Here is a 72,089-nt window from a genome sequence, read left to right as displayed (position 1 = left end):
TAATAGGTCTATTTCTAAAAAAATAAGCAACCATTTAAAATCTAAGGGATTAGTAATGTTTAGATTTAGCTGAATTATTATGGCATCATTCCAAATATTTTAAAGTTCTGGAATTTCCAATCCTACGACATTGAATTCGTACTTTAATTTGATGCTATATATATTTCTACTAGCCGACCCGGCCAGGCCCTGCCTCTGGCTTCTGTGAAAAACCTTTGTGTTAAAGACCGTCACCTGTGTGTTTAGTAATCATCATAAACCCTGCATTGCCCACCCAAACCACAACCAACCAAAACCAAAACAACAAAACGCAAACATAACGCTAACACAATTACAAATACAAACGAAAACAAAAACCTAACAACAAACCCAACCACAACCACAAACACCAATACAAACACAAAGAAAAAACAAACAAAAAGCAAACGAAAACAAAAACCTAACAACAAACCCAACCACAACTACAAACACCAATACCAACCAATAACAACACACAAAAAACGAAAAAGCAAACGAAAACAAACCAAATCCAAACGCAAAACCAACCAAAAACACAAATACAAACCCAAAGAAAAAAAAACACAAACAAAAACGAAAAAAGAAAGAACAAAAACGAACCAAATCAAACCGCAACCACTAACGCAAACCCAACGGAATCGCCTGTTTTAGCTTAATAAACGACTATAGTACCCCGACTTATTAATAGTCTTTTGCACTCACTTAAACGAACGCGCCTGTTTCAATTTAATGAACAATTTTAATACTCCAAGCTTATCCGTAAAATACCTACAACATTTGCACTTGATCAATCCCCGCTAATTATGTAATTATTTTTTTCCCAACACCAAAACAAAGTAATAAAAAGTAAATTCTTTTCCACTAATGCAATGGTTTTATAAAGGGAAGTAATTGTGTTTTCCTAATTTATCAAAGGGAAGTAAGTGCTATAGGACTAAATAAAGACATAATTAGAATTTTTGTAAAAGATGATATTTTTTTAAAACTTGTATTTAATGAACATGCCAAAAATTATTACTTTCAGTTTGATAAATGAAAATTATTTCCCAAAACTTTCAATATTAATTTTTTAACTTATAAATTTAGACCATAAGGACTGTAATTATCTAATACTTTAATCCATCAAAGTATGTCAACGACAAACATATTTATATTTACATACAGAATTGAGCTTTATATATTAGATAGACATACACCTACCCGATATGTTCTTTGACGTAGTGCAAGAATAGTTTACTTAGCTATCATTTCATTAATTAGGACCATTCTAATATTTTTTTATAGACCATAATTTTCTCATATTTATTAAATCGACATATAATAAGCTGCAGCGTTAAAATTAAAGAAAGAGTTTATTTTTCTCAACATCCGTTCAGGTTTAGTTTTGAAATATATTATAAAAAACATTTTATGTTAATTTACATCTAGAAAGAATCAAAAGAATAACATAACTGGTATCATCAACTGTTTGATTGGGATAAATTATTAAGGCCCTACAGTTTAAACTTCGCATCGAATTCGACAACTTTAGTTCATTTAAAAAAATGTATTTTTGCCAAACATATCCTACAAACCCGCCCTCAAAGAAGTAAAAATAAAATAGAAAGCTTTTTTCTAGCTTTGATTAAAAATTGTATCGTAGTTCAATACATATTAATTACAGTAGGCCTATATCATGACGCAGTTTTAGTAAAAAATATATTTGAAGACTATCTACGTATTAGCTACACAGGATATACTATTAAAAACATTTTTGTAATTAGTAGTAAAGAAGTACTTTAACATTTTTTTAATGATAAAGCAAAATATAATAATTTGTGCATTGTACGTTCTCTTCGCCGTTTTTTTTTCCAAACTCTTTTCTAAAACGAATCTAGGTCCAATGTGAGTGTCGTCTGTTAACAAAACTAATAAAAAAAAGTCCAGCTAGACTGTCGTCTGTTAACAAAACTAATATAATAAGTCCAGCTAGCCTGTCGTCTGTCGTCTGTTAACCAATCTACTGTAATAAGTCCAACTGTCTACTGATCGTCTACCTTAATGCACTAATCTAACTAGCCCTATGTAGGTTGTATTTCTGCCAGTCTCAACCAGGCCTTGTCCAGAGACAAAGACTTCAATCACATCGCCTTCATCCAGATGGAAAACACCGCCTGAAAATATAACGAAACAAATCAAGTTAACAATGTAGCAAGTGTTGTTTTATTTTGTCCTTTCCTTAATTTGTTTCTGTTACTCGTATAGAGTGCATAAATAGCTCAGCACACGTTTTAGAATTAAGCAAAGTAGACCACACCAAGATTTATATTTCTACAGCTCTCTTAATCATGTTATATCTTGTTGCGTAATTTGTTATTCACATAAAGCTTTTATTTCACTGAGAATAGCAACTAAGTTGAATAAAGTTTATACAGTTTGTGTACACGAAAGTAGTGCTTGTTTGTAACGAAGTGCTGCAAGGTATTCGGGTAATTTTTAAAACTATTTTTCAATATTCCAATTCAACAAACGGATTTTCCTGCACATTTTTTTAAAATAGTATTTCAAAACAAATGGTATTAGTTTATTACTTTAGATACGTTATACAGCTTAAATGTAGCCTATATATATATATATATATATATATATATATATATATATATATATATATATGTGTGTGTGTGTTTAGATGATGTACAGGTAGCGCTGACGAATAAAGATATGAAATTACATTGTGGCATAAAATTGCTTACTTAAAATTAAAAGACTATATATATATATATATATATATATATATATATATATATATATATATATATATATATATTTATATATATATTTATATATATATATATATATATATATATATATATATATATATATATATATATATATATATATATATATATATATATATATAATGCTTTAAATAGGCTATTTGTAAGCTATTTATAGGATATATATAGGCTACGTATATATAGGCTATATTTATCTATACATTTATAGATTTTTATACATATGCATGTTTATTGTATGTATAGTATGGCGGTTGTAATTTGAAGAACTTAAGAATTTACCTGAAAAACCAGTTTCTCTATCCACTGAAAGATTCTCAGCTACAGTATGAAGATTTCTTAACAGCACATGACTGGTGTGTTGTTTATTTGTTTGACGCATGTAGAAGTACACAGTCTATTGAACAGGGAAACACACATGTGATGTGACACACACGAGATTTTGGCGTATACCTTAGCATATCACAATATACTTGACCCTAACCTTATCAGTTTTAAATGTCTAATAAAAATTGCAATGGAAATAATTAACGAATTTTTACATGTGGTTGTTATCATTAATGTTTACCTGTTTCTTTACATATTCCTTAGTTCTGAATTGTACACTGTTATACACGTAGTACATTCCTAATTTATAAGAAAACAATTAAAATTAACAATCATGTTACTAATGAAATATAAGTTCAAAGCTATAAATGAAAAAAAAAGTTTGATAGGATAATTTTATCATTTTAGATATACTATCTGAAAAGGTTTACCATTCCCAACCTGCCGGTTAATAGGCAGATGAATTGAAGTGAATCTGTTTATTTAACCACATGAAGCTATAGTGTGGTTAGCACTATGCCAAGACGCGTTTACTTTCCCTAACTTAAGTTAGGTACCCATCAGAGCTGGGTAGGCTCAGATACGTCATACGCAAACCCGAGACTTTCGGGTCAGCAGTCGAGCGCTCTATCTCCCAACCACGTCTTCCAAATCTATATCTGAACGTAGCTCTTTGTGGTATCGACCTGTTTGACAAATTATGAGCCCATTTGCGGTGACGTCAACATTTTGAGTTAGCTCCCATGTGTTATCTTGAGACTCTGCGTTTAAGCTCAGCTTTACATCTAGAGAGATAATTATAATATCAGAACACACTTTACATCTAGAGAGATAATTATAATATCAGAACACACTTATACATTATATATATATATAATATTTTATATATATATATATATATATATATATATATATATATATATATATATATATATATATATATATATATATATATATATATATATATATATATATATATATATATAATTGAAGCCACCTGTACAGATAAAAATATTCGGTTACTTTTAACATTTTATCGTATTGCGGAACTTACCACCGGAAGTTACTTCAGCAGAAAGATACAACTTTCTATGCGCCATCGCTTGCTTTGACGATACATTTTGGCAATATTCGGAGTTTTGCTCTACGTTGACGCTGTCTTCGATACAAATGAAAACATTTGCAATTAGCATTGAAAAAAAAACATAAACTCCGTCTTAACTATTCATATTTTATTCTGGAGCAAATAACATTTGTGTTTCCATTTTTGGCAAGTTGAAATGTCAAAGTTTGTTATTAAATGGAACTAGATTTATATTTTTTTTAATATAACTCATTAAACGTAATCCTTGTAGCCGGCTGCACTACGCTCAATGTCAATTGATATACATTTACTTTTGTAAAATTATCTTGAGCCACATACACGTATAACTTCTATTTGATGTTACGAAATAGGTTGTCACTAAATAGTTTTATAGTAAATCAACGAGTCAGGGATACATCACAAATTTACAAACGTTTGCTCACCAGAGTTGGTTCCATTTGTATGCTGTTTATTAGGATTTAAAAAAAATCATTGTATAACATACATAGTTAAACTAAATTTATAGTCACACACGCACACACAAGCACAGACTCGTACACACGTACGAACACTAAAACATAAACACTATCCTAACATTTTGAATAAATTTTTGAAAAATCAATGTTTCTTAAACAGCAATTAATTGCTATGAAAATAAACATTGAGGTCAAAACTCTCCTTACGTTTCCCGAGTTCTCTTCATCTAAACTGTTGTTAATCACGATCACAACCACAAGGACGACCGTGGAGAAGACCAATGCACTGACAGAAAGCCCCAACCCTAGTCTAAAATAAATTAAAAAACATCTATATTAATAATATTTTAAATGCAATAAAAAAATTAAAGCTGCTGTTCTAACGCTAAAATATTAAAGAGATCTACTCAGCGACTAAAGCTTTTACCAAAGAAAGCGAGTTTTTAAAAAAATAATTTTCACTGCATTTAAAAGCTTATTTTTATAAAAGTTTTTATATTTGATTTATTGTACACATTTTAGAAATTTGCACTGAATAAATTTGATATCACATAGGGTTCAACTAAAATTATCTGTGTTAAAACAGGCTGATCAAGTAATTGCGTGAGATTATCAGTTTTATCTCTCATTTTGTGAATAAACATAGAAACATTAAAAACTAAAATTTAATGATTTAATAACTATATAGTTAGATTAAAAATTAGATATCAGTGCATTGTTTTCAAACAGAAACGTACAAGAAAAAGGATCGTAATCGTTGCATTAGAAGTGGGTTAAAAATAAATTGCAAGATTAGCAACAATCCACAAACAGAGAAAAAAAAGACATTTTGAAGTTAAGAAAAAAACGTATAAAAATTAGAAGTGCCCGAAGTTTCGATGGCCCGTTTCGATCTATGACGACAGAAAAAACAGAGGAATCAAGTTAAATGAGACCTTGTAACACCGTAAAGTTAATAAAGTTATCGCTGCGTTATTTCGATGACAAACTTGCTATTCTCACAACATCTGGTACTTTAATTGTACTATTTTACGTTGTCGTTATAAAAGTAATACGATTCGCAGTGTAAAGAGTTACTAGTTATTTGTGTAAATGAAATAAAAATCTTGTAAACAACTATTGCGTAATTTTTAAAGATCCCATAATAGTTTAGTGGAGTTCCGATTTTCAGCCCGTCAATACGTCCAGAGGCGTAGCGAGGGGGGGGGGGCGGGGGGGGGGGGGACATATGTCCCCGGGCGCCGACCTTAGGGGGGGCGCCAAATTGAAAGTTTGAGGGGGGGGGGTGCAAATGAAAAGTTCGAGGGGGGGGGGGGGTGCAAATCGAAAGTTTGAGGGGGGGGGTGCAAATGAAAAGTTCGAGGGGTGGGTGCAAATCGAAAATTTGCTCCCGAGGGGGGCGCTAAATTGAAAGTATGTCCCCGGGCGCCGGGAAGGGTCGCTACGCCTCTGAATACGTCTACTGTAATCCTTGGTTTATCCGATAAAAGTAGCCTACTGCCGAAAAATTTGTTTGAAAGTTATATTAAATTTGACTTACCTCTCGACACCTGTAAAATATTTAAAAATAAATATTACGTCGTGTTAATAATCAAAAACGTATTTTAGCATAATATATCGACTTGCTCTTCTGTGCTGAAGGTCAATTAGAAGGTCCCAGAGGCGTCGCGAGAGGTGGGGGACGGGGGTGCGGACCGCATTTGGTGACACCATTTAGGGGATGACACCAAGGCAAAAAAATAGATAAAAACAATGATCGTTCCAGTTAAATGAATGATTAATTAGTTTTAAATTGTCTTCTAAGAGCCAAGTTGACAAATCCCGAGAAGAGTGGGTGAGGGGGGGGGGGGCTGTGACACCATATATATATATATATATATATATATATATATATATATATATATATATATATATATATATATATATATATATATATAAACGCTTATATTTATATATATATATATATATATATATATATATATATATATATATATATATATATATATATATATATATATATATATATATGTAAAATGATAATAAAGAGATAAACAGCTACTAGTGGATACAAACGTTGTAAAAAATATTTGGTCGTTATGTTACTTATTTTCCTATACATAAAAATAAGAAATTCTGCCCTAAAATGTGTAGCTCCAAAAAACATTTAAATGCATGTACACGTGCGTATACACGTACTTAGAAGTAAATAGGTCTATATATATATATATATATATATATATATATATATATATATATATATATATATATATATATATATATATATATATATATATATAGTTTTCGAAATAAACCTATTTGAAGATGAAGTCCTCATTTTGTGGCGTCCCCGCACAGGGCATCATTATTCTCTAATGCATTAGGTTTAATTTACAAATGTTTTATTTTATTTTTAAACAAACTATTATTAGACGAAATTAACCCATATTGATGTAGACTTGATTCGAAATGTTTTTAAAATTTTAAATCTGATATAATATTGACACATACATTTTCCCATTCCTCTTTGGTCTTTTGGTCGGCTTGTCCTGACGAATTTATTTTTCACTTATTTGTTTATTATTTTTTCCTTTTGAACTTGTTTTATAAATATGTTTACATAATTTACACACAATATTAAACTTCTAATATAAAGATTATTAAACTTTAAAACGTCTTTTTTTCAGGTGTTTTCACAGTAGGCATGATGATTCCATTAAGGAAATATCAGATTTCATAATGATTTGACATCGAAGAACAGTTCGTCCAGCATACAGGTATATTTGACCATTGGGGTGTAAAGTTGTTTTAACTCGTTTTGTGAACATTGTCCCACTCAATTGAGTGCTAAAGTCTTTTCACACAATTAATTCTTAAATGTCATTTGTTAGAATCGGTTGATTGTTTCATCATATTCATCTGCAATAGAAAATAAACCGGGAGTGATCTCCCCTAAATTTTCTCGAATATTCTTATATAAAACAACAGGGAATGGGAACTCGGGATATAGTTATGATTTTTAATCCATTTTAAATACATAAACTTTTTAAAATAAAATAGATTCTCATTGAAAAAAGTATTGCACACCAAGTGAACGCCGAATAAAGATGTCCATAATGGTGCGCAATATTATTAGTACTTTATAAATTTAGATGCGTTTTAGAGAAATCGGAAATAGCGTAAATTAGTACTTCCCGTCAACGGAAATTACTCAAAATTTGAAGAAGGTAGAGAATTAGATCTTTTACTTACATGTGAAATTTCATTTATCTATCTGAAATAGTACTCAAGTTATAGGCTTTTGAAGAATTCAAAGTAGAAAAAGTACCACTTCCGGTTATCGGAAATCGCTCAAAAGTTGATACGGATCTACGATTTTGATAAAATACGTATATATGAAATTTCATCAACCTAGCTGTAACGGTGCTCAAGTAATCGTTTTTACACACACACACACACACACACACACACGGACAAGATTGCAAAATTATGTTTTTCCGTATCAGTGAGGTGTAAAACGTCGAGATTTGTAAAAATCTCGATTTTTTTTTTTTGCACGATTACAATACTTTCTCTATACTACGTATATACGAGAAAGTAAAAAAAAAGGTATTGCGATATGTTCTTGTGTGAAAGTTCAAGTCATTTTTTGTCGGCACTGAGTAAATGTCTATCAGCAAATCAATATTAACTTTCCACTGATTATGAGTATTTTGTTCTGGCCATAACCTCGAATTGCTAACAAGACAAATGGAGACTCCAGCACAATGTTTCTATTCTACAACACACAAGACAAAGATTTTCCATGATCACACGTTTAACTAATTAAACTAAAACAACTGATAGCACTGTCCCATATACAGTGTCAGGTTGGTTATCTCTTTTTGTATTCTTTTTATTATCTGTAAATTGATACTTACAAAGGTTTTTGGTTACCTTTAATGAAATGTATGGCCTTATTTGAATTCGTATATGACAACACTGTTAACCAATTTTTGAACTTTAAAACTCCACTGTATTACCACATCGCGTGATAGCTACACGCCTACCCACCCCTAACCTGTCGGTACTAAACATTCAAATAAACATAAACACTACTCAGCCCACTATCCTGAACATACCAACCTTACACCCTTCACGCTTATTGCGTATTATTGTTATGTATGATCTATTGAAGTTTTCGTGGCATTGTTCTAGCAGAAACATTTCTCTAATGGTAGCTAAATGAAGGGGGGGGGGGGGTTAGGACGGCTGAAAAGGCTTTATAAAATTCACTAGTCAGGCCGTCCACTCCTGGTGATTTGTTTGCGTTTAATTTGAGTATGGTTTTGGTTATGTCCGACTGACTGAAGGGGGGTACCGTGGTGCAATGTTAATTTATTTTATCGCTGTAATGTAAGTGTTTAATAAACTTAATTTATTGTCTTGCATGTCTGTGTTTGTCTCTTCGAACCTGTATAGTTGAGTTTAATAGTCTCTAAATATTGATTGAATTTTTTTGCTACAAGCATATTGAATAGATATCCGCTTGTTGGCATGTGTTCAAGAGACTGATACCCCCAATTTAATTTTAGCGTTGGAAGGTATTCCTACCAATACAATTACGTATAACGTGTCAACTTCTTATGCGCCAAAGAGACCGTTGACTCCGATTCAGGCCAGCTATTCCTTTTGGATTTGCTCCAATAGCCTTTGTCCAACGGTTAGGTTGGTTGATTCATTATGTTGCAAAATATGCGTTAACTGCATCACATTTGCAACACACATTGATAAATTAAGTCGTTTAACTGGTTTTAAACTCCGGGCGTCCCCCCCCCCCCCCCCCCCCCCCCCCCCCCCACCCCCTTAGTGTAGTTAAGCTGTAATCTCGATCAAGACTTTACATACTACGTTATAGAATAAACGTTTTATAGTAAAATCGATCAAGATGTTATTAATTCGTATAATACGATATATATATATATATATATATATATATATATATATATGTATAGTGTTTACTTACTTTATACACTGGTTATTGTTTCGTAATTCAGTCTGACAGGGCGAAGACTACCGCTGTCTTATGCTAGAACTGGCAATAAGCAGCTTACTTTAAAACAGTTTGTTTTACACTTCAATGAGCACGTAGCGATACAAGAGAAAGATAGGTTGTATTCGTCTAAATATAGAGCTGATTTTTTCTTAGTAAAACATAAACCCATTAAATGTATCATATGGCTTCCGTGTAACAATTCATAGTGTATATACATAGAAATAATTCGTAAGTCTCAAGTTCGAATCCGGGTTCAAGTCAGTAGACCGTCCCTGATTCCACCCAACTCTGATGGGTACCTAACTCATGTTAGGGAAAGTGAATACGGCTGGGCATAGTGCTGACCACACTATCTCTTCATATGCCGAGGTCACAGAAACAAGTGAACTCTATTTCACTTGCTCTATAGACCGCTTTAAAATGCACTATCGCTAACATAAAATACTTTTTTTGCGTTAAATAAAAGATAGCTTACTACCAACGCACAATAAGAATGTTGGAATGTTTGTTTTATTACATAACACATACATGTTTTTATTTTTCTAAATCACAAGTGTGGATAAGCAGTGTTCTACGCCAAAGTCAACAGTGTCAAAATTCGAAGTTTCAATGCCGTTGTAGCTTGTGATCCCCAGTTTAGATCCAAAAGTTGTAGTGATACTAATGCCTAACTACACTGATGTTTCATTGCATTTTTTAGTCAACAATATCTTTTATTTCAAACATTTATTTACAGTTATTGTCTTTTAATTACAGCCCACGTATTGAAGAGATTGAGAAAAACTTGAAACAAATCAGAAACCTTTAGAACGGGGCAGATAAAGTAGATAAACTAGACATATGAATGGATAGTGTGGTGAACTATACCCATGTCGTCTTTACTTTACTTGAATCAAGTACCCATCACAGCTGTGATCAGTGTTTCGTACAGGCATCTCCTCGGGGGCCTCGCCACCCCCCCCCCCCCCACGAACGAAATGGAATTTATTTAGTAATTATATACTTTTAATAGTGTCCGCCCCCCTCCCGCACGGAAATTTTAGTCCGCCCCCCGGAAATACTTTTTCTACTATGAATTTTTCAAAAGCCTATAACTTGAGTACTATTTCAGATAGATAAATGAAATTTCCTTTGTAAGTAAAAGATCTAATCTTCTATCTTCTTTCAAATATTGAGTAATTTCAGTTGACCGGAAGTAGTAATTTACGCTATTTCCGATTTCTCAAAAAACGCATGTAAATTTATAAAGTACTTATAATATTCCGCACTATTATGCACATTTTGTTTTGGCGTTTGCTTGGTGCGTAATTCTTTTTTTCTACGAGATTCTATTCTATTTTTTAAAAGTTTAAGTAATTAAAAATCATGTCTGTATTTCGAGCTGCCATTCCACGTAGTGTTATATAAGAATATAATATATATATAAAACTCCCGGTTTATTTAACATAGTCTAGGTATGACGGGCAGGGGCGGAACTACAGTGCCGCCAGACCCCGCAATGATGGGGGCCCACGCCATTTAGGGGCCCAGAGCCGACCATAATAAAAATTTTTACAGTTAAAAAAAAAAATTTCTTTCATTTTTGACTTGATGGTTGTTTTGTAAAAAATTACTTAGCTGCGGTTGGATTATGTTTATTCTATAGACACCACCCCACGCTCTTGTATCTTCTTTTTCCCTTTGTTTTTAAACAACTTTGAAAGCCGAGTCTTTCATCTTCAATTAAACGTATCAAATGTTTAAACCATGACTTATTTCCCTTTTTTAAAAAATAGGCAAATAGGGGTGATCATAAGCTCCTTGTAATAGATTTGTACTAAACAAATTAAAAAGCAATTACTTCTCTTAATTATTATTTTTTTATAAGTAATAACTAAAGAATGATATTGTATAAAAAGTAAATGTATTGAAATGTATTAAATCAATAATATTTAGAAAATAAATAATATAACTACAAAAAAATCATTAAAAAAACATAACACGAGACACCATTACTTATACAAAGCTTTCATGTTTTATATTATTTTTGACTGACAAGTTTCTACGAGGGCTTCTATTAAAAATTAATTAACACTGGTTTTTCACCAAACACGCTAATGCACTTACACACATGACATGATGTTGCAATTTTTTAAAATTGATGTTTTTTCAAATTTCGAACAGGACAGCAACGAGTATCCTATGTTCGTATTATGTTATTGTATATATATATATATATATATATATATATATATATATATATATATATATATATATATATATATATATATATATATATATATATATGGGGGGCCTAAAACTTTTTTTTGCGGGGTGGCCCTTTTTTTCTAGTTCCGCCACTGTATGACGGAGTTTATCTTTAAAACTTAACGCGCACTTATTTAAATCCAAAATATTTGTAATGGATAAATTTAGCCTCATCATTCCATCTATTTTTTAAAAACTGGAATTCCCGATATGACGTCAAGGTATGTTTTTTTTTTAAAGTCATGATAAACCATGCCTTTGAAAATATTTTTGACTTTGATGCAATATCTGTTCTTATGTAGATCAACCCTTACATATTTCACTAGCGTGTCACATTCGTAACACCAACATTAATTGTTTATTCTCTCACCTCGTCTTTAACGTCTATTTTTTTAAAGACTTTCATCAACCTTTTTAATATACCATTCCAAGGAGATAAAGCATATTGTGTAGTGACAGTAATATTATGTTAATTTTTTTTTGAAAAGTTTGGTAGATAATGATAATTTATATAATTAAAATATTTTTAAAAACAAAGACCTTTGTTATTTTTTTCAATGTTTTTATTTAGTTTTCCGTTGTACTCTTTTTATTTTATTAAGAAAACAATAACCATCTTAATTTTGTAAACTTAAGTCTAAAGCATTGATATTTTCTTTTGTAAGCAAGAGCGTTATTGTTAAAAGTACCTCATAAATCATGCCGGTTGTATCCCGTTTGATTTAAATAATAAAAACAAATAATATTGATATTAAATTTAACGTGCATATTTCCACACAAAGCCAACGTATTTCATGTTCACGATCATTTAACCCCCCCCCCCCCCTCTCCTACCTTCTTAAAGACAAAATTATAAAAAACAATTCAGTTTGTTCAAAAGGAAGTAAGAACTAAACAACTTTTCAGCCTCTTACTAAAATTAACAGTTCAATAAATATTAATTATAAATTGTGATACACTATCTCTATAAACTATCACGCAGTTATTAGTCAAATAGATAAATCTAGGTTACAATTATTAGTAAAAAGTTTTGTTAAGCCTGATTAGATAAAAAAAAAATATATAGGCTATTAATTCAACGCTGTGCATGCCTCTCTCGTTTGCCAACTTCTTTATGAAACTCATCATACAAATCCTTCGTTTGCTGATGAGACAAAAAATCACCCCTGGGCTGCATTCTGAGGTGAGGCAACAAGACCTACGTAAGTTTTTCCTTCGCCAAACTCGATCATACCCTGGCCAGAGACGAGCATAGCGATCACATCCCCAGCCTCGAGATAGAAGCCACGCACTGAAATGCAACACAGCGCATCAACAACTTCAGCAAGGTTTATATTTTTTTTTCTGTTTGAAAATAAAATAAAATATATTATAAAGCCGCATTATTTAGTAAATGGCTTAAATCCATTAGAGTTTTAAATTTACTTGCAAACTTATTATCCGTAAGTAAAATTTCGCTTTGCCCGTTTGGTTTAGTTCTTCGCACGCTGTAGGTTGAAAGCTAAAAGAAGATATAAAAGCATTAAAATAATTAATAGATACTGAAAGTATATTCGCATACCACCAATTTTTATTGGACTGAAGGGGCACTTACGAAACTGTTCGCAGCAGGCTGTTTATTAGGCTTGAAGTTAACGCTACCGTAGATGAGATAATTTCCTGTAATTTGGAAACAAATCATTAGATTAGTAAAAGCATGTTTAGGACTTAAAGTTAAGCAATGAAAAAACAATGCGATAAAAACTATTTCGCTTCAGTACCGTAAAAGGGGTTGTGAGGTTCATATGAGACTAAATTTTTGGTTAACATCAAATATATCATTTTTTTTTTTAAATTTCGTTTTAACTTAGTGGCAACAAAATGAAAATCTACAGTATGCAACAGACACCCTAGCTACACCAATCATTTGCTTTTTATAAAAAAAAAGTTTTCTAATGACCCGTTCGACACACGACGATCCCATTCTCGGTGAAGTCAACATTTTTCCACGGCTTCGTTGTTGAAACTTGCGACTGTAAATTCAAACTCAGCCTTACACCTAGAAGGCAAAAACAGTAATCAAACTTGGGTCTACCACAAATCCCCGTCGGTCGCTATAATATAATATCGAATACCTTCCCTAGAATTTACGAAGCGACCTACGCTTTTATTTTTAGTTATTTAAATAGTAGTTCTTTATTGTATTAAAGAAAGTCATGTATGTTCTCCTTTTCAGTGCATTATAATATAACAGCTTGATATTAAAACGTTTTTATGCATTTTGTTTTCAGCACTTTAAATTTTTTGATACGAAAGAGCTTCATGACTAAAACTATTTACGAACTTTACTTTTTTCTGAAATTTTAATTTAACATTGAAAAACGATTCCTTTTTCTAGCAGAACCGAGAAGCAGATTTAACAATTTTTTACTTGTAGAATACTGAAAGTTATTATCTTTATTTTTAATAACCGAAAAAAAAATTAAGCATTACGTAGACAAGCTATATATTATTAAATATTTTACCAATAAAATTTATTTGAACATACCATCAGATTCCTGATGCACAGAAGGCAACAACATTATATGTGCTATGGCACTCTCTGATGTTACATTATGCCAGTAATCAGAATTTAATCTGGTAGCCGATGTCTTATTTAGGAAAAAAATGAAATAAGTTCAGATAACAGAAATATCTGGCACAACATTGATTGTTTTTTTTTTCTTCTATGTTCTTAAATTCTCGTATTAGAAGGGATTCCCTCCAACAAAATTAATTAGTATGTGCCAAATTGTTATGCGCCATTTAGGCTGTTGACTCCCATTTCTTTTCAGTCTGTTTTTATTTTGAGATTCGCTTCTATAAACTACAAGGCAGCAGTTGTTTGATTTGGGAGTTGTCTTTCCTAGAGGAATTACTGCCCCCAGCCTCGAATCTCATCTGCCCAGGGTTCGAACTCAACACATTTCGGTTCAGCAACTATGAACTTTTTACCGACTAAGCCCCATCTTTGTTATTGATTATATTGTTGGCAAGCATGCTAATAGCACGGCGTGTTTGTGAGTTAGCGCACTAGAATTATATTCTGTGTCGAGTTTGGATACGATAATGGATACGATATTGAGCGTGTTGTTACGGGTAGTAAAAGGAGCTAAGTTTAAAACAGACCGCACCAGAGTTTCTTCCCCCTTTCCCCCTCCCCACGAAAAAGATCTACCACCCCCCCCCCCGAAGAAAGTCAACCCCCTCCCCTATCGAAATTTTCAAGTGCACCCCCCCCCCCCCCGCCCCCGAGAAAAAAGTCTGGAAAAAACACTGGACAGCACTATCACCTCATAATACACGGGCACAAAAATAGGCGAAGACTACTTCACCTGTGTTATTAACCTGTAGATTCGATACCCAAATTTTTTTTTTAAATTTATACTAATGCTGATTTGAAGATGATTCTTTAATAAATTTAATCGAACTGTTGCATTGACCTTCATCTTTTTAAAATGTATGTTGTATCCTAGTGAATATCTTTCTATATCCCATTAGTATCTCTTAATGAGTTTCAGTACTAATCTGAGTTTATGCTAAACATTTTTGGTGTGTCTAATTTTTTTTTTTCTTTTTATATTTGTGATGATGTGAAAGTGAACAAAACAATATACACAATTAAAGTAAACAGCATAGTACAAAGAGAACATGTTTTTTTTTTAAAGAAATGGTTTCTGTTTTTAGATCCAACACTAACTGTTTTTCTAATTTCAATAGTTTTTACTAAAAACTTTTTTTTCTTCAAATTCGAGTAGGATATTTCTTCAGTTGCTACATGGAATTATTTTGCGGGTTGGTATTTTATTTAAAGCAAATATCCAGTAAGGTTTTAATGAAGATGTAAAATCTCCTACCCAAATTATCATCAGCAACCGATGAATACTGGAGATGCAAAAAAAGTCGTTTTTTTTAAAGGTAAACAGAAAATAAACAAAAATCTTAAATTTTAATTAAATGCTAATCATTCTGAACTTTACATAATTCCTTAAGTCCAATATTAATATAAGAAACACTTCATTAATGATTTGGTGTTTTATTAACAACAGATGGTTTTTTAGTCATAAAAATGTAAGATAATATCATTTTGGTTGGTTTCCATAGTTAAAAAAATGTGTTTGTTTTAGATACTTTGAGTTAATAAGCCTAATCTTATCGTAATCAAAATTATGTTTTATTTTAAAAGATTACAAACTACAAAAATCAAATTAACTCACAAATACACAATAAAGTAGCGTCGCAGCTGCAAATGCTAATGCTGCTACTGCCAAGTCAAAACTTAATCTGTAAAAATAAAATAAAATTGTAAACCAATATAATTCAAGTGTTTTGTTATAAAATAATTGGATAGACAAGCATTAGTGGAATTAATCACCAAAAATATTATTGAACATACCATCACACATACTACACATACAACAACTTCACCCCTTTCCGTCATCGACACAACCAAAACAATTGTCATCTTTTTAACACTGTTTTAGAAGTATAACAAATAGGCCTACATGATAGATCTACATTATACTGAAAAAAGATTACAAAATGTTTTCCTGACATTTTCTTCAAATAATAATTTATATCGCATAATCACTACTGTAAAATAAATGATGAACGTGTTTCTCAGTTTTCTTCGAAAACAGCAATAACAAGTATCACTAAACCCTTTACTATTAACAGTAAATATTAGTAAAATTATATACATTCGTATATATATATATATATATATATATATATATATATATATATATATATATATATATATATATATATATATTATGTCTGTGTTAATAATTAGTAAAACTGAAAATGAACAAATTTTAAAAAGTTCTCTATTTTATATAAATTACAAAGTGGTGTGAGAAAATAAAATTTGCAGCTGAATATTTACAACATTAAATCAACATTTAAAATGTATCAGTTTCGTTACATTTATAACGTTACCACGCAAAGCAAGTTAAAGTATCATTTAAAAGTAAACAATTACTTAAACATTAAATTGGAAGACTTAGTATGTAAACAATTATAAAATTAGCACAGCTACTGGTGAATTTAATAGGAAACACGTTTTATGCACGTTTAGTACGTTTTGAAAACAATTACTATGTTTAAATACGTTATGTTTCCGATAAAGAAAGTTAGCCTTCCATCATTTTGAAAAGTATAAAAAAAACTAAAGTTTCCTATCTGAACCTGCCTGCAAAGCCCCCCCCCCCCTCCCCCCGCCTCCCCCACTCCGGAAAAGGAAAATGTAGGCCCCCACTCCCCCCGAAAATAGCAAGTGCCTTCCCAGTAGAAAATGTCTGGAAGAAACGCTGGGGGCAAGTGAAGTAGATTTCACCTATTTGTGTGAAATCGGCATACGAAGGGAATGTTTAGTCAGCTTTTGCATTTTCCTAACGTAAGTTAAGTACTTATCAGAACTGGGTGGATTCAGGAACGTTCTACAGGCCTGAACCCGGATTCGAACTCGAGACTTTCGGGTTAGCATTCTAGCCATCTATCGTTAGGCCACGCTGTCCAATTAAAACGTATGATGCACAATAAAAATGCTTCAGTTTGTCTTTTATTTGTTGTAAGAAAGTAAACATGCTTTAAGTCTTGGAAACTCTACTAAAGTAAAAATTAAATATTACATTTTAATGATTTTTAAAATCAAAACAAACTGTAATTTGTTAAACTTGTTATTGTTAATATAATTATTTCAATATGTTATTATTTATATATTTTTTAAAGAAAAATAAACAAAGTTCAATTCTCTTTTGTTCAAACGACTTAAAAAAAATACCTTTCACAATCTGTAGAAATAAAACAATAAAATTAGAAGCAAGTTAAATAAATAAAAACATTCCACGTACACACAAACATACACACAATAGAACTGACATGTATTTACACAATTAAATACAAAATTTTTGATTGAAATGATAAACTTAAAATTACCTTACTTATGTTTTGACATAAAAACTTACAATGTCCCATTCCAAATGTTTCCCGCAGTGTTTAAAATCAATTTTTGTATTATTTCGTTTTCTTTTGAACTTTTTGGGTTGCTTTTTAATTGCAGTAAAATTATGCTAAATTGTGATTCACGGTTTTAAAAAAGTAAAATGTTTTTTTTTCCACTTGCGATTTACAATTTGATTAAGCAAACTTTAAAACAGATTTCCAGTACAGCTCTGCAGCGTTTGTTTGATCTTGGTTTAGTTTTACTTGAGGGATGGAAAGTTCATTGGGAAATGCTAGTGGTTGAAAGTCGTGAAACATTTTACTTCTTTATATTTTTCTTTTCGTAACTGCAACATAACAAGGTATATAGACATTATGTATTTTTTTCAATATTTTGTGTCTTATGGTATAATAAATGTGTGGGAAGCTTTGATGTAACAAATTATCCATCTGTATTGTAAGATAATTTTAAAGTTTAAATTAAAAAAAACAAAGAGGAGAAAAAAAGAATTTAAAAAGATAACTCATTTTCCTACATAAAAAACAAAACAAAAGAAAAACAGAAAGCAATAAAATATACCTAACCAGTATTTTACTACATCATCTAAACGTGAAATAACAAAAGAAATTTACAGTAAATAAATATCGATTCCAATCGAGTTTGAATCTACTTACCTAATTGTCCCCCTTTTCTCTTTGTTCTATTTAATTGATGAAATAATACGACACCCTCACAGTTTAGTTATTAGAAAAATGGCTACGTTTCCCACTTAGATTATCAGTTGTCTATAACCAGCACAGAGTCACAAGTTGTTTTTGTTTTCGTACATAGGCCTTTATTTACAACTAGCCATCGGTACCCGTTTCACGTGAATTATAGGCCTATATATATTAAAATGTTGTACTTGTTTGAGAAAAATAATTTATGAAATAGTTATTATTCAAAACGCAAAGTGCTTTACTACACACTGAACGATATTAGTATAAAATAATTAAGGCCTGAAATAGTTTTATATAGAAATGTATTTTTTGAATAGATTCTAGAGTAGATAGAGTCTAAATCTAGATCTTAGCGACTTATTGGCGTCTACGTGTAGTTTTTGCGTAGACTTAGATCTAGTCTAGATCTAGAATCTCTAGATCTAGAATCCAAATAGATAAAATAAATTTTATAAGTTTAGGCCGGAAAAATTGTATTGTATACATGTCATAGCGTACGTAGATCTAAATCAAATTTGAATCAAATAGTTCATTCTTTTTATTCTAAACTCGGCAGATGACGTCATTAGTTAATGTATAAACATTAGTGACGTCATTGTTTTATGGGTTCTTTTTCACAACTATAAACACTTTTCCTGTTTCATAATTAAAACTGTTTTTCTACATTCGAATATGCCTTTATTTTTTATTTTGCCTCTTTAAATAAAATGTTGGTTATACATTTAAAACATCTACCATATTATTTTGAACAAAAGTTAGTATCAAGTTCTCCATATATCGCTGAAGATACTGATGTGATACCCTGCAAAAATATTTTGCGGACAGAGAGAGAGAGAGAGAGAGAGAGAGACAGAGAGAGAGAGAGAGAGAGAGAACTGCGCACATGGGCTTTTAAATATTAGGATTGATGGTCATAGGCACAGCAATCCATTCCGGTGCCCGAAGTGAACTATCAACTTAACTGATGTTAAAAATAGTTAAATAAGCCCATAAAGCCAAGTAACTGCCTATTTTCTTAACTTTGAGTGTGTATAAGTAAGTAACGCAATTCGAAATGAGCTTTTAAAAAAAAAAAAATTAATTCCTACCCCGTTCGGCAATCCCCTTAGGTCGGCGCCCGGGGCGTCCGCACCAAACACCCTCCTCTAGCTACGCCTCTGTTCATTTTGAATGGCATTAATATGTAAAATAAGTTGACAGCCTGCCTAATTCAGCCTTGACTTATAATTCATACAACACTTGACTACAAAAAGTGTAGTTAAAATTAATTCTTACGTATAGCCATGTTACGATACCTGTTTTAGCCACCTTTAAAGAAGAAACATAATCCTTCTTTAACATACATAGGGTCATCCATAAATGACGTCACGCTTTTTTGACGATATTTACCTCCCCCCTACCCTCGTTACGAAAAGCCAGACCCCCCCCCCCCTAAAATGACGTCACACCTCAACCTACAACCCCCCCCCCTCAAAATTGCAGTTGAATTTTTTTTAAACATCGATATTTTTCTAAAATCTTGTCTAAACTATTACAATTCATTAAAACAATTGTCTAAAACGCGAATAACGTCTAAAATTCGTTTTCTAACATTGCTTTTTTATAATGCAAAAGTGTTACGTCGCAACATCTGAACCCCCCCCCCCCCCCCTCATCACACATCGTCACAAAATTACGGACCCCCCCTCCCCCCTACGAGTGTTACGTCATTTATGGATGACCCCATATTGTTGACGAGTCATTATTGAATTAATCGTCATTGTTATTTTTAGAAGCTTTGCAAATATTTTCCTTTTTACTGTCGGTGAAGTTTTTCGAGCTTGAAAAGTGTATGTGTGAGCAAACTGAATGGTGAAGAAAATATTGATACATCTACACAAATGAATTTACTAAAAAAAAAAATTTGAAGAATAAAAATTGTTTTACAACACCTTCAATATTTTTTTTAAATCATGAATTCAGGCGATGAGCACTTTAGACGTATAACACTATGACGATGAAGTCTATTAATTTCTTATATTCCTTTGGTGTCAAGGATCCACGGTCCGTCCACCTGCACATACAGAATTGAACTTTATATATTAGATATATTTATACACACGCCTATACACATGTGCTTTTCCCTTCCAAATTAGTTAAAATTTGGAAATAAGATTATTTCCAGAGTAATTCAATGTATTGAACTATTGGGCGATGTATTTAAACTTTTCAAAGAACCGGCTTGTAGTAGTAGTTAGCTAAATCATTGTATGCATTATTGCCCTATTGGCAAACGCCCAGCTAGCTTTTCACCGTATGTTGGTAATTCTCCCAGTTCGCTGTTTTTGATTTTGTCAATACCTGTTAGCATTTGTTCAATCGACCAATACCCCTAACGGTTTAGCTGTCTGACTCATCATGTTGTAAAACATGCGGTTACTGCATTAACATTTGCAACAAACATTATGAAATTAACTGTCGTGTAACTGGTTGTAACCCCCAAGCTCAACGTTTTAAAGATAAAATAATTTTTCTTTAAACCCATATTATCCCAAGGTCTCAAATTTGTATAATTTTTTTATATGGTTTAGCTTTTGGGCACTGAATGAAGGACTGACTATAGATTTTTTTTTTTAAATCAATACTTTTGAAAAATCGATTTTTAAAAAACGTCCCATAAATGGGACGCTAGCAACGAACGGCCCCATGTACATTTATTGAAAAACAAATCTTTTATCACGAAATATGGCTAATCTCGCGAAATTGAAGCTGTATACTGATTTTATATTGTTAGACCAATGATTTCATTGTTTAGGACATCTAAAAATACTGATAATGTTCAATTGGGTTAGCCATACCATGGTCTAAAATGCAGAAATTATGTTCGAATGTCCAGTTTACTTTCAATCTAGCATCCTTTAAAGTGAATAACACTTGGAAATAAGTAAAGCTGTGACTGGTACATCTAAATATATACACATGATCACAAAATGTAATATAATTAAGTAAATATAGGTCAAGGTCATAATTAAATATCTATAAATACTACTTAACACCCCAAAGTCAACAGTTAACAAAGTCAACAATTGTTTCACCATAAATAACCATTTGACATAAACATTTACATCTGTGTTTCTCGTTCGGGTCCAATAAATGTGACGTTTGTGTAACAATCTACATGGGGCCTTTCCTTTGCTAGCGTCCCACTAATGGGACGCTTATTGTACACTTGATATAACGAAGTAGTTAAAAGAAATTGTTACTCTTAAATTTTCATCAGATAGAAGTATGGTACTGCTACAAGTTTCAAATGTATTTTGCACTTAAAATGTTAATATTTTAGAAGGTATGCATTTTCCTGTCCGCATGTTTTCTTTTTTTCCGCAATTTTGACAAGTCCTGCAAAGCCGGCGCTATAACATTTTTCTAAATTAATTTTTTTCACAAAACACACACAAATTCAATAGTGTAACCACTTTCAAATACAATGAAACATAATTTACTTTTTTACTAGTTTTAATGAATTTTAGCAATTTTTTTTACAGGCGTCCCATAAGTGGGACGCTAGCAGAATATGGGTTAAAAAAATTAAAACAAATCGTTAAACCTACTTTATACTCTGGGGTTGTTTCACAATGCTCTCTAACAGAGCAAGGACATAAGCGGTCTAATGCTAGGGTTGGCGTCAGTGGCGATATCAGAAAACGTTTAAACGATTCTTTTTAACACCTCATGGAGCATGGAGCGATAAATATATGATCTACAGTTCTAAATATAGTGCTGATTTCTTGAATGCTTTCTGGAATGATGCCCAAACTAAAGAAAATGTAGTGTATTGATTTTCACAGTAAAAATATATAGTCGATGTAAATATAAATTATTCTTAAGCTTTACCTTAGATTATATCTTGCTTTAATAAATGTAACACAATAGTATTAATACAAAGTGTAATGTATCAAGCATAATGTTACATACCTAGCATACCTAGGTAGAAGGCTAAGAATTGGTAGGACGCCAAAGAATAGGATAGGTGTGTTGAAAGAAGTGTTGAGTGTTGAGTAGTAGCCTATTTATGTTGTATATCTCATGAACGAAAATGATGAAAATTCTGTTAATCTATGTGTTGTTTTTAAAAAAAAGGCTTATCTTTTTTTACTCATCTTTAAAAAGATCTTTAATTTGAATTATTAAAATCAATGGATTATTTATTTATTAAAAAAGTTATTTCAAAAAATGATTGCTCTTTTAAAAGTAAATAAAATACAAATAAAAAGATTCTAAAACAAGTATTATTTCTGATTTAAAATACGTTCGAAAGTAAGTTGGAATATCTAAATATAATAGGCCTCCAAAATACGTTAAGTTTAAAAACACCGAAGCTAAAATGCTGCTTAAAGTGGGCATTGTTACTATTTATTTGCAATAACTAAAATTTAATTGGCATCCCATCCTTTTATTTATGTATTTAACACAAGCTTTACTTGATACTCTGGGTAGCTTTTTTTTTAGTGTAAACATAATTTTAGGTAGAGGGCTAGACTGCTAACCCAAAAATCTCAAGTTCGAATACGGGTTTGAGTCAGTAGAACGTCCCTGAGTTCACTCAGCTCTGGTGGGTACCTAACTCACGTTAGGGAAAGTAAAGGCGGCTGGGCATAGTGTTGGCCACCTTATCCCTTCAAATGCCGAGGTCATGTATACAGATGGGCTCTACTTTACAAGCCTCGTGGACCGTATGATTGGAAAAATGAAATTTTTTTTAGAGAATTGTATTGTTGTTTTATATACATCTCAAACAGATTATTCTACGTTATAATTTTAACAGGCTACTTTAAGTCAAATCTTTAGTTTAATTTTTGTCCTGATGATTAAGAGATGTGCATCGTTTCGCAAAGATAGACCACACAAGATAATGCGTTAGTTCACTACTGTTTTAATATAAGATTGTATTTGACTTACAAAAAGACAATTGATTTTTTAATTTAAAAAAAAAACATCACTTAATATGCTGTTAAGACATAAATTTTGTTTGAATGTTAATTTTGTAACCCAATAAGTCTACACAGTTTTAAATATAATTGAGATGTTTTTGACTGACTTTATTCCAATGTAACTCATGATATTAAAAATATATGTGATATACGAAACACCTCAGTCATCTTTGCTTCGGCTAGTGGATGCAGTAAATTATCTTTCATATATTTTTCTAAACAGTGTTTCTTTCTTTCTTTTCTTGAACCGGGGTTGGGGGGGAGGGGGGCAGGTCAAATTAAAAAAAAAGTATATAAATAATTTTTTTTTACAAGGGAGAGATTCGAAGGACATGCTCCAGGGGTGCATCCCTACCCCCCCCCCCCCCCCCCCCCGACACCAAACTCCCGTAAAGAGATGACAGATAATTCTACTTCTAAGAGTACCAGACTTAGATCTTTCTAAACATATTTTATTATACCCGGGCCTTACTTCTGTTGCAGCAGCATTGTACAAGCCTTCACAAACTTAACCTGCGCTAGGGAATGTGTTTAACATTACGGTGTACGCTCCTTTATGTGTAGCGTTTTAAAGAGCGGAAACACAGCTCTAAATATAGTGTTGCTGTGGTCTTTAGTGTGTAATAATAATTCGCTGGCGTGCGTAGGCCTGATTAACTTTGCAGAGTGTTGCGTGCAGTGTAAGTTAGTAGCCTGCTATTTGAGGGTGCACACGGTAGAATACGCGACAAAATGCAATGCATGAATGCCCACAGCAGGGTTAACCGTAGGTAATACACCGCGCATTACCGTAATTGGATCAACTTCTGTGCAATGCAAACAACAAATTCGAGTATTAAGCCTGTTATTTCGATTTTACTGGGTATATAGGCCTATATATTTCGAGCCATTTTTACAAGAAATAGATTACTAACTGCTATAAATAGGGCGAATAACTTAGAGCGTTGTCGGTTTTACATTGCGAATTTCTCCATTGCTTCGTGTTACGTTATGCATTGTTAATTATCGTTACGTCCTTTGTTATGGTGTATATTGTAGTTACGTCCCTTGTATACTCATGTATTTGCCGCGTAGCCGATGTGTAGGGCTACCAGTGAGGGTGTTAACTACCGATAGAGAGACGAGACGTCACTTCAGTTCATGCCGGGTTTTTGCAACTGGTTGGTATCACTTCTCTCATCTCCTCCAGGTTTACAGTGTTCTTCCTCTCTTTCGTTTTCCAGGTGAATTCCGTCGAAGTGCCAATTTTGCGAGAGGGGGTGTTCTGTTTTTTTTGTTTTTTTTTTTTTTTGTTTTTTTTTTTGGCCAATCGAAATGATAAAGTAAACAAATATATCCATTTTACACGTTCTTAAAATGGCACACAACTTACAATTGCAAATTTCATTTACTTCATGAAAAAAACAAACCAATCCGACTTTAATACATCTGGTATTAGCCACTTCCGTTCTATATTTTTTTGTCTCTTCCATTGAAACCATGAAAGAAGCTGTAAGACTTTTTATTAGCACATTAAATAATCATTTCATACAGAAAAAAATGTGTCCTGTGTGCATTATAGCACAACCCAATGAGGTTTATCAAGATAATACATTAAACACTCGGAAAAACGTGGGAGCAAAGTATTTGTTGTTCTTTGAGCTTTGTCTTTTTAGTCTCGACTCTTAAAACTGATGCCTTCTTTTCATATTTTATCAATATATTGGTAGGTATTACTTAGCGTTTGACACTTTGCACCGCTGAACACCAGTATATATATATATATATATATATATATATATATATATATATATATATATATATATATATATATATATATATATATATATATATATATATGTGTGTGTGTGTGTGTGTGTGAGTGTGTGTGTGTGTGCGAATGAGTGAGTGAGTGAGTGAGCGTGTAAGTGTGTGGGTATGTGTGTGTGTGTGTGTTTGTGCGTGTATACATGTGTGTGTGGAAATGATTTTGAACTTCTCTTAAGACCAATTCCTGACTACGACACTGATATGCACCTTCAAGCTTGTGAGGCTTATCTCTTTGCCAAACGGCAGTTTAACCAAACAGTAAACCAATACCAGCTGCAACATACACGCCAGATAAAAGCCCTCTTTCAGAATGTCGATGTGACACACTCCTTATGGATTTTTATCTAGGCCAATGTCAGCCTAGTGAACGGCACAATTGTAGAGATATAAACTAAAAGGCAACTCAAAAATATTTTTTCCGCTTGCTAAAACTTCGGGCCGCTTTTCGTCCTTTACACTGATAGTAATCTACTTATATGCATAATATTTAGTAGCCTGCTAAACAGTTTACAACAACTCTAAGCAAATTTAACAACCAACGTTGAAATCACGTTGTGTTATTTCTTGTATGAGGCATAATCACACTGTAGGCCTACGTCTATTTTTAGAGGCGTCATGAGTTAATTTAAACTAGACTTAGTAGTTGCAACATGTTCTAAAATAACAATAAAAGAATAGCTGCAATCTTTCAGCGGTGACTGTAATTGGGTTTAAAATTAAAGTTCCCTTTTCAAACCTGACGGTCTTTGGTGAAGAGAAGTAGAGTAAACTTGTTTCTGTGATCTCGGCATTTGAAGAGATAGTGTGGTCAGCACTATGTCCAGCCGCTTTTACTTTTCATAACGTGAGTCAGGTACACGTCAGAGTTGGGTTGTCTCAGGGACGGTCTACTGACTTATAACCGGATTTGAACTCAAGATTTACGGGTTAGCAGTCCAGCTCTCTACCGCTAGACCACTCCGTCCTCTAATTGGGTTTTCAGCTGTTTCAATTTTAAATAAAATAAACACTGGTGAAAGAGATTACAAACGTGGTTGTTTATTGGTGATAAGGCTCTTTCAACATATAGTTCAATAGGACCTACTAGGTTGAAAAAAAAACATGGGTATACACATTAAACGAATTATTATAGGACATTATAAAACAATTCGGCTAATTTAAGGATTATTTTAAGTTAGATTACACTTCAAATTGTATAGCGGAATATGTATGACAAATCTTGTTTATTAACAGATGCATACAATAAATATCTACAGAAAGCTTTTAAGTTTTAAAAGCCTATTGAAAAAAAACGATGAAAGTAAACTGTGTGAATTGCTGAACCCAACATATATCTATCATCGCTTCAAGAGTGTATTGTTTAGTTGGGTTCGCTGATGGTATATATAAACCATGACGAAACTTGAATACAATGTACTACATTGTCAGCAGCTTACACTTCTAAGAAACGATTATTTATTTCCTCAGAAGAGCATTTTTTTACGAAACTGCAACTGAAAAAGAAACAACTAAATCTCACAAGACTTTGACACAACAATAAAAATAGTTAATGTAGAAACACTCCTCTATTTTGATGGCCTAAAATTTCACATAGTACACCCTCTAACATCCCATGGACAAAATGTTTAGCAAATTTAAAGCCGTAACCTTAACTACGGGTTGTTGTATCTTGGACTTGTAAACAGCAAACAACTAATATCTAAGCACGTTCTGGCGAGGTTTCTTTCAGACACTTTTCTTCGGGGCAGGGGTGTACTTAAACTATCAGGAATGGGTGAGGGTATTTCGTATATAATAATTATATATTATTTTCTATTTTGTCTTTAAGGAGGGAGGGGGAGGGTTAAACGTTATCTGGGTTAGGAGAGGGGGGGGGGGGGGTTAAGTTGTCTTAGCTGAGGGGGAGGGGGGAGTGAAACTCCAATGAGTTGCTAAAGAACCTCTTGTCATGTTAACACGTCTATTCTTACTATTGCCTTTAAATAAGATTTCCATTATAACATGGAATTCTAAGTGCGCTTTTCCTTTCCTGATATGATCTAGGATGGCTGATGATTCATCCCATCATTTTCAAATGCTGACTAATACGATGCTTATAGTTTTCTAAGAATAAATCGTATTTATGATGTCCCTCTATATATAATCTTCTTAAAATACTAACTCAAGATCCTGCTCTAAAGCATGTTCAACAATTGACATTAAAAAAAAACTACACATTAAATCACAAACAGCAAACCCCCTCGTAGGAATATTAAAGCTGTAAAGCTAAAAGCCTACTAGTAGTGTAGGCAACACTTAAAAAAATATACTGACTCATAAACCCAACAAAACATGGGCCTACATCTCAATCTTTGTAATTTAAGCTAACAACGAAGGGTTTTTATTCGGGATGCTATAATTACTTCTTCGGGTCATCCATTTTGTTTTGTAATGCCCAGGAATTTGTTTTGTTTGTTCAAATGTTGTTTTAATTAAGCAATACCAGCGGCTCTCAGCGTGGATATAGTTGGATACACATGTTAGAGTGATGGCTGGGGTGTTTTGGAATAAAAGACTATTCAAAATGAAAATGTATTTGAATATTTAGTTTTGAAATGAAATCACGGAGAAAGTATGCTCATATTTACATAGAACTATATGGGACGGAGTGGCTAATGCTAGACCTAACCCGAAAGTCTCGAGTTCGAATCCGAGATCAAGTGAGTAGATCGTCTCTGACACCACCGAGCACTGATGAGATCCTAACTCATGATAGAGAAAGTAACGCGGTTGGACATAGTGTTGACCACATTATCCCTTCATATGCCGAGGTCACAGAAACTGGTGAACTTTAATTCATCTGCCATATGTGAATTGCGCACGAACGGGGAAAAGAAGAAGAAATACAAGCAAGCATACAAGCAAGCATACAAGACAGCATTCTGCTACTCAAAGTTTGAAAGCCATAAAAGCTCCAACTCATTTGCCCTAAAGACAGTTAGGTTTGAAAGGGAACTTTACATAGAACTATTTGAAAAGCTTACTCCAGGAAAATTCAGGTACGTGTTATTTACACACGTATGCTGTATGCCTTGCCCATATATACGTTGAGAAAGTATCCCACGATCTCTATTTACATTGCTGAAATCTATAAGCGCAGAAATGGAAAATAAATATTTATTACATTTCCCAAACACACAGCAAGCTTTGAGCGTTTATGAAAGCAGAAAAAATAAAATCTAGAATTAAAATTAGTAGGGCGTCTTATTCATGGTACAAGTCTCTCTTTTTTGGTGGAAGTGTATGTATATATATATATATATATATATATATATATATATATATATATATATATATATATATATATATATATATATATATATATATATATATATATATATACATGTATATGTATATATATATATATATATATATATAAATATATATATATATATATATATATATATATATATATATATATATATATATATATATATATATATATATATATATATATATATATGTCTGTGTATGTATAGGTTAGTTCGGAAAGAGTTCACACCCTCCCAAGATCTTTTCATTGTTAACTTTACAAACTGAAAATTAATATAAAATATAAAAAAAAATTCCCTAAAATTCCCCAACTCTCTAAGTAGATCAGGGGGGAGGGGGGTCGTCAGGAAGGTCAATTTGAGATAAAATGTTGAACTCAACCGAGAGTCACAAGGCAAAGATGGCATTGGGAATTTTTGTTCATGTGTCATATTAGTGAAATTCGTTTTCCCAGTTCTTTTTTTAACAAGAGCACACTTTCTAACAAAACAAATTCAAGTGGTAGTTAAGTTTTTTTTTTAAAAAACACAGCAGACTCAATGGTTTTTACTAATTCGCGACAACGAAGAGACTTTAAAACACTTTGTTGTTTTATTATGTTGTGAAAGATTATAAAGTTCATATTTTTGAACTTGGTACACTTCCGAAACGCTTCAAAATTCTCAAGAACATGTCAGAAACAAAAATTAAAAGAAGAAAATTGGATTCGTTCAAATCTTTCATAATATTACTTCTCCATGTATTCATTTTTTTTTAAAAAATAGTATAGGGATTGTGAAAATGTACGCCCGATTACTTGTCCTTTTTCTTCTTTGATCTTAATTGTTAAGTTGGATGGAATTTCCTGCAACACAAGTATTATTTTTCAACATATTAATCGCCATATGGCTCGTTCACTGTGACTACAGCCTGTTTTTCTGTCTGAATTTGCTTCTGTTGTCTTTGTTGTGACCTACTTAGGTCGAGTCATTTTTATTTTGAACTAGATATAATTCCTTATATGGAATGATGGTGTAACACCTGGGGTTTTTCCACTGACTTATTAAGGTGTTTGAGACATAGAAATTTTCCATTAAAATCTGATTGAATGATTCTGATCAGATGATTATCCCAACCAATGGCGACATGAGTTGAGGATAGCCTCCCCTGTCACAGAAGTCTTTAATTGCACTGCACACTCGCAACACGAGGCAGTTTATCTTGACCTGGCAGTCTACGGGGCAGTTTCACCTTGTTCAGGCAGCCGTCCATATTGTCCGGCTATAGACTCTGACCATTTGAACGTGAGAGTACTTAAGACCTGTGTGTGCCTTGCTTTCCTAAGTGATTTAGTCTTCTAGTTTAACATTACTTGTCGCTAAGTAAGTCTTGAAGCTACTGCAGTGTTGTGTGGCCTGTAGCTGTTCTTTGGACAGTGTAGAAATCTGTGATAGTGTTTTTTCCTGCATTTTGTAAGTTGGGTTTTTGATATTTTATACATTAAATATTTTATCTAGTTCATCTTTGTGTTCTGTCACAACTGAGTTCGCTGATTAAAAGGTCGTATGTAGATTGGATGAGTGTTAATTACAATAGTATCACTAGCTTCCCTAGACATTAAATTCGAGCCCTAGTGGTCGTTGTGTTAAGTGTTCATCCACTTAGGCCGTAAGGCATTTGCATATGACCCCGAAAAAAGAATCCGGGGACGTTCTCCTTCTATTTGGCTGATAGATAGGTTAACGTTACAAAGTGGGGGCTCGCCGAGATTTAATCTGTCGTTCCAGTTGTTGGTTGTCAGTTAAACACTAAGTTTAGTCTGATCTAGTTGTTTTTTTATCCAGTGTAGCGCCGTGGTCTTACAACGCGCGCTCAGGCTAGAGTTATCTAGGTCAAATAAGCAGACGTGTCGTCCTACATTTAGAGGTCGAGTACACGGCCCAACACGGTGTGTTAATTTAAAGGATCTAGGCTTGTTGTGATTTTCAAGTTAGTGTTATGGAGTCTTTTTTGGCTAATCCCACTTTTGAAGATGTAGAAAAGTTGAGTAGAAAAGTTTTGGTTAGTGTTGTTAAGGAATTGAAATTGGATTATTCTGTTACGCAGAAGTCAGAGGTGTTGAGAGATAAAGTTGTTGTTCATTTTATTAATGAAGGGGTATTTGATGAAAGTTTGTTGGCTGGTGTGTTACTCCGCGAGGAGAAAGTTGCTTTAGAGAAGGCATTAAAAGAACAGGAGTTAGAGGTTAAAATTGCTTTAGATAGGAGGAGGTTGGAATCAGAATTTGGTCAAGTTAGTGATGTTACTTCTCTGGTAGATCCAAAAAAGTTGTCGGTAGGGCAAGTGATTGCCAAATTTGGGAAATTAGTTCCTAAATTTGATGAAACAGATTTGGTCGTTTTCTTTAACTCGTTTGAGAGTTTAGCGAAGACATGTGAATGGCCCGAAACTTCCATTACTGCTTTATTGAGCTCTGTCCTTACTGGGAAAGCTGCTAAAACATACCAGGCACTCTCTCACGACGTTCAAAATAACTATAGTTTGGTCAAGACTGCCATTTTAAAGGCCTACGCACTGACGCCCGAGGCCTATCGGACAAAATTCCGAACACTCCGCAAGTTACCCACACAATCATATGTGGAATTTCTCTTTGAAAAGGAGAAAATATTTTCAAGGTGGCTACACTCTGAAGAAGTTTCTGAGTTTGAGAAACTCAGGTCACTTATCCTAAGGGAAGAATTCCTATCGTCCCTGCCTGAAGAGATACGACTACACATTCTGGATAACAAGATAACTGATATCCAGAAGGCTGCTGAGTCGGCTGACACATATATGTTGGTGCATAAGAAACCACCAGTGTCAGGAAACCGCCTCAACCCCGTGCTTCCCCTTTTTGGCAGCAATCATCCTGTTGGCCAACATTTGAAGACATTACAGTCCAGAGAGAACCCAAGATCAACTCTCAATCATCGAGCAGTGTGCCAGTTCTGCAAAAGGCCTGGTCACCATGTCAAGGACTGTTACAAACGTCGTCAAAATAACAGAGAGGTGGTGCGTTCTTCTGCGCACTATGCTCTATCCCCTCAAGCAGCCAGTTCAGCTATGAACTCTAGAATTCTAAAGGACTCTAACCCTAAGTGTCCGCAAGAAGGTAGTCAAGTCTCCACACATTATGTGCAGTCACATTTTGACTGTTCTCGCCACCATCCAGTTTCTGCCGAGTCTACCGATCTCGAGGGATCGAGAAAAGTTGACTTTTCATCTTTTATCGCCGAAGCCATCATTAGCAAACCAGGTGATCCGTTGTCTCAGCGGAATATCACCGTCCTAAGAGACACAGGAGCGTCACAATCACTCCTTTTGAAAAGTTCAATGGACATTACACCTGAGACGAACACCGGAAGGATTTCCATTATCCAGGGAGTGGGGACAAAATCTACTGTCGTCCCTCTACACAAGTTTGCCCTGAAACACCATCTCGTCGAAGGTGAGGTCATTTTAGGTGTGATAGATAGTATTCCAGTCCCAGGAGTACACCTACTTCTAGGGAATGACCTTGCGGGAAGCAAAGTATACCCCTGTACGGTTTCAGACCCTTTGTCAACAGTTCCAGATAATGATTATGAACTGTATCCTGCATGTGCGGTGACAAGAAGCCAGACCAAACAATTGGCTGACACAACGTCTGAACCACATCTACCATCATCGTCAAGAAATTCGACTCCCAAACTGGAGTCTATGCTTCCAGAGAACACAAGTCTGGGCTTACCCCTGAGAATATCTCAGGAGGACATCATTAAAGCTCAACAAGTCGACGCGGAACTCAAAGCAACGGTCGAAAAATCTCTATCATCTGACGATGGAGAATATTTCGCCGAGAACGGCCTCTTCTTTCGTCGCGCTATACCAGTGAATGCCTCACCAGCCGAACCATGGTTGGGTAAAAACCAGCTGTGGGTCCCTCCACCTTATCGGCATGAAATACTTAAGCTGGCACATGACCATCCAATGTCAGCACACCCGGGAGTCACTAAAACGACGGCGAAGATCAAAGAACTGTTCTTTTGGCCCAAAATGAGAAAAGATGTGTCGCGTTACTGTAGAAGTTGCACGAACTGTCAGTTGGCCGGAAAGCCAAACCAGACAATTCCTAAGGCCCCTTTGAGTCCGATTCCTGTATTAGAAGAACCCTTTTCTAAAATCGTCATGGACTGTGTAGGTCCCTTGCCTAAAACCAAGGCGGGCAACGAGTACCTACTTACCTTTATGTGTTCAAGTACCCGTTTTCCCGAGGCGATTCCCTTACGGAACATTAAGGCAAAGACTGTAGTCAGAGCCATGACCCGGTTCTTCACTACCTTTGGATTACCTAGAATCGTGCAAACAGATCAAGGCAGCAACTTCACCAGTCACCATTTTCAGGAAGCGCTAGCCAAGCTAGGCGTTACCCACATCACCAGCTCAGCCTACCACCCTCAGTCTCAAGGCGTACTTGAGAGGTTCCACCAAACCCTCAAAACCATGCTAAGGACATTCGCTAATAGTAACACCCAATGGGATGAGTCTGTTCCTTGGATTATTTTCGCCGCGAGGGACTGTGTCCAGGACTCTTTAGGCTACTCGCCTTTTCAACTTGTGTTTGGACATTCTGTCCGTGGCCCCCTGAAGCTGATACACGAACGTTGGACAGGTACCAGCGATCATCCTGTGGAAAATTTCGACGATTTTCACGTTCGATTGAAAGCCGTGTGCGAAATGGCTCACAAGAACTTAAGAAAGGCCCAAGTGAGAATGAAAGGACTGTATGATAAAAGTTCTTGTAAACGAACATTCAATCCAGGCGACAAAGTTCTTGTGCTAGTGCCTAATCTGAACAATGCGTTATCCTTGAGATATTGTGGACCCTTTACTGTGCATTCAAAATTAAGTGATTTGAACTATGTTGTCAATACGCCCGACAGAAGAAAGAAACAGACAGTGTATCATGTCAACTCACTGAAAAAATATTATGATAATTGTAACAATTTTCAATCCACAGCTAAAATTACTTTACCTGTATGTTCAAATGTTTCTGATGATGTGATACATGATAAATTGAAACCCCCAAAATTGGTAAATTCTTCCTTTTTAGATAATTTGAATGTCCACCTTATGCACTTGTCCACAGAGAAAAACCAGAGATTGTCTCAGTTATTTGAGACATTTCCCTCTATCTTTGGGGATGTCCCCAAAGAAGCGAAAGTTCCACCTCATGATGTAGACGTTGGTGACGCAAAACCCATTAAACAACACCCCTATAGAGTTAACCCGGAAAAAGCTGCTTTGATAAAAGATGAAATTGATTATATGCTCAAGAATGATATCATTGAGCCCAGTTTCAGCAACTGGAGTTCCCCATGTCTCCTAGTCCCGAAAGACGGTGGATCTTTCAGGTTTGTGACCGACTTTAGGAAGGTGAATGCGCTCACCAAAGCTGATTCCTATCCCTTACCTCGGATAGAGGACGTTATTGATAAAGTTGGTCAAGCTAAGATAATTTCCAAAATTGATTTACTTTCAGGATACTGGCAAATCCCCTTATCTGACCGTGCAAAAGAAATATCTGCTTTTGTAACCCCTAATGGTTTTTATAGATACAAACGCATGCCCTTTGGTATGCGAAATGCTGGTCAAACTTTCCAGAGGGTCATTAACTCTGTCATTGCTGACATAGACCAATGTGAGGCCTACATAGATGATATAGTTGTATTTTCTAATACTTTTGAAGAACATATTGTTCAGTTGACTAACCTTTTTAGGAAATTGTCTGAAGTTAATTTTACTGTAAACTTACATAAAAGTGATTTCTGTAAAGCTTCAATTACCTATTTGGGTTACCAAGTGGGAACGAACCAAGTTCGGCCCATTGAAGCTAAAGTAGATGCTATTGTAAAGTTGCCACCTCCCAAAAATTGTAAAGAGATCAAAAAGTTCCTTGGGATGGCTGGTTACTATAGGCGGTTCTGTCAAAACTTTTCAGCTATTGCTGAACCTCTTACTGCATTATTGAAAAAGGGTGTTGAATTTGAATGGTCCAATAAATGTCAAGAAGCTTTTTTAACCATTAAGTCATTTTTATCAAATGCTCCTGTTATGGCTGCACCAAATTTCAGCAAGCCCTTTAAACTTGCCATTGATGCTAGCAACTTAGCCATTGGCTCAGTCCTATTTCAAGAAGACAACATGGGAATTGACCATCCCATTGCTTTTTTTTCCAGGAAGTTAAATGAGAACCAAAAGAATTATTCTACTATTGAAAAAGAAGCTTTAGCTTTGGTTTTATCATTACAACATTTTGAAGTCTATGTCTCTTCTTCAACCAATCCAGTCAGAGTGTTTTCTGACCATGATCCCCTGAAATTTACCTCTAAGTTAGGACAGACAAATCAAAGAATATTAAGATGGTGCTTATATTTCCAAAATTTTAATCTGGAAATTTCGCACATTAAGGGTAGTGATAATGTTGTGGCTGATTGTTTGTCAAGGATGTAAAATCTTGTTGTACACCTTGATCATGTGACATGCTTTGTGGTTCATGAGGACCATAAACAGGTTTTGTTTGAGTGTCACTCATATGAAAATGAGTGGTGTGAGTTTTGAATTTTTTTCAAAATTCCAATCCTGTTGAATATTTTGTTTATTTTCAGGTGAACCTTAATTAAAGGTGGTTTTTGATTATATGTAATCTTTTATAATAATATGTCTCATATGACTCCATTGATATTGTAGCTAGTCATTGAAATAAAGGTCTTACCCTGGCGGGTTTACCACTTTTAATATCCACATGGAAATATTGTAATACCCTTTTTTGAGGGATTTTGATGTATAATTATTTTTTGAAGGGTTACTCCCCTTTCACCAATTGTAAAAGTTGGAGTTACTTCCCTTTTATGTTCAGGGATATTTTCATCTGGTATTATGATTTTGATTGCCTACATTTGTAAAACATTTTTGTTATTTCATTGCCAGATTGGTTCCTTATGTATGTTTTTGTGGAACCTATCTGTCACTTCCAAAAAGGGAGGGGATGTGACCTACTTAGGTCGAGTCATTTTTATTTTGAACTAGATATAATTCCTTATATGGAATGATGGTGTAACACCTGGGGTTTTTCCACTGACTTATTAAGGTGTTTGAGACATAGAAATTTTCCATTAAAATCTGATTGAATGATTCTGATCAGATGATTATCCCAACCAATGGCGACATGAGTTGAGGATAGCCTCCCCTGTCACAGAAGTCTTTAATTGCACTGCACACTCGCAACACGAGGCAGTTTATCTTGACCTGGCAGTCTACGGGGCAGTTTCACCTTGTTCAGGCAGCCGTCCATATTGTCCGGCTATAGACTCTGACCATTTGAACGTGAGAGTACTTAAGACCTGTGTGTGCCTTGCTTTCCTAAGTGATTTAGTCTTCTAGTTTAACATTACTTGTCGCTAAGTAAGTCTTGAAGCTACTGCAGTGTTGTGTGGCCTGTAGCTGTTCTTTGGACAGTGTAGAAATCTGTGATAGTGTTTTTTCCTGCATTTTGTAAGTTGGGTTTTTGATATTTTATACATTAAATATTTTATCTAGTTCATCTTTGTGTTCTGTCACAACTGAGTTCGCTGATTAAAAGGTCGTATGTAGATTGGATGAGTGTTAATTACAATAGTATCACTAGCTTCCCTAGACATTAAATTCGAGCCCTAGTGGTCGTTGTGTTAAGTGTTCATCCACTTAGGCCGTAAGGCATTTGCATATGACCCCGAAAAAAGAATCCGGGGACGTTCTCCTTCTATTTGGCTGATAGATAGGTTAACGTTACATTGTCTATCTAGGAACACTTTACAGGACAGCAGTTTTTTATTTTTTATTTTGGTGTTTTCTCATCTAGATGAGTTGCAGTCTACGGGTTTGAACTTGGGACTTTTTAGATTTAGCATCCATTAGCTCTACCGACCCAATTATCCAGAAATTCAGGCTTTTTACAATATGTTGTTCCCTACCGAATAACCCATTCCCACACCGTTGCTAAAAATAGCGGCTCAACGTAGGTTGCGGTAATTCTACAGTGTAAGTAGGTATCGACACACAACCTACGTGCTGTAACTATTCTAACGCGGTATAAAATGTTATTTCATTTAAAGTTGACACTGGTTATGGTCGAATATAAAAATAGTAATTATTTCTGTTCAATACGAACAGCACGAGCGAGTAGATCGATCGACCGGCTAAATTGATATTTCCAGTACTAGAGAATACATAGAAGTTCAGTATCTAAAGTTGTGTCTCGTGTTTATATTGTACATTAGCAGCCTACTAGTCACGAATTTCTGAAAAAAAAACAATGCAGTGTTCATAAATCTCAGAGAAAAACAGGATAGAATCTTCGGATATTCCCGAAGTATTGGCAGATTTATGGTTTTCTCAGACAACCTGTTGCGCTTAATTCTCGGGAATTCCTATTTTAATGAATTAGCTTTCAAGACAAATCGGAAGACAGATTAAATTTTTTGAAGTATGTTTTGTTTGTCTTTCAGTTGTCTGGGTCACTACTAAGGGTATAATTACATAGAAACAACTGAAATTGACAAAACCAACAAATATCTTATCAAAATCGAGGACCCTTAATTCAAAGCTACTATTTATAAAATTTTGATCTATCCTAATAGATTATTTATGTCGCGTTCAGAGTTTCTTCCAGGCATCTACCGCCCCCCCCCCCCCGAACGAAATGAAATTTATATAATTTATATAGAAAATACATACTTTTAACAGTGTCCGCCCCCCCCCAAAGAAAGTCTACCGCCCCCCCCCCCCCCCCCCCCGAAAATTTCAAGTGCCCCCCTGAGAAAAAAGTCTGGAAGAAACACTGGTCGCGTTTCATATAGACAGACCACTGATAAGGGAACTGAGTGCCTACATTGTTAATGTCTGTTTACTTTGTGTATGACAACAACAATTTCCGTTTAACCCTTAATCTAATGGCAGTACTTATAAGTACCACTTTAATAAATGCGTTCACTCTGAAGTTCAATCTTCTTTTTCGTTCTTATTTTTAGTAAGTATTTTGTGTAAACATGTAATGTACGGCATGGCCCACTGATTCCGCTAAAGCCAACTTTCTAAATTTGTTAACATGGCCTTTGTCACCATAGGACAATCTACACAGCATCCGTTATTTGATTATGGAGATTGCTCACTTCTATTGGTTGCTGTCTAAATGTTCCATTAGTATTTGAAAAACAAATAAGTACTAAAACGACGTAGCAACATCAACTTTTGTCATAGAGCTAAATTTATTTTGCCCTTTAAATAGATATTTCAAGTTTATTCCTGTGAATTTAAAATCTATATAAAAATAACATTAATATAAGAATCCATCATATGGGATAAAATTTTAAAAGACTTTTTGAAATAGTCTGTTGAACTTTTTTATCACAGACAAAAACTAGACAACAAAAACACGGCAAGCTAAATATAGGAATGAAATAAAAAGATAAAGTCTTGTTTTTATAACGCACACAAATACTATTGTAAAACTATATAATTTTTATGGTAGTCAGGGATCGGTAGGCTCATACTGTAACCTATTTACCGAAATAGATCTTCACTGCAATAGGGCTGGTAAGTAGGTCACCAACCAGTTCTATGGCTCATGCAGGTTTTATTGAGCTATAGAACTGGTTGGTGACCTACTACCAGCCCTATTCCAAAATAGTTATGCATAATAACATTGATATTTAAAGCCACATTGTTGACAAATATAAAACCAATCACCCAAATTCAATCTCATGAGATTTATTATGCTCAGATTTTTTTATCACCAGCTCAAACTGGTCAAAACCAGATAAGAAAATTTACTTTGTAAGGCGATGTACGAGTTTGTTTTGTATCTGCGCAACAGAAAACTGCGCAAACAGAAGAAAACACAAACACAAACTAACTATACTAATACATTTTTTGTCATATTTCGAGAAAATATGTTGTTGTTTTTTTTGCTACATTGTAGATTTAGTAACTCGTTATTAATGTCCCTAAATATTCAATTTAAAAACAAAACAAAAAATGCCATTGCGTACTATTTTTTGTGCGCAATTTTTCTTTGCACAGTTTTTCGTAGCGCAACTTCCCGGTCACCGGATTCGGAACTGGTTTTTCTGTTTTATCGGTAGCCTACTAAACTCGGATTGTCTTCCTGGTCACGTATCAAGGTTGTTCAATGTTCTTGGTCGTTTTCTTTGCACAAGCTTTTCTTTAACTTATTTCCTGGTAGTGTAGCGACATATCTAAACGGGTATATCCTCCAAGTCTTGTGTACCGCAAGGTTCTAAACATGTAACTCTGCATTTTGAGAATCAATTTTGACAAGATTAGGTGGATTATTCCGTTTAAATGTTTTTTTTCTTGTCTTGCATATTCGTATCCTAATAAATAATAGCCCATGTGCGCACTTCTCTCTCTCTCTCTCTCTCTATCCGTCACATATTTTACGAGCCTATGAGATCAGTATATTCTGCAATATATGGAGAACTTAAAGATACGCACTGTTGTTGAATAGTAAAACGTTGGATGTATATATTAATGCATAAACTAAATTGTATTTAAAGATTTGAAATAAAAATAAAGGCATATTCGAATTTAGAAACACATCTGTAACTATGCAAACGGAGAAGTGCTAATGGTTGTGACACTATTGCTCTAGAGAACATATAAGTAGCCCAAAAGCTGTCATTGGCAAAATTAATGACGTCAAATGGAACGAATAGAAAAAAATATATTTATGAAACAATATTAAGACAAAATTTAATACTACGGAAAGTAGCCTACACACCACTAATCGCATCATTGATTGTAGTATAAAAAACATAATTAGAAATCGAATGTCAAAAAGGATACAGAATACTAATTAAGTCATCGTCAATAAGACTCGCATCCCACTTCTTCCAGTCTTAGAATATGAAGAAATGAACTAGATTCTTTCATTCAAATTTGATTTAACTCTATAAATATAAAGACGTGCACTATGAAATATATACATTTTCTCGGACTAAACTAACACAATTTACTTTAAAAACATCAAATAGACAATCGAACAGCCGGGTTTTTAACAGAATCATTTAAGTCTTATAGTAAGTAAGAGGATAAATAATGACAGTGTGCGAAATCTACAATAACCAGCATGTCAAATTCACAGATATGAAGTTTCTTTATTTGCACATAAATCAATCTGCTACGCCGCTACACTTCATACTACTTTTGCTAACTCTTCTATATCTTAACAATACTCGATCTCTACTCTGACTGCAACTGCTTTCTACACATAACTGTCTAACTTCGCTACTGCTAACTAATCCTCGACTTTCCCCTATAGAAACCAATGGTCAACTGTTAACACTATCTATCTCCCAACTCCCAAATAATGCTTCAGTGGTCAGCTGACCATCTCACATGATCGGTTCCATTGTAATTCTATTGACCAATGTCTGGATGATCTACGCAGTGCCGGCGCCAGGTTATTTAGCGCCCTAGGGAAAACTTACTACAACGCCCCCCGCCCCAACATGTTTTTGTTTTATTTTTTTCGAGCCCTTGTATATATATATATATATATATATATATATATATATAATATATATATATATATATATATATATATATATATATATATATAAACATATATAAATATAAACATATATATATATATATATATATATATATATATATATATATATATATATATATATATATATATATATATATATATATATATATATATATATATATATATATATATATATATATATATATATATATAGCCACAGGTGCCGACGCAAAGGGGCGCTAAATGTAGTAGACAATACTATAAAAAGCTAATCACTTAATTATACTATATACGGCTGAAATAGAGATTTTATTGTTTCCTACACCAATTGCGTAACACCAAAAGAAAAAGGCAACGTCACTTGAAAATGCGTCCCGACCTTTCAGAATGAGAGAGGTTGGGGGAGGGCATTTTCACCAACGCGAATAACTATATATAGGCCTAATTTGAGGAGGGGACACAAAATTGATATTTCGTAATGGCCACCGAAATAGATCGCTACGCCTTTGGATAATATAGTTTATATAATGTAATCAAAGTTACTAATTATTAGGTACGTTTTAATAATGGCGATTACATATTTTTGCGCCCCCCTTTTGTCCCCCCTATGGGAAGCTGCCTAGGCGACCGCCTAGTTCGCCTTATAGGTAGCGCCGGACCTGGATCTACGTTATGCTACCTCTTACTTATCTATGACCTATATTGCGTCATCACAGTGATAAACTACGAAGTTTTATCATTTGATGATGTCATCAGTGCCTAAGCTCCGGCAACGGCATGAAAGAACTAATTTTTTTATCTCAGAGTTGAGTTTCTAAGTTGGTTATAAATAACATTGATTTGAAAGTTTGATTATTTCACTATCAATATAGGTCTCAGTTTTATTTCAGTTTAACCTTCTAGGCAGTAGCGTACGCAGGGGGGGGGGGGGAGCAGGGGGAGCGGCCGCTCCCCCTCTGGCCATTTTCAGCAAAGTGGCGCCTTTTTGGAAAGTTTTAAACAATGATATTTGTTAAAAAAATATTTTTGGTCGGCACATCTATGTAAATCACAAGATTTCTTTTCATTCAGCAATTAAGCATTATTGTACTAGTCTAGTGGTGTCTACGTTTACAACACGTATTAACAGCTGCATCAGTTTGCCATGCTAAAAATAACCAATACGATGCATTGCAATGTTTAAAAAAACCTCTACGGGTAGTACCACTTGGCAAGAGGGGTGTTAAGTTTAAGGCAACTGTATAATGTATTTGCTTACGAATAATGGAATTAGAAAATGTTATACATAAAACTTCACACATAATTACTTTATATATAAAGTTTGAATCGTGTGATTAATTAAAAAAAATTACAATACAGAAACAAATACAACAGATGTTGCACCTCTATTTAAATTTACTTATGAGCAAATTGCGTAGTGGTGGGGAAATTTTGACAAGGTCAACAACTTCATCACGATGAAGTAGTAGTATTCTTACAGTTTGGGCTATAGTGATTACGATTACAAATTATATAAAATAGTTTCAACCCCACCTCACCACCACAATTGTGTAGAGCGACATTAATGTCACACCTAGGTATATACTGGGTTGGATAATTGACCTAAAGTGACCGGGCAGTGGTGAATGAAGTTGAACCCCCCCCCCCCCCCAACCCACCCCGAACTGATCTGTTAAGTGCTTGTAGAAAAACGCGTAATGATGTACCAAAGTACCATGCCGCCAGAAAATTAGCTTTTTAAACGTAAAACTCTGTGAATATTGTTTTTGCAATTACCAGTAAGAAGGTGTGTGATCAATACAGTGATCCAACCCATATCTATTACGATGTTAAAAATGATCTTTAAAGAACACAAAGAAGCAGTAGTTAATTAAAAATATATGATCTGAACTAATAGACCTATATTTAGTTATATGTAGGCTGTTATTCCGAATGTGGTTCATTTATATAGAAATTCGAGCTTTTATACCAACTCTGATTTTAAAAACTTTCATTATGCTGTATTACTTTAGCATTTATGATGACGATATATTAAATTTTGATTATAGACAAAACATTTTGTAAACACAAATAGTGTTAAACAATTTCATTATATTCTAAAGTAATTATTTATTTGTTTAGACATTTATAATCAAATTTGTAGATATATAAATATTTATTTTAAGAGAGTGATTATTTCCCCTATTTCACTTGTCTTAAATAATTTCCCAGGAATTATTATGTAAGAATTTTTTTTTTACAAGAACTACAAAACAGATTGTGTTACGTTCATTGTTTTTGGTTTTAGTGTGTGTATATTTTTTATTGATACAATTTTTGTTTTGTCGGCCTACATTGTGTTTTTTCTTTTTTCTTCAGAGTGCTACTTATTTTACATCATAGCGAAGTAATGACATACATCTAGTAATTATATATATATATATATATATACATATATATATATATATAAATATATATATATATATATATATATATATATATATATATATATATATATATATATATATATATATATATATATATATATATATATATAATACACGTATATAGAGTGTGTTAAAAATTCGGCGCCTTTTTTTGCTCCTTTCGCTCCCCCTACAACGAAAACCTGGATACGCCTCTGCTTCTAGGTATCCGAAAGTCATATTTGATACTCTCATATAATATCTGGATTAACGGCCGCTAATCTCAAATAGCTTAGAATTATATCAAATCTTAAATCCACACCTAATTGGGCCTGTAGCTAAAGAAGAGGTATACAAATATTTATTAATACACAATGCATTTGAAAGCTCATTATTATAATTGTTTTATTTCTTTTGTCATTAAGATCTTATATACGACCTGTCTTGAACGGGAGTCTGAAGTTTTCCCGAATAGACAATTGCCCGAAAGCCACTTGTCTGGGAATTAGTAGTATTCGGGCAAGTGTCTATCGGGAATTTGTCGTATACCGTCTTCATCCTCTCGTTTGTAGTTTATACGGCGAACATGGTGAACAGCAATACTATTGTAAGGCTTAGCAGCCTGTTAAAACGATACCAAAACAGATTGTTGCACACACATGTGTTGTAAAGGTTATTTCTCTAGATTTTCCCTGTGTAACTATAAAAATACAGTTGAAACAGTAACCTTTTTAAAGATTAATTCTTTTCTAAGTAAATTTATAATGACTTTATTGTTAAACCCTCGCCCTGATTTGTACATAACACTAATCCTAATCCTCGTCCAGACCCTGCATTTTTCCAACATTCAACGCTAACCCAGTAGTTCGGGTATCAACCGGTGCGACACCTCATGGTGTCACCCCCCTCCCCTCCCCACCAAACAGAAAAAAAAGGACTGGCAATTTATATATATATATATATATATATATATATATATATATATATATATATATATATATATATTGCAATTTTTTTTGTCTAGGTGTCACCCCCTAAATTGTGTGCCCTGGGGCGTTCCGCACCCCCGCCCCCTACTTGAGACAACTCTACGCTAACCTAACAAAGACAAAATTAATTCAGATAGCACTCTAAGTGAGATACTACGCTCTATTAGCGGCCTAAATGGAGGTTGTCATTGTACACAATGTTACTATGTAGCAGTGTTTCTTCCAGACTTTTTTCTCCGGGGCGGGGGGCACTTAAAATTTTCGGGGAGGCGGTAGACTTTCTTCGGGGGGGGGGGGCGGACACTGTTAAAAATATGTTTTCTATATAAATTATATAAATTTCATTTCGTTCGGGGAAGAGATGCCTGGAAGAAACTCTGCCGTTCACTGAAGCAAAATTATTTGACTTTTAACGTAGAGATGCTAGGAAGAAACATTGCTCGCAACGTAGGCCTATAAATAAACGGGACGAGACACATGCGCAGCCGTCTCTTTTTTTTTCCTATTTTGCTCAGCCAACGACAAGCAGGCTGTGGTTTGTGTGTGTACTGTGTTGGCGGGCTATAATCGCTGTGCGGTAGCAGCCAGCTAAGATAATGAAAATGAAACGTTCTGAGTTCACGTTGGAAATATGGAAAATATCTGCAAAGCTATTTCAATCGCAATTTATTAAACAGGTAAGAAAGCAATCAATAAAGAATGATTTGAGAATACGGAAGAACATTATATGGAAATCAAAGTACTAGATCTATTAGTTATTGATTAGGGTCTATGTATACAAAAATATTGACTTCGAAAATGTTTTATTTTAATTAAATAGTGGTAGGAATATTGTAGGCCTGTTAATCACAAGAACAAACTTAGCAGCCTATTAGTGGTGTGGAACATATTGCCTATATAAGCCAGGCCAGTTTCACATCGAGGGCTAGTTGGGTCTAGTGGGAGAGGTTTGCGAGTAATTATTTCAGCTAAATAACCTATTTTTCGTTTAATTTACAGACAAATTAATTACCAATAACTGTATTTGTATCATTCAGTATATAGTACACTATAATTTCAGTACAGGGTGAATTGATACAAATACGCTTTAAACCAACAATATGTGGTTACACAAGAAATCATCACCATTGGATATAACATATGATATTGTCAGTGCTAGAGGTTCTGGAGATTCGGTCTCATTTGTTCACTCTAGAGAGACACCAGTTAAATGTTACCAGAGGTGAGTAACTTGTCTCTGTATATATATATATATATATATATATATATATATATATATATATATATATATATATATATATATATATATGTAATAGTTATCTGTTGAGGTAAATGTAGGAATGAGAGTTGACTTTAGGCTATTCGCTAAATGATTCGCTGTTGGCAATGGTAAATTCCGGCCAAACATTTACAGTAAATTTTATAACGAGGCTTCAATGTAGGCCATGTACCGCTGTTTCTTTCTTTGACCGCCAACCATCGACCAGGACGTTAATAATAGAAATACGAAAGCGTGGGTTTTTTCCCTTCTCTGCCGGCGCTTGCGTGTTCGTGCACAGTACATCGAGATTAGACAGCACCGCCCCGTTGCAGCCAGTGGTATAGTTCAGCTGTAGCAGCCTGCTAGCCTAAAAGTTAAGTAGGTCATACACGGCTTGTTGATAAAATCGCACTAGACGTAGGAAGATGGCAGCTATTCGTTGTCACGTCGTATGAGTTTGTATGGCGGTGGAGTGTGGGTTGGGGGGGGGGGGGGGTAACATTCATAGTTCGCCCTGGGCTCAGGGATGGTCAGCAAAGCCTCTGTGTCAAGTTAACCCCTGTGCTTGTCAATGGCGTAGCCAGGATCGTCTCAAGGGGGGGAGGGGGGTGTTCCAATTTTTACCCGGGGACAAACTTTCGATTAGCACCCCCCTTCATACTTTTTATATATATATACCGAGGGTCTATGGGGGGGGGGGGGGAGGGGTTATGACCCCCCTAACCCCTCCCCTGCCTACGCCACTGCTGCTTGTACATCTTAATTTTTAAACCAGTTCTTGTGTTAGCGGTAAAACATTGTAATATTTTTTTTTTGCGACAATGACTTATTGAAACATGACTCCCCCACACCACCACCACCATGGCATCTTTATCCCCTCTATAGCTACGAAAATTTAAAAATAGATTTGATATTTTAAACAATACGAACAATATCGTCTTTGTCTCCAGATAGTCTGTATGTAAACCTACTTTATTTAATGGTGTGTTAACAGACAATCCTCTGACTTTACATTAAAAAAAAATTATCAAATAACATAAATCAATATCGCGTAAGCAATTAAACTTTAAAAATAACCATTGACGTCACCAGAAAAGGAGTCGAATGTTTTAGTGATTATTGGAGCGCTGAACCAGTCAGTATTATCAGTAAATTGACCGATAGTTCTCAGCCTACTTGTGTAACTCAGCAACTGCAACGTGTAATATAAGCAACATGGCTGTTGTAATCAATGTGAAGGCTGTAAAGATTATAGGCCGATTCTAGTCGGAATAAGATACGCATGCGATACGCATGCGCAATGGAGAGAAACTACGACTTAGCGGCGATGTTTTCGATGGTACTGCGCATGCGTGTGTTTACAACCGCAGAACCCTAATACCAACCCTAATCCTATCCTTAACCCTATCCCTAATCCTATCCCTAACCCTAACCCTAGCCCTAATCCTATCCCTAATCCTATCCCTAATCCTATCCCTAACCCTATCCCTAATCCTACCCCTAACCCTCATTCTAGCCCTAACCCTAGCCATAGGTCACTGCGCATGCGCAGAACTATCTTTTGCCGAAAAATCTTATTCCGAGTAGACACTTCGAAAATGATAACCTACAGCCGTAGTATGATCGGTATGGAGAACCGAATATGTTCGCCAAAAAAGGATAGACATATTAATAGTATGAATATTGGCCAGACAACATACACACATCACACATCACACAATAACTTTTGACGAAAATGACGTACATTTATTTAAAAAATAAATTAAATAAATTATTTCGGATCTCGCCAGATAAACCCCGCCACTAATGCAAAAAGTTAAGTTCCGCCACTTTTTGAAAACCCCAATTTAAATTTAAATCACGCTCGCAAGCTTGACCTATTTCTAATGTCTACACATTTGAATATTTAAACGCGCGCCATAAAACAACTCATTATCCGCCTCTGGGGCAAGGTTTAGGGTTAAAAACTAAAAGTACAGGTTACATTTGTTTTTAAATTTTCTTTTGTTGGCCGGGAGGGAGGTGGTTTAACTTCTTGGCGGAGATAATCGCACGAATGGTGGACAAGTCTTGAGTTCGAACCCTCGGGTAGATGAGGCTCGATAGCTGGGGACAGCAACTCTTCTAGGAGAGACAACTCCAAAATCAAACAACTGTTGCCTTGTATTTTATTCTTGGTTGGACAAAGCTATTGAAGCAAATCCAAAAAGAAAAGCAGTCGAAAATCGGAGTCAACGGCCTATACGGCGCATAACAAGTTGACACGTAAAACTGAATTGTGTTGGAGGGAATCTCTTCCAACAATAGAATTAAGAACGAAGAAGAAGAAAGAAATTTATAATGCCATTTTATTTATTTCTCTACAGACTAGTGCTAGCATTAGCACTGTTCGCTATATTGCTGTGTACTGCTGTACTTGTGATTGGAATCGTGTTATTCACGTCTCACAGCACCTCAGAGGTAAGCATATACTTGTGTGGCAGCGTGAGATATTTTTTTTCTAAAGGTACCAAAACTTGCTGCAGATTTTAACAATAGGAACATGTCAGGTATAGGCGTAACCGGATCAGGATTCATTTACAATGACTAGTATATCTGAAAGTGATACTTCATGACTGCAATCCAGCATGTTATTATATCCCATCTTTGTCTGCAATTCTACATGTTATTATATCCCGTCTTTGTCTGCAATCCTACATGTTATTATATCCCGTCTTTGTTTGCAATCCTACATGTTATTATATCCCGTCTTTGTCTGCAATCCTACATGTTATTATATCCCGTCTTTGTCTGCAATTCTACATGTTATTATATCCCGTCTTTGTCTGCAATCCTACATGTTATTATATCCCGTCTTTCTGCAATCCTACACGTTATTATATACGTCTTTGTCTCACTGAGGGTTTGCCTAATCCAAATGTCCTGATCCGGTGAAAATACCCAGAAGGTGTTGCTGTTTTAAATAAATCCTGTATTATAATTGGCTAAATCTGTAACTCCAAAAGGGGAATAACCAAAAAAATACCGAAAATAAAGAAGTTCCTTTTAGGCTAATTAAAGAGGGAAAACAAACGAAATGCTTTTTTAATATTTATAAAAGTTGAGGTTTTTACGTTTAATACTGTTGCTCAATAGGCTTTGATGCCTTTCTATTTATAATTATTTGTGGGGGGAAAAACGCTCCATTAAATGGTAAAAAAAGACCTCCTAATATGGGTATTGTTAAGCTGGATGGGATAAAATGACGTTTGTCCCGCACTGTATACGCCTCTGTAATAACGATAAAAATAGAATAACACAGCATTGTTCGAACTAAAGCCATACGGCGACAGATGGCTGAAAATTAATTACAAGGGACTACAAGTACAAGGATAAAGGAAATGAATGCTCTAAAGAGATAGAGACTACAAGTAAAAGGAAATGAATGCGCTAAAGAGATAGAGACTACAAGTAAAAGGAAATGAATGCTCTAAAGAGATAGAGACTACAAGTAAAAGGAAATGAATGCTCTAAAGAGATAGAGACTACAAGTAAAAGGAAATGAATGCGCTAAAGAGATAACAAAACAGGAAGTGAACAGAGCTTTCTGACAAAATATCGAAAAAAATGTTTGTTGGTCTAAAGTTTAATCACAAGTATAGAGAAACAATTAGTTTAAAGTAGGCTGGAACTAAAAGTTGCTTTTTACTCTGGTGATGGGATGCTAGGCCTATGCTTCTTTCCGGTTGTCAAGTATCACATGATTAATGTTTGAATGTTTGAGTGGTTGTGATTAAGACCAGGAAATAAATTCTGAGCTGAATTTCGGTTATGGAATAATTTGATTTACAATGTATTCATCATATTCATTACAGCTCTTTGCACTACATTGACAACTGAAGTTTTCCAAATATCTTTTCCCCATTGCGAACCTGATATACACATGTTCACTCTTAGGTTTCTGTTGTAGCTACCCAACCTTAAATAACCTCATAGGATTTCCATTCTCATTCAGAAAAGACTTCACTCAATGCTATGATTATCAAGAGTCTTTACCCATAACCTTTACAATTTATTTACTAGGACCAGTGATTTGTTTTGGGCCCCAAACAATAAAAACAAAACCCACAACACATTTCCAAAACAAGATAAACATATTTCACTTTTAGACTGCTTAATTTGGGTATTGGGAAAAAAAACAATATAACAACAGTAGTAGCCTATATGTGTACATTTATATTGCTACAATCCAGTGAGATTCTCACGATAATAAAACTACGTCATGAGGTAATCGACAATAATAGATCATTTCATTATCTTATGTAACTAGTGTACTAACAAAAACAAGGTATCTGGTTGTCAACAAGGACAAGGTCATTGCCAAAACCGAATCAAGCTATTATGTGTAAATAGCGGAAAGTTACTAACGCCACAATTGATAATAGCCTAGTAGGTGTCTGTCATCAAGGACAACGTAAAGGCCACAGCAGAACAGAGCTATCATGTAAATGTGACGCAAACAAGAGGTTGTTTCTTAACTTGACTTGTCTATAATAAGTGACACTTTAATGTAAACAAGTTGTAGGGTAACCAACGCAGTAGACATATGGACTAACCAATACGAAGAATGACATTATTGGAGGCAGAAAAGCTGAGAGACAGAAAACGAACTGTTTTGAGGACGGAGACATAATGGTATCGAATAAACATGTGGTTGGCTCGATTGTTTAAAGATTGATTGTGATAGGGAGCAATCACAGAGATTAATAATACACGTACTGAACAGTATTATTAGAACTTGATATACAGAGTGATACAGTGTGTAGACCTCTTACATTGGAGGTCTGTTGATTTTTAAGTTAACATTGGAACAGTGATTATCAAGAAATAAAGTGTTGTAATCTCTATCATGAAGTCAGAGTGTTTTTCTTTATATGAGTTGGATATGTCAGTGCCAAATGATGTGTTCACGGCGTATAATTGGAATTCTTAAGTTGTGGACAAATTCCTACAAAGAGGTGGTTACACACTTCTGTCGCATTTGGTGCTGCGAGAAGGGATCGCACAAGACATAACAAAGAACGACATACGTCTGTCATATTAGGCGTCGTCGTCAGGATGGGATCGCGACTATACACCCAAACAACAATATCAAAGAAATAATCACATCATGTGGTCACATTTGGCGCTGCGAGTAGGGTGAATATCAACAAGACCGGTATTAAACGTCATATATTGTGTTTTAGATGTTCTATGAAGTAATGGTGCATAGGGCAGAGGTTCAATACACCTCTAGAAATGGAGTAGTGTGACGAAAGGCTTCGCGTAACCACGGCCGCACGAGAAGTGACGTCACATTGTATATTTTAAACTTCGTGTACAGATGTGTATCGTGTGTAGTCATTAAATATGAGTGTCAATAAAAAGTATTCGAATACACTGATTTGTGTGACTGTTTCAGGGAATGATTTCTTGTTTTAGAGAGATTCATCGGAGACACTCTGAGGACTGTGTATTGAAGATAACTTTGACGATTCTTTACGTGATTTATGGACAGTGTTGTGATTGTTCAAATTCGGTCGGGTAGTTAAGTTTCTAGGATTTCTCTTCAAGAACTGAAATCTAGAATGGTATTCGAGGGGGTCAAGGAAGAGAAATAACCACCAAAATAGCAATGGCAGAACAGGCTTTCAACAGACTTGCTAAGATCTTGAAATCATCCTCACTGCAACAGAGAACCAAAAAAAAGGATTTACAAGTCTAATGTACGTTCTGTACTCCACTATGCTGCAGAGTCATGGAAACTAAACAAGAAAGCAGAGAGCCGAGGCTTTGAAAGAAGATCCCTCAAGATCCTTTCAACGTATCCTCAGAATAAAGTGGGATGACAAAGTCCCGAACAAGGAAATACGACGAAGTACAGGCTTAAACAATAATGTTTCAGAAGTACGAATGAGGAGATGGAGATGGCTGGGTCATGTCCTTTGCATGAACAGAAGAAGACTCCCGAACACAGCACTAAAAGGGACTCCGCCTGAAAAACGATGAAGAGGAAGACCACAGGGAACACAGAGGTGAGAGCATGCTTTTGTGTTTCAATTTAATGTCCTCTCCGGCCAATGGCCGTCTCCTTAATCTATATGCGTAAGGCCACTACCTGTGTCCGTTAGGGTCAAGCAGATGGTTTGAAATGATGGGAATTTGTGATTGGATGGCCTATATAACATGAATGGTGGATTTGGTCAGGACTCTTACACGCATAGCTGGGGCTAGATACCAGGCTAGGCCTTATGATGGCAGCTTTAGGACTGGCCGCGAAGGCTGGATTATTGGCCCAGCTGATGTTGTGTTCCTTTGGCGTGGTGTTTACACCAGCGGCCGAACTTCTTGTTCATGTAGATATATGCTTTGCTCCTGTGGCCATTATTGTTATTTGAAGTGGCCTAACTGGATGTTATAAGTGTGGCCAGATGTTGTACCAGAGGCCGATGTCATGTTTCCTAGGTTGGAAATATTCCTGTGTTGAATTATATTGTTTTGAGTACCGCTGAGTACTCATAGAAGGATTTAAACCGTGTTTGATCAGTGGAATCAGAACTAGGGATATTAGCATTTTCAGATGTGATTTTGGGATTACGTAGCAGTGCAAGAAATAAAATTGGGACTAGTAATAATAACTTTTACACAGGTGATTCTGAGATTACGTGACAGTGCAAGAAATAAAATTAGGATTAGGAAGAGTAACATTTACACGTGTGATTCTGAGATTACCAAAGCACAGCAAGTAGTGTAGGACCTGAGGAAATGACATTTACCTTTGTAAATTTGAGTTGTGTAAATGCCGGTTTACTATTGACACTTATATATGTTTTTTTAATGTTATGTAACCAAGGTGATTAATTCTGTATTGCAATGTAAGTGATGATTTTTATCTTTTGACTGGTATTGGTAATTCCAGTGATGTTTTGTCAAATGTAAAATGACGGGCCATGTTGCATATTTATTGTTTCACTGTTGTTAACAATTTGTAGACCAAATTGAGGTCTAAAGAATATAATAAACGTATTGAACTGTGTGTGGGTTAACAAGTTTAATATTGGTGTGCAATTAGTTTTGCTCAGGTCTGGTAAACCTTCCTGTTCCAACGAGGATGCACGGATTTGAGAGAATAAAAACCATCACCATCTCTCTATCGATATAGAACCGATCCTAAGCTATAGTGGCACATAGACGAATCTGATTGATTGTGACAGGGAGCTGTCACTGAGAATGATTGAACGCAGAGAACAGTGTTAGTAGATTTTTAGATACAGAGTGATATATTATGTGGACCTGCGACATTGGAGTTATGTTAATTTTTGTGTTATTCTTGGAGCCGCGATGACTTATCAAGAAATAAAATGTTGTAATCTCCAACCTGCATTCAGATTGTGATCTTTTGTATGATTTGGATATGTCAGTGCATAATGAGGTGTCCACGGCCCTAAAGGCGGAATTCCTAAGTCGTGTAAGATTACCTACCGAGAGGTGGTTATACACCTTTTTCACATTTGGGTGCTGCGAGAAGGGGTTGCGAAAAACATAACAAAACGTCACACGCCTGTCACATTTCACGTCGTAGGCAAGGTGGAAACGAAACTACACACACAAACAACAACATCTAAGAAAAAATAACATCACTTGTTCACACATATTTCACAGTTTTTTGTTTTCCTACAATGTGAATCCCTCAGAACCGAACTCGATACTTTCGAGATAGCAATCATGAGCCCTACCACTCAACCACCATCAGTAGAACACTTTATACTTCTATGACCAAACTCACCATTGTGTCAATCAACAGACCAACGACAAAGACAAGCCCATCGCCTGTGTGTCTTGTAACAAACTCATCAAGACAACCTACGACACATCCGCTAGTGACCCCCTCTTTGACATGCTGGTCAGGGTACGCGATGCCCACGGAGGGAGTGATCTGTGCTGTGCCTACGACAGTGAGCAGATGTCCGCGCTCTTAGAAATGGTAAGTACTCACGGATAATGTGTTTTTAAATAGTCTCCAACCAAATGTGCAGCATTAAGCGAAGATATTACACTATGGCAATCCCAACTTAATTCGTTGTCTACTTTACGGAAGGAATTTGGTCGTAGGTGGGGTCAAGGAAGTAGGGGGCCTGGTGGCGAAGACGATAATCCACTTATTTTTAGCCTCTTATCTCAACTTTACATTTAACCAAGCAAACACATTTGAACACACGAAAACCGAAACTAACTGAGAAATCTAACACGGAAGGTTAAATAAATCCACTGCAGATAACAATTCACACATTCTGAATTTGACACTGTTTTTTTTGTTTATTTTTTAGAGCATGAGAAGACAGGATGTTAACAAAGGTAAACTTCAACTTTGATTACATTACACATACCTTTTTTAATAAAATAAAAAACATTTTAATACAGTTAAAATAAAGCAAGTATTCTTTGCCCACTACTTTGAAATATCAGTTCATTCCTCTGTCTTATTTCTAACACTAACTATCCACCAACAGTCTTGCATTAACTAAATACCATCATCAACATTTTCTTCAAACTATTTCAGCGCCATTACAGTCCTTCAATGTATCAGACTTCTCCTTCAGCCCTGCATCAACACACAAAAGACTTTTCCCTCCAAAAAATCCATACCCAGAAATGCCATACCAGGAAAGAGGTAATCCAAAAACAAATGTTTAGATTGTCAGCAAACATTCTAAAGCTACTTTAAACAAGATATGTTTACATTTGAAAACTTTGAAAACCAATGTTCCATAAGAATGAAAAAAATATCTTTAAGAATGGCAAATTTAGTCCGTGATTAAAATTCAATAAAAATCGTTCATGTTATGTCCATACTATTAATTTTAAACATAATTTGATTAATAGCTATAATTGTGTGTTTTTATAATGGTCACGTTTCGAGGTTTGAAAACAAAACGTGTTTTTTTTACAAATGTCTATTTAAATTTTAAACTTGAATTTTTATTTTTAGTCCCCCAGTTCGGAAACGGAAGCGTGGTGGTCTTGTTTAAAAACGAGAACGTCACTGCGGACCCCCTGGTGGAACACGAGAGGGGGGTGGAGATCTTAAAAGATGGCATCCGAATCATCCACCCGGGGCTCTACTACGTCTACAGCAGTATCCACTTCCGGCCGGAGTCGGCTCATCCTTGCAAGAACTTTAAGTACCAGGTATGTATTCAATCATACGATTGCCAACCCAAAAGTCTAGAGTTCGAGTCCCAGAATCAAATAAATCGAACGTCTTAGAACCTATTTCTGATGGGTATCTTACTGACGTTAAGGCTGGGTATAGAGCTGACCACACTATCCCTTCATGTGCCGAGGTCTCAGAAACATGTGTACTGAAATTGAATGTTACTATTAATGTGCAGTAGAGTTGTATTGCTGTTATTCTGACAAAGTCCTACAATCGATACACCATTTATTTCTAATCATGAAAAGATCAGTTAGGATAGTTTTACCTGTGAAACTTGAGTAGAATTTATACTCTTTAAAAAATTCCTAAAATGTGTATAAAAGTAGTGTGTATACAAAACTTTAAACCTTTTTTTTCCAGACCTGGGGTCACTATGTGGAAAAAATAAGCCCCAACAACCCGGCTCAAACTGGTTGCTTACTAAAGACTGCTCACACTTGCTGTGATGCGTGCACTATGGATGAGGAAACAAGTTATACAGGTGAGAAAACTACACCGAGAATATCTAAAACCTGTATAGTTAGTGATGTAGCTTTAAATTATGGTGAAGTGCATTCAAGTACTGACCCAGCTATAAATAGCCAGTCTAGACGCTTCGAGCACTAGAATGTTAACCCACTACATGTGTATGTGTAAGCAAATTCACACTGCAACATTTGCTTATATGCATGTGTGCTTTACATAAAAATAAATAAGGAAATAAATAATCAAAGAATTACCGAACACAGAATAAGCTTAGAGGAATGATTGGGAGAAAGGGAATTTGATATTAAAGTACTTGATTGTTTCTTTTTCAATTTTATCACTGTGGTCAGACAAATTTGACTGCCTACACTTATATAATAATAATGATAATAATAATACATTTTGTATTATATATTTTATTATTTTTTTGTTTAAACTAGGTGGTGTTTTTCATTTGGAGTCTGGTGACGTCATAAGGATAGTTATTTCCGGATACGGGCTTGTTTACTTCCGACAACAAACAAGTTTTGCAGGGTTGATGATGCTCGGCAATTCCAATATCCCAGCGCAGAAATGACCTGGAAATGAAAAAGTAGTGCACGTTAACCAATGCATCACGCAAAATCTCATCTCCAACGTACGTGCACCTTAACCGAATTCATTTTGAGTAAAACACTCAAAAGGCAAAAAAAAAAAAAAAACAATTCACCGAAAGTTGAACATCTTTACGGAGTATAATTGACGCTATTTTTAAAAAAAGCTAAATCTGACTATTTAATACCTTTCTATCGAGCTATTTGTCATCTAGACAAATACAACTCTAATTGGCGACAGTTCTTCTCAGAGCTTTCGTGAAAGAAATGTAAAAGTATGCCTAAGTGTATAATGCATGCCTATGATTACTCTACTTGCCTTGAGCGGAAGCAGTTATTTTTGTGTAATGGCTGACTAGACAATGTCTTTCAATTTCAAGCTTTAGAGAGTTATCCAAGTTCGAAAAAATGATATTTTGTTCACCCATTTTCATTAAGATCACGTTCATTCTGTGCAGTCATATAATTGATGTTATGTGTCATACACACTCTGTCACTCTGCTAAATACTTTGAGGATGTTCTACAACACAATACATGCAGCGAGTTAACTTTAAGAGACATAACGGATCGTCTCAGACAAGTGTACCATTCAGACATTTTTCTACGGAGGAGGGGGGGGGGGGGGGGTGGCAATATATTTTTTGAAAGGAAGAGGGTGGAAACTGATTATCAGTGTTTCTTCCAGACTTTTTTCTCCAGGAGGGGGGGGGGGCACTAGAAATTTTCGGGGTTGGGTGCGGACACTTAAAAGTATATATTTTATATATAAATTCCATTCCATTCGGGTGGGGGGGGGGGGGGCGGTTGATTTTATTCGGGTTTGGGGGGCAGAGCCCCTCGAAGAGATGCTTGGAATAAAAAAAAAATTCTATTTCGTTTGAGGGGACGGTGGATGTGCTTGGTGACTTTGAAGACAACACGGATCAAACTTTAACCTGACATAGACGTTACGGGTTAACTTAAGACTTAACTCACACTCCTTAAGCTTAACAACAGAATGACTACATGCAATATGACTTTAGACATAACACACACTCCTTAAGCTTAACAACAGACATACTACAAGCACCATGCTAGACATACTACAAGCACCATGCTAGACATATCACAAGCACCATGCTAGACATACCACAAGCACCATGCTAGACATACCACAAGCACCATGCTAGACATACCACAAGCACCATGCTAGACATACCACAAGCACCATGCTAGACATACCACAAGCACCATGCTAGACATACCACAAGCACCATGCTAGACATACCACAAGCACCATGCTAGACATACTACAAGCACCATGCTAGACATACTACAAGCACCATGCTAGACATACTACAAGCACCATGCTAGACATACTACAAGCACCATGCTAGACATACTACAAGCACCATGCTAGACATACCACAAGCACCATGCTAGACATACCACAAGCACCATGCTAGACATACTACAAGCACCATGCTAGACATACTACAAGCACCATGCTAGACATACTACAAGCACCATGCTAGACATACTACAAGCACCATGCTAGACATACTACAAGCACCATGCTAGACATACTACAAGCACCATGCTAGACATACTACAAGCACCATGCTAGACATACCACAAGCACCATGCTAGACATACTACAAGCACCATGCTAGACATACTACAAGAACCATGCTAGACATAATACAAGCACCATGCTAGACATACTACAAGCACCATGCTAGACATACTACAAGCACCATGCTAGACATACTACAAGCACTATACTAACTTAACCAGCTTTGAGAATCAACCCAAAACCTAACAAAGACATGACTGGGTGACAATAGACTTGACAAAATTTCCTTTAGCTAAACAATTCACATGTCACATGTGAACTGAAAACACACTACAGATCAAAGGAAAACATTACACATGCATGACAGGCTAAGATAAGGCTTAACAAACACACCATAATACTAAACAGCACACACACACTGCACGCATCAAGATAAATTAAAGGACACTTCATATCAACTTTTTACATCACAGAAGCATCACAGAGCATGATAAAACTTAACAAACTCACAATATACTAAACATCATACACACTAAAAAAAACTTTGTAACTTTACCAGATCGACAAATTAAATACATAACAGACACATTACAAGCTGAATCAAGGCTTAACAGACACAATACAAACATATATAAACCATAAGAAACACATTATAACCCAAACAGACTCATTAAACACGTAATTCTTAACATCAATCCTGCAATCTCTACAACAGTTTAACACTTAAATTATAATTCCAGAGACTTACCACTAGCAGCAAACAAAGCTACAAACTACTAACAGACACAATGAAATATATGCATCACTATCAGATAAAACTAACTTGAGATACATCGTTACAATTCAATAGACAAATCACAGAACGTTCACAAACAGTTCACACTTACTGTAAAGGAATTTCATTCATTCGCAAATTTTACGGTTAAGCCATATAGGCTGACGACATCAATCATTCAGCACACCATGCAGACCATCTAGAGATTGTTATCAATCAATAATCGCAGTCAAGTTATAAAAATCATAAGCAAGCGCATAGCATACAGCTTACTTAACAGTCAGACCGACAAACACACAACCAATGTATGTATGTGTTTGCCCAGTAAAAAACACATACATACATTGGTTGTGTGTTTGTCGGTCTGTCTGTTAAGTAAGCTGGTGTGTGTGTCTTTGTTTAGATAGACACACTTTATTTACTGGTGTGTCAGTGTAAAGACAGAAACACATACTTTCGTGTTTCTCCCTGAGGGGAGAAAGGCGAAAGTATGTGTTTCTGTCTATACACCGACACACAGTAAACAATGTGTGTCTATAGACAGAAACACATACTTTCGTGTTTCTCTCTAAAGGGAGAAAGACGAAAGTATGTGTTTCTGTCTCAGCACAGACACACAGTAAATAAATTGTGTCTATAGACAGAAACACATACTTTCGTGTTTCTCTCTAAAGGGAGAAAGACGAAAGTATGTGTTTCTGTTTCAGCACAGACACACAGTAAATAAATTGTGTCTATAGACAGAAACTCATACTTTCGCGTTTCTCTCTAAAGGGAGAAAGACGAAAGTATGTGTTTCTGTCTCAGCACCGACACACAGTAAACAAAGTGTGTCTATAGACAGAAACACATACTTTCGTGTTTCTCTCTAAAGAAAGAAAGACGAAAGTATATGTTTCTGTCTCAGCACCGACACACAGTAAATAAATTGTGTCTATAGACAGAAACACATACTTTCGTGTTTCTTTCTTTAGAGAGAAACACGAAAGTATGTGTTTCTGTCTCAGCACAGACACACACATAAAAAAACCAGGTGTACCCTTTTATGGAAACAGATACACCTATTCTATGTTTTTACCATAGTGTAGCAACACAGAATCCAAAACAACACACTTAAACCTAACATATTTATCGTTGTATAGAGAATGAGAGAGAGAGAGAGAAAGAGGGAGTGACTCGTATTTTTGTATCACTCAGCGTCGACAAAAAATATATACTTGTTGTGTCTGACTCAGAGGCGTAGCCACCCTTCCCGGCGCCCGGGGATAAACTTTCGATTTGCACCCCCCCCCCATCGAACTTTTCTTTCATTTGCACCCCCCGCCCTTCAAACTTTCGATTTACACCCCCCCTCGAACTTTTCTTTTGCACCCCCCCCCCTCAAACTTTCAATTTGGCGCCCCCCCTAAGGTCGGCGCCAGGGGATATATGTCCCCCTTCGCCCCCCCCCCCTCGCTACGCCTCTGGTCTGACTCTACACAATGTAAACAAACAAAATGGTGTCTGTGTAATACTAAATAACAGATTACAACATTGAAACTTTTGCTGCAATAGAAAATGAACCTTGTCAGGTGTTACCATACACCCAGATAGAAACAACATACACACAACGTACACGTGTGTTCCGTCCGCAACACACGTGTAAATTGTGTGTATGTTGTTTCTATCTGGTTGTATGGTAAGTTAGCTGTTCGTGCTTTTATGCAGACAGATGGTCTTGCGTATAATATATATATATATATATATATATATATATATATATATATATATATATATATATATATATATATATATATGTGTGTGTGTGTGTGTGTGTGTGTATACACTTGCAATGGAAATAGAGCATCTATTTTTAAATGCCGATGATTTTTAAAACTATATTATAACAAAACAACTTTTTTACATATGTATCTTGTAAATACGATGGCATCAATTTATGCTTAAACCATTATTGAAGAAAAATGTATTTCTGGTTTATGTGTTCTCGTCATTATGTACTTGTTGTATATTAAAAGAAATATTAATGTTGTTATATACTTTATTGCTTAAAATTAATGTGATTTTTAGAAAAAACTAAATTACATTTTACAATGTTTACTATCGTTTACTATAGTGTTTTGTATGCTTAATTATTCTTAAAGATTTTTTTCATTATTAAAAATTATATTTTTAGTAATTGATTATATATATATATATATATATATATATATATATATATATATATATATATATATATCGTTCGTTTAGTATTCTAGATCTATTTTATCACCATTATCTTTACTGTTATTATTTCAACTCAGAATATTTTTATTACTTTTTTGCAATATGAAAATAATTTACATTAATTTTTAAGGATGTAATGGCTTTGAAATGTTTGTTTAAACCAATAAAATAAAGTATTACAAATTTCAAGTGAACTGAATTGTACGTAAATTGTACGTATGTGGCAAAATTATACTTACAATATTGAAATCCACTAAGTTGCTACTGTAAATATATACATATATTTTATTATTTTGTTTATTAATTACCTACTTTATTTTTGTTTTTCTTGCAATTGACGTCGTTTTAAGGACCTTTGAACAACGATAAAGAGTTTTAAGGTGATGATATTAGGCATGAAATGCTGGTTCCAAATGGTTCCCACTTTTGGTTGCCAGAAAGCATATTTTTCAACAAAAATTGAATAGGCCTATTTGTGTAATAAGCACAAAATCACTTCCGGTTTTATTAAGGCTAGAAATAGTCCAACAAATAAATACTAGTAATATAATAGTAATTTAGCAAACACTTTTATTTTTAATATGTATTAGTAGAGTCTGTGTGTTGTGGTGATTGGGGATGTTATATTATTTAATACATATACAATACTAGGCTATACACCATAGATCACTATTGTGTATTTTATCATGGAATAAAATTGTTCTAACTTCTTGTTTTACTCTCCCTGGTCATTCCGGTTGACTTTAAGGAGAGGTTGACGGCAGTCTTTTTTTACTTTCTCGTATATACGTAGTATAGAGAAAGTATTGTAATCGTGCAAAAAAAAATCGAGATTTTTACAAATCTCGACGTTTTACACCTCACTGATACGGAAAAACATAATTTTGCAATCTTGTCCGTATGTCTGTGTGTGTGTCTGTGTGTCTGTGTGTCTGTCTGTGTGTAAACACGATAACTTGAGTACCGTTACAGCTAGGTTGATGAAATTTCATATATAAGTATTATATCAAAATCGTAGATCCGTATCAACTTTTGAGCGATTTCCGACAACCGGAAGTGGTACTTTTTCTACTTTGAATTTTTCAAAAGCCTATAACTTGAGTACTATTTCAGATAGATAAATGAAATTTCACATGTAAGTAAAAGATCTAATTCTCTACCTTCTGTTAACTTTTGAGTAATTTCCGTTGATCGGAAGTAGTAATTTACGCTACTTCCGATTTCTCAAAAAACTAATGTAAATTTTAAAAGTACTAATAATATTGCGCACTATTATGCGCTTTTTACTTTCTCGTATATACGTAGTATAGAGAAAGTATTGTAATCGTGCAAAAAAAAAAATCGAGATTTTTACAAATCTCGACGTTTTACACCTCACTGATACGGAAAAACATAATTTTGCAATCTTGTCCGTATGTCTGTGTGTGTGTGTCTGTGTGTCTGTGTGTCTGTCTGTGTGTAAACACGATAACTTGAGTACCGTTACAGCTAGGTTGATGAAATTTCATATATAAGTATTATATCAAAATCGTAGATCCGTATCAACTTTTGAGCGATTTCCGACAACCGGAAGTGGTACTTTTTCTACTTTGAATTTTTCAAAAGCCTATAACTTGAGTACTATTTCAGATAGATCAATGAAATTTCACATGTAAGTAAAAGATCTAATTCTCTACCTTCTATCAATTTTTGAGTAATTTCCGTTGACCGGAAGTACTAATTTACGCTATTTCCGATTTCTCGAAAAACGCATATAAATTTATAAAGAACTAATAATATTGCGCACTATTATGCGCTTTTTGCTTTGGCGTTCACTTGGTGCGCAATGTTTTTTTCTACTAGATTTTATTCTATTTTTAAAAGTTTAAGTAAACAAAAATCATGTCTATATTCCGAGTTGCCATCCCACGTAGTGTTATATTAGAATATTCGAGAAAGTTTAGGGGATATCACTCCCGGTTTATTTATTTCGTGTTGACTTGGTGTGCAATTAATTTGTCTACGAGATTTTATTCTATTTTTAAAACTTTAAGTATTTAAAATGGATTAAAAATCATGTCTATAGCCCGAGTTCCCATCCCCTGTTATTTTATATAAGAATATTCGAGAAAGTTTAGGGGAGATCACTCCCGGTTTATTTAATACTTGAATTGATAGAATAATTCTAAATAACTTTTCAGCGGCTTATATTCAATACAAAAATATAAAAATGAGTGTAGTCGATGGTTCCCAAACAACTTTAAGTTTTTTTTAAATGTAGTTATAATTTTATCGCTTGCCATATTTTTAAAGATTTTTCAAAAACAAATAGTATGATTACATCGACTTTTCAAGACTATTATAATCAGGTAGATCTATAACTATTTTTAAAAAACGCTTTTGTAAACTCGCAGTTTGCCTAATACAGTGGTTATGGTTTGTTGTCGTTTGTATTAGTTTTGGAGTTAGCTTTAGGGCTAAATATATTTACTATTTTTGCATGTATACATTCATTGGGAATTAAATATATTCCCAAGACCCGGGCAGCGCCAGGAATATCATGCTGATAAAATACAAATCACGGTCCTTTACAGATATTTTTTTACAAAAGCCAGTGCAAAGCCTGGCCGGGACGGCATGTTTCTATAATAATTGTCTACACTCATGTCAGTCAACATCAGTTTTTTTTAGGATAGGAACTGATTGCCACTGTGTTCTAGTGCTTGTGTTTTAAACTGTTCAGAAGAGACTGTGTTTCTTATTGGATTTCTGTATCGTGTAAACTGTTCATTAAAGTTTTATTATTGTTGCTTTTAAAAAATAGCTTTGTTTTCTTTTGAAACTGTAATAGATTGAGTTAATTGTGAGGTCAAGGGAACTCACTCTCTGTATTAGTATTATATTTATATTGTTATCTTGAGTGATGTCCCTTACATGTTGTTATCTATATATAGTTGTCTCTGGCCACTCCTCTCTCTCTCTTTGCATGATGGCGTCTGTACATAATAAAGACTGTTAACAACCAACGCGGCTCCTCGTCAGTCATTACAATCTACGTCATTTGGCGACGAAGGATAAACATCTACTAGAAAGAGCACCTACTTACGCAAAAAAGAGGTTTGCTAGAGCTTATTAGCTAATTATTTCTAGAATTATGGCGCTGTATGGCCAAATAAAAGAATTTGATGCGAATGATGAAATCATTCAAGATTACCTAGAGAGGTTAAGCTTTTACCTAGAAGCTAACAACGTGAGGATAGAAGCCAAAAAGAGAGCTATTTTGTTAACAGTCATAGGGCCTCAACAATTTAGGCTACTAAAGGACTTATGCGCACCAGCTAGTCCAGATACCAAGAGCTTTAACGAGCTGAGCAAATTGCTAACAGACCACCATGCGCCTACCCCATCAAAGTTTCTATGTCGAGCTAGATTTGACAGTAGGACTCGTCAACCAAACGAGTCAATATCAGAATATGTTGCTGCTTTACGTCATTTAAGTGAATTTTGTGAATTCGGAGACACGCTGTCTGACAGACTATGTGAAAAGTTTGTGACAGGTGTAAACAGCCCTGATATTCAAAGAAAGTTGCTGCTCGAGTCAGATCTAACATTGGAAAAAGCAATACAACTTGCAACTTCATTCCAGCAGTCATCAGATGCGGCGAAATCTCTGACGCCTTCAGGGATCCATGCAGTAAACAGCAGGTTAGTCAATAAACATCAACCCCAACAGAGCATTCCAACTTATGCTAAACACCCTGCTCGTTCAAATCCTAGATCTAAATCTAGTAATAATTATCAAATATGTCATCGATGCAAAGGTCCCCATGCATCTCATCGGTGCAAGTTCAAGTTAGCAACTTGTTATAAGTGCAGTAAGCAAGGTCACATTGCCAAGGCCTGCTTTGCAAAGTCTTCGTCTGTTGCTAAATCTAGCCAGTCAAGACAGTACCGCAACCAAAGGCAGCACTATGTTAACTCTCACCAAGACTACCTAACTCAACCAATGAACCACTCTACCTGTGAAAATGCTCAAATTGATTTGCAGCCGGATTTCAACCTGTTCTCTGTTAAATCAATAAGTCATGCTCCCATCAATGTACAAGTTAATATCAACGGTAAGAGCATCAGCTTCCAACTTGACACTGGAGCATCTCTAACAGTCATAACAAAGAAAGATTTTGACGCTGTCAAAGGAGGATCAGTGCCTCTACAGCCGTGTCACAAGTGTCTAACAACATACACTGGTGACAATGTTCCGGTAATAGGAGAGTGTATGGTTCATGTAAGTTATAATGGTCAAAGTGTTAAACTTCCTCTTCTTGTGGTTGAAGGAAATGGACCGCCATTACTAGGTAGGAACTGGTTAAGTGATCTTAAGTTAAATTGGGAGAGTATTTGTTCATTGAAGAATGTAAAAGAATCTAGTCTTACTTCACTAGATAAAGTTATATCTGAAAATAAATGTGTTTTTGGTAATTCAGGATTACTAAATGATAGAACAGTGAAGATAAGCATTAAAGACACAAATCCAAGATACTGCAAAGCTAGAGTTCCACCTTATGCAATGAGGAATAAAATTGAAAATGAGCTAAGCAGATTAGAATCTAATGGCATTATAAAGAAGGTAGACTATTCCGATTGGGCGACGCCCATTGTGCCAGTGTTAAAGAAGGATGGTTCTATAAGAATTTGTGGAGACTACAAAACTACACTGAATAAGCAAATAGAGCTAAATAGGTACCCTATACCTAACATTGAGGAAATTTCTTTGAATTTGGCAGGAGGAGACAAATTCACTGAATTAGACTTTAGTCATGCTTACACTCAACTAGAACTGCATCCAGATTCAAAAGTCTATACGACAATAAACACACATAAAGGACTCTACCAATATGAAAGACTATGTTTTGGCATATCATCTAGCCCTGGAATTTTCCAAGCTGTCATGGACAGTATTTTTAAGGATATTCCAAATGTTTGTGTTTACTTTGACAATGTGTACATAACTGGTAAGAATGACACTGAACATCTTAAAACACTTGATAAAGTATTGAAAATTGTTGGTGAAAAAGGTTTAAAGATAAACAAAGATAAATGTCAATTCATGCTGACAGAAATTAGTTTTCTTGGTTATATATTAAGCAAGCAAGGTATCAGACCTCAACCTGAGAAAACAAAAGCCATTAAAGAAGCACCCAAACCTGAAAATACCCAACAACTAAGAGCTTTTTTGGGCTTGATAAATTACTATGCAAAGTTCATAGGGAATCTGTCTGGTAAACTATCACCACTGTACAAGCTGCCACAGAAAAATGCAACTTGGCACTGGGGTAAACAACAAGAAGCTGCTTTTAATACAGCAAAAGAGGCTTTGTCTGCTGACACCTTACTAACTCACTATGACCCAGGGAAAAGACTTGTATTGACATGTGATGCTTCACCAGATGGTGTAGGAGCAGTCTTGTCCCACATGGATGAGAAGGGTGACAGACCCATTGCTTTTGCCAGTAGATCTTTGAACCAGGCTGAGAAAAATTATTCTCAGTTAGATAGGGAAGGCTTAGGCATCATTTTTGGTGTTAAGAAATTTCATAAGTTTCTGTTTGGTAGGAAGTTCACCATCTTTACAGATCATAAACCATTGCTAGGTTTATTTGGAGAAAACAAAACCCTACCTGAGCATGCCTCACCAAGAATTCAAAGATGGGCTATCACACTAACTGCATACAATTATGAATTGAAATACAAACCTGGATCTGAGAATAGTGCAGATAGTCTGAGTAGATTACCTTTAAAAAACCAAAGCCTGAGCTATGTACCAGAAGATGTATTTGTTCTCTTCACTATCATGGATAACTCCAATATAAATGTGAATGATATTAAAAGAGAAACACAAAAAGATGAGTGCTTAATAAAAGTATATGAGTACTGTAAGAATGGTTGGCCTGAAAAGTCTGTGAATGATGACTTAAGGCCATATAAAATAAGAAATTAAAACCTTTGTGAAGATAATATAAAAGATGGAGAAGATGCAGTCCATTATCAGTCAGAGTTGCCTAAACAAAGTATTTGTAACTTAATAAATGATTATGGTGATATGGCAATCTCAAATGTTTTAAAGAGAATACATTAGTAAGAAGGAATGTGATCATCAAACAACTTTGCTAACATCATTAGCACTTAAAGAAACTAAAAGGGTAACATCAAAAGAAAGAAAAAAAGATTTTTGCCATTTAATACACCCACTTCAAATACTGGATCACAGTTGCCAAGTGATATGGTCCAGAATATTACTTTAAACAGTATTTTTGGTTACCAGGAAAGCACTATCAGATTACCTGAGAAAATTGATCAATCAAAGAAATCTATGCCAGTTAAGGATCTGAATAATAGCATAATACTTTCAGATGCCAATTCAAAAATAGTTCCATTAAATCATGACAAAACATTCATTGAAAGAGAATTTGGTGTTAATGAGAATGTGTATCTAAGAAACTATGGGAGAAAGGAAAAATGGATACCAGGTCAAATTGTTCAATGTACAGGACCTGTGTCTTATAAAGTTAAAAATAACTTGTGCAGATAATAAGTGTGAATCTGTCAATCCCACCAAATCTGAACAGTTCACACCAACTCAGTTTGTTCCACAACCAAGTTCTGTTGATATGAGTGAATCAAGTTGTCTAGAGTCAGAAAATGTAAATTCTGGAGTTAATGATTTAAATCCTAGACCTCCTGAGATAGAGAATCCAGATGGTCAGAATCTTGAGTCACCAAATCAGAAGCCACTGAGAAGGTCAAGCAGGACAATCAAAGTCCCAAATAAGTTAGACCTATGATTCTAAAGGTCAAAAGGACTTTGACATTATTGTTTTGTATTTTGATTATGTTGTGGCATATTGTGCATTGTTTGTAAGGATGTAATCTACCATAGTGTTCATGTTACAATATAATTGGTGATTTTAGGATACTATCAATTGTTCTATTGAGAGATGTGTTATTGTGTTCTAAGGGTAAAGGGATGTAATAGATTGAGTTAATTGTGAGGTCAAGGGAACTCACTCTCTGTATTAGTATTATATTTATATTGTTATCTTGAGTGATGTCCCTTACATGTTGTTATCTATATATAGTTGTCTCTGGCCACTCCTCTCTCTCTCTTTGCATGATGGCGTCTGTACATAATAAAGACTGTTAACAACCAACGCGGCTCCTCGTCAGTCATTACAATCCACGTCAGAAACGATTCTTTTTTTTTACCATTTTTTGTGACGCTCTTTCTTTACGTAAGCAGTGTAATTTAACATATTTTCTCGTTAGTGTCTAAGACACATGGGGCAGATGAAGTAGAGTTCATCTGTTTCACTTACTGGGGGATAGTGTCATCAACTGAATTCCCAGCCGCCTTAGTTTCCTTAAGTAAAGGACCAATCAGTGGACTCAGGGACATTCTACTGACTTGAATCTACAACATCGAGCACAGGATCCGAGATTTTTGGGTTAGCGAGCGATGAATTAGCGTGTTCAAAAAAATCAAAACACAGATGAAATAGAGTTCATCAGGTGTTAAGCTATAAATAGTCTTTAATCTTTCAAAACACTAACAACATAAAAAAAAAATAACGTCATACTGGCTATTGATTTATTTGTACGTATACAACATATCTAAGTTTCTTCCAGGTATCCCCTCCCCACGAAGAAAGTTTACCACGCCCCCTCCCAGCGGACAAAATAGAACTTATATAAAATATATACTTTTACCAGTGACCAGCGTTCCTCCCCGCCCCCGGAAAATTTAGTCCGCCCCCCCCCCCCCTCCCCTAACCCCCAGAGAAACAAGTCTGGAAGAAACACTGCAACATATGGTTTGGGCTTGTTCTCTAAACTGAATGTTAGGTGTCATCTATACCATTATTTAAAAAAAAAAATTATGGCACAGCCAATCTGCATTAGCCCTTTCAATGACGCTCGAGTTTCCTAGACAACGAACAGCTGCACTAATTATGTAACGTAGCAGGTGTTGTCTATAAATAGATGATGCAGTCGGTTTCATAAGAATATGTAATCGGACAACTAGGCCATAGAACATCGTTAGGTTAAACTGATAGAAGAAACTACATCAAGAATAACGTTATGATACATTGATTTTTTGTTGTTTTTAAACACTTAAAAATCAATAACTGATTTTTAAAATAAGCAAAATTGTACACAGTACTGAGTGTTCAAGTGTTGATCGATAAAAATTAAAATATTTTGTTCGACCAACCTTGTAATTCATAGGCTACGTAGCCTATTGCTCAGATAAAAAATAAGGTTTGCGTTTTAGCTTTTTGTTAGTGCTTATTTTCTATTTTTAAGTGTCTAAGAATTGTAAAATAAACTATAAAAGTAAGGCGATACTAACTTTATAAAATATTTATTTCCAAATATTTCTTTAAGTTCCATTCGTTCTCAATTAAGTTGACACCCGTACCGACAAAAACATTTGCTATAACCGTAATAATATACTGACGTCATTACAGATCTAATTGTTTTTTTATGAAAAGAAAACAGAACGACACAAGCAGATATACGGGCGTGCTTCTCCTGGTTTGAACATTCATTTACTCATAAATAGTCGATAGTAGCTTTGGATTTTCCCGATATTACGTAAACTTTGTAGAACATGTCTGACAGAAACACTAGTCTAGCTCAAGAAAATTATATGTCGTCTTTGTCTGCACAATCTTGAATTTCACCCTCGACCTTTAACCTTGACCTGACGTGCTGGTTTTCGTCCTGCCCTTGACAGCAACATACTACACGCACATCTGTGGATATAAGAGGGGGGAGGGTTACTTTGCTTACAATGACATTCTTTACGTACTTATAAAGCCGATGTTAAATGCTCATCTCACTCGGTATGATTCCCCAATTCAGGAATTCCGCACCTAATTAGTAGAAGTGTACAGTGGACTATGTTAATGATAGTAAGCCACAGTAACATGCGATTCGGTGTAGATTATCGACTAGCCTATATCTGGAGTCTGCTTTACCGTAATACATATTAGACGCCGTGTTATGTGTGTGTTAGTGTGTGAGAGGTTTACGTAATGTAGGTTGGCATGCACATTTTACGTACACAGCAGGGGAATTTTACCGTCTGCATTAGCTAACGTTTCATGTTGTTTAGTAGAGTTTAACCTCCAACCAACCTCTCCACACGTCAGTATTATATAAAAAGTTAGCCACAACTAAATCTACTTCACAAAACTCGTATCCCCACCAGCAGATTAACCAAACATCGTGCAGCCATTGTAGGCTGCTCAAGTGTAGTCACATGACTACTATACACAGAAACATGTTTACAACATTTCATATAAGCCTAAAATTTAGAAAACCCCGATACTATTGATTGCATTCATTTATCTACCATAAGTTACCTTGCCTTAGACAATGCATGTAAACAGCTTTATGACCTACATTGTTAGTAAACATCTCTGCACTTTACCCTCTACACAAGTGCGAGATTAAACACGTAGATAATATAGAAAAAGATAAAAAACAAATGGTAGCTGCAGTGAAGTTAATGCAATTAATATAGCAAAGATACTGAAATATTAAAAAAAACGGTCGTATGGTTAAGCATACGGCTGCTAACCCGAAAGCCTCGAGTTCAAATCCCGGTTTTGTGTCAATAGAACGTCGCTGAGTCCACCTGGCTCTAATGAGTACCTAAATCACAGGAAAGTAAAGGCGGATGAGCATAGTACTGACCACACTGTGTGTAACTAGCGCTGGGATCAGTGGCGTAGGCAGGGGGAGGGGGTTAGGGAGGGTCATAACCCCCCCCCCATAGACCCCTCGGTATATATATAATAAGTATGAGGGGGGGGGGTGCAAATCAAAAGTTTGAGGGGGGTGCAAATCGAAAGTTTGACGGAGGGGGTGCAAATCGAAAGTTTGTCCCCGGGTAAAAATTGGACCCCCCCCCTTGAGACGATCCTGGCCAGTAGCGTAGCGAGGGGGGGGGGGGCGGGGGGGACATATGTCCCCGGGCGCCGATCTTAGGGGGGGGGCGCCAAATTGAAAGTTTGAGGGGGGGGGGGGGTGCAAATGAAAAGTTCGAGGGGGGGGTGCACATCGAAAGTTTGAGGGGGGGGGGGGTGCAAATGAAAAGTTCGAGGGGGGGGGGGGTGCAAAACAAAAATTTGCTCCCAAGGGGGCGCCAAATTGAAAGTATGTCCCCGGGCGCCGGATAGGGACGCTACGCCTCTGATCCTGGCTACGCCACTGGCTGGAATACAATACTTAGGATTTCCCAACACATTTTATTAAGTTTTCTTAAGCTTTAAAATAGGCAAACAGGCTTGGTTGTTAACCGTAAATGAATTACTTAGGGTTAACCTAAGCTACAGGTTAACCTACGCTACAGGTTAACCTAAAAACTGCGCTATCCGTGAAACCAAATTTAGTGTAAACAACGAACCAATGGTAGCTGTGATAAGAATATGATCAACGTTTCTACTACAGCGGGTTGACAAATTAGTGAACAATTGATAGCCTACTAGGCCCAGACAAAGTTCGTGTTGACTTGCCACTGAGCACGGCTGTTCTAGTTAGGCCTAGGCCAAGGCCATGTTTCATTTCCATGTAAAATATAAACAGCATTAGCAAAACATTAAGCAGCGAAGCGGTTAACTATAACATAACATATGTAGGAGAGGAGAGTTTGTTATTATTGAGAATAGGTTTGCCTACTGCATGTTACCAATGGGTCCCTATAGCCTATGCCCTGACTGGACATTGGCTTCGTCGCGATCCGGCTGAAATTGTTCTAAAAAGGGTTAAAAAGTATCTATTTTTATCTTCTATGTCGTGTTTTAAAAACTGAGATACCCTGTCCGTAGATAAAATAGTTGGGTTAGTAATTGTTGGTAAAAATATTGTTGTACAAAACAATAACCCCACCACTCCCCCCCTCCCCCAACCTTGTGACTTTCTTTTTCTTCGTTCTTAATTGTTGGGAGGGATTTCCTAAAATACAATTACGTATTACGTGTTAACATGTTATGCGCATTTGACTGATTGACTTCGACTTTAGCCAACTTTTTCTTTTTTTCTGGGTTTTCCTCCACAGACGTTGTCCGCCCAAGAACAAACTACAAGAAAGCAGTTGTTGGAATTCCGGAGTTTTCTCTCCTGAATGGACTGCTGTGCCATACTAACTCGGGGTCTGAACACATAACTATTAGAGTTAGCAATCACGCGCTATCCTTACCAACCACACCGCCCCCAACATGTGACTTGCAACATTATCCACCAAGCCTAGCTGTGTTCTAGTGCGAAATAGCGTGTAGCCCGAAGTTAACCACAGCATAAAAACTGATTAGTGGAGAGTCTGACGTGATCAACACACTGCGATCCATATTATTCAGACCGGACGTGCTAGCAGTTTGCCTGGCTTTGGCGTAGCGAGATCGGGTGTCACCCGGTGCGGCACCAGATGGTTTCACTCCCCCCCCTGGCTACGCCACTGTAGCCTGGCAAACATGAACATGTTTTGCCGGTACAAGTAGAATGAGATCAATAATCCAGTATTTATAATTAATAATATTTTAAAGGAAGTCAGCATGGTTAACCTCATGGTAGCTGAACCGAAAAGTCACAAGTACGAACCCCTGAGCAGATGAGGTTTGATAGCTGGGGACAGGCAGCCCTTCTAGGAGAGCCAACTCGAAAATCGAACAACTGCTGCATTGTAGTTTGTTCTTGTTTCGACAAACACTATGACGCGAAACCGAAAAGAAAAGCAGCTTGAAATCAGGGTCAATGTATCACGTAAAGATGAATCATGTTGGAGGAAACCCTGTCCAACTTTACAACAAAAAAAAAAGAAGCAGAATTTACCTACTTGTTTTGTTCATTAGATTTCTAGTTTAATTATGTAAAAGTAAGGGTCGAAAAAAAATAACTGTAGCTCTCAAATATTAAAGTTTATGTTTGTGATGTAATTAAATAACAATTTAGCTTGCTCTTTTATTTTGCGATTTTGTCGGATTAAATTATATATTAAAAGTTTCATATGTAGAAAAATAATTAATTGGTAGTTTAAAAATTATTCTGAACTTAAAATACTAAACAGCCCATTTTTTTTTAAATATTTTAAATGGCAACCTTTACATAACGTTTTTTTTTTTAATTTTTATTTTCGAATTTATATTTTATAAAACAAAAACTGTTTTAATGATTACATTTTATTGAAACGTTTTTTTTTTTTTTTTT

At 35.2% G+C, this 72,089-nt stretch overlaps 2 protein-coding genes across 2 annotated transcripts; one reads left to right on the top strand and one right to left on the bottom strand.

Moving 5' to 3' along the window:
• Positions 1-1,319: 1,319 nt before the first annotated feature.
• LOC131936095 (uncharacterized) lies at positions 1,320-4,273 on the bottom strand. Its single transcript, XM_059292951.1, has 5 exons — positions 4,174-4,273; positions 3,806-3,904; positions 3,361-3,419; positions 3,075-3,189; positions 1,320-2,171 (listed from the first exon to the last, which is right to left on the bottom strand). Exons 1-5 carry the CDS (start codon positions 4,217-4,219, stop codon positions 2,056-2,058), a joined length of 435 nt encoding a protein of 144 aa, XP_059148934.1. The 5' UTR covers positions 4,220-4,273; the 3' UTR covers positions 1,320-2,055.
• Positions 4,274-44,706: 40,433 nt separating this feature from the next.
• Positions 44,707-62,643, top strand: LOC131936086 (tumor necrosis factor ligand superfamily member 6). Its single transcript, XM_059292943.1, has 8 exons — positions 44,707-44,957; positions 47,363-47,456; positions 52,819-52,998; positions 53,342-53,369; positions 53,575-53,685; positions 54,004-54,203; positions 54,592-54,712; positions 55,137-62,643. The coding sequence occupies exons 1-8, from the start codon at positions 44,836-44,838 to the stop codon at positions 55,271-55,273; spliced, it is 993 nt and encodes a 330-aa protein (XP_059148926.1). The 5' UTR covers positions 44,707-44,835; the 3' UTR covers positions 55,274-62,643.
• The last annotated feature ends 9,446 nt before the right edge of the window (positions 62,644-72,089 follow it).

This window comes from Physella acuta, unplaced genomic scaffold (assembly GCF_028476545.2).
Source record: "Physella acuta isolate Inbredline_101_S28 unplaced genomic scaffold, ASM2847654v3 ptg000167l, whole genome shotgun sequence".
Taxonomy (NCBI): Eukaryota; Metazoa; Mollusca; class Gastropoda; family Physidae; genus Physella; species Physella acuta.
The sequence above is the reverse complement of the archived record's forward strand: the minus strand, read 5'-3'. Positions and strand labels throughout refer to the sequence as shown.

What these genes read in the sequence shown, in the direction of transcription:
- LOC131936095 (XM_059292951.1), bottom strand. Translation starts at nt 4,219, where the DNA reads ATGGCGCATAGAAAGTTGTATCTTTCTGCTGAAGTAACTTCCGGTG. An exon ending in TGCTGAAGTAACTTCCGGTG is followed by an intron (nt 3,905 to 4,173) that starts GTAAGTTCCGCA and finishes TTATCTCTCTAG; the next exon opens with ATGTAAAGCTGAGCTTAAAC. An exon ending in GCTCATAATTTGTCAAACAG is followed by an intron (nt 3,420 to 3,805) that starts GTCGATACCACA and finishes CTTATAAATTAG; the next exon opens with GAATGTACTACGTGTATAAC.
- LOC131936086 (XM_059292943.1), top strand. Translation starts at nt 44,836, where the DNA reads ATGTGGTTACACAAGAAATCATCACCATTGGATATAACATATGATATT. An exon ending in CCAGTTAAATGTTACCAGAG is followed by an intron (nt 44,958 to 47,362) that starts GTGAGTAACTTG and finishes ATTTCTCTACAG; the next exon opens with ACTAGTGCTAGCATTAGCAC. An exon ending in TGAGGAAACAAGTTATACAG is followed by an intron (nt 54,713 to 55,136) that starts GTGAGAAAACTA and finishes TGTTTAAACTAG; the next exon opens with GTGGTGTTTTTCATTTGGAG.